Consider the following 72,089-nt stretch of genomic DNA (forward strand, 5'->3'; position numbering starts at 1 on the left):
TTAAATTTTCTGAAATGTTCCTGGGTCAGAGGAATAATTGTGGCTAATCCACCCAAGACCCTGGATAAAATTGTCGTAGGAGCTAAAGCAAGATCAGTTGTCATTTAGAAACAATTCTGTGGGAAGAAAAGAGCAATGAATATTGAAGAGGTAGAAATAATAGTACTATATCGCTAAGAAATATTGGTGTAAAATGTTGGTGTAAAATAAGCTGAGTCAAATAGGAATAAATCAAGGATCATATTAAGTTTAGTTCAGTTCAGTCACTCAGTCGTGTCCAACTCTTTGCGACCCCATGAATCACAGCACGCCAGGCTTCCCTGTCCATCACCAACTCCCGGAGTTCACTCAAACTCACGTCCATCAAGTCGGTGATGCCATCCAGCCATCTCATTCTCTGTCGTCCCCTTCTCCTCCTGCCCCCAATCCCTCCCAGCATTAGAGTCTTTTCCAGTGAGTCAACTCTTTGCAAGGATCGTATTAGCCATATCTAAATTCGTCTGGCATCTAGCATATTTGAGTATATGTGTATGTGTGCATGCACGTGTCCTCCTATGCTCACACATGCACAGTTTTCCCAATTGTCACATATCAGATTTGTTAGTTCTTAAATTAACTCAGTGTTCTTGAACTTCAGATTCCAGAGGGAATGACAAATGCTACTCAAAATGAACCCAAGATTTTGTGAAATACAATGTATTCTGGTCACATGAATTCTTTTCATGTATATGTGGACTTTTGAGTATATTCCTTTCAAGTTTTATTTGAAATAAATGGGTACATTGGGAACAAGGCAAGCACCTACTAGATTTTTCCATAAGATGCAATCCAGTTGTCTCGTTTTTTTTATTAGCCTAGTCTTAGAGAAAAACATTTCTATTGAGGATTCTATTCAGATCTGATATCAATGGAATGTACGGGAACATAAATCTCTGAGAGTCAGAGTACCCCCACCACTATGATGCATTTGAAACTAATACAGAGAAGGTTGAAATATGGCATCTCCCTTCAGAATTCTCATGCGATTATATCACTTCCCTCTCACAGACTGGTGTCTATGTTCAGCAGGCATTGGTTAAAAGGAAACTGAGTTCTGTGTAATTTTAAAATATCCTTATCTCTAGATATTCCTAGAGATAGGCTGAACTGCTGAGAAGCTTTCACATTCCTCTTTCTCTGCAATACTGAATGGATGGCAAACAAAATGGTAATTCCCTTTTGATTTTTGGTCCAGTCCCAGTGATGAATTTGAACCTAGATATTCTACATGTTCATTTGATTCTCTAAGTAGCTTTAGTACAGAAACCTGAACTCATGAAATCGTGGCAGGTGAAAGGACAAAAGGGAGTTGTTTCCAGAGCTTTCAGGAGGCAGTCTCCTGTGGGGAGAGGAGTCTTCCTGTTATGTGCCACGTTTTCAGAACAGCTGCCTTATCAGATATCAGCTTTTCGATAATGCAGATGGTGCTAGGATCAAGGGGACAGAACCCACTTATCTTTAAGGAATGTATTAGTTCTGTTTTCTTGGAAGGTAGGAGAACAATGGATGGAATGACAGAAATGATTAAGAGAGCATAAATTCAAACACTGCATAACACAAAGATTCACCTACTGTTCCATTCACTCGCTATGGCTCAGTCCCTCGTTGCTTCTCACCACACTTCCCAATTTTACTCATTACCATCTTTTACCATTTTTAGATCTTCTTAATTATCAAATTTCTCCTTTATAACTTAAAGGATTGAATGTGTGTGCATGCTCAGTCATGTCTGACTCTTTGCCACCTGATGAACCATAGCCTTCCAGGCTCCTCTGTCCATGGAATTTTCCAAGCAAGAATAATGGAGAGGGTTGGCATTTCCTTCTCCAGGGGTTCTTCCCCACCCAGGGATTGAATCTGTGTCTCCTGCATTGGCAGGCGGATTCTTTACCACTGTGCCATCTGGGAATCCCCATAACTCACAGAAGTTTCAGGTGTTTGCCTCTTCTCTTTGTGCCTGAAGTAAAATTGAGTAAAGTTATTGGTCTGAAAATGGCATATAATTAGGCCTTTGGCCCTGGACTTTCATTAATACTACATGTGCATTTTGTGAATATATGCAATGTATTGCCAAATAATCACCACACCATTTCTTTTCTGCTGGAGAAGTGTTTTTCAGAAGGTTTATTATAATATGTCTAAATCTTATTGTTTTAAAATACTTTGAAGTAATGGACACTGTTATTAATTTATTATCTGGATTAATACATATATATCTCATTATTTATCATCACCCGTAAAATGGAAGGTTTGGAAAACCTGTAGATAATTCCTGATTATATTTCATGCAGTGTCAGCTTCTTCCTCTACCAAGCCAATGTCAGTTTTTCTTTTACTTCTTCCATACTCCCAGGACCAGAGTTAGATTGGGGAAGAATTTACCGAGAGAAAACACTGTGATTTGTGCCAAAGGGGATAAAAATCACAAGATCTTTTTGAACAGGCTTTGCATGCAGGAGGCACTTAATAAACGCAAGAGATAGCAACACATTCAGCTGGCGAGCTTAGATATTTTGACTTGGGGGAACTATTTTTTGTGGTTTCTTTGGCCATATATTCTCAGATCAGTACATTCTGGCTGAATCCATATCAAGTCACTTCATTTTATCTGTGCAATGATAATTAAATGTGGATTGGTAGGGTTATACACAGACAATAGCAACAACACCTACACTAAGGATAGGAAGGCTTTTCTGAGATATATGCATTCTTCTTTCCCTGTGGCTGCCTGAATTCTATGGCATAATATCTAATATTTGTCATCTGTAAGGGTTAATAATGGTGCTTAGTAGACGTGTACTGATTTGCACATGTCAGCTAGAGCTACAATTGGATCCCAAGACACATTTAGAACAGTGGTTCACAAACTTTAATGTACACAAAAGTAACCTGGTTTGCTTGCTAAAAACACCCCTCAGGCCCTACCTAGGCACAAACTAGGACTTCGGCAGAAATTCTGATTCAATGCGTCTTCAGCCACCCCCAAAATTTGCATTTTAATAGACATAGTCAGGTAATTCTGATGTAGTTTGTCCTTGGATAATTCTCTGTGAAACGCTGCTTTAACAATCATATGCTGCAAATAATCATTTGATTCTTTATCCTTTCAAGTGGACTTTTTATATTTGTATTTGAATCTCTATGCATGTATGTATGTATAACCAATATAAAGGCATCCCTGTATGATAGAGGTATGAGAGGGCTCTGGAACCTGAAGAAATAAATTAACTTTACCCAAATAGACATGTAGCTACATCCAACTCCAAACTTAACTTTAATGCTCACGTAGCTACTTTCAAGTCTAAGCTGATATAAATGTCTGTTTTCAATATATTTTAACATTTTTAAATGAAAGACTGTTCACCTAACACCAGGGATTTTTAAACTCCTGATAATCATTTTTAAAAAGTAAATAGCACTAGTCAGTGTCCACTGAAGAGAGAGACACTGTATTGGTTTTGCTTTCCTTGGAGGACAAGCCCTCCACTTTCCTACTCTTTGCTTGGGAATAGAAAATAATCTCCTTTGTGATTCAATAAAAACTGCCCTCAATCAAAGCATTAGAGGATGTAATCATGTATTTACTTGATTCACTCTTTAGTTTTTCACCTGAGAGCTTCAGGTTCTGTCATTCCAAATGTGGAAGAGTAGTTTTTCTCTCTGTCTCTCCCCCCTCCCTTGATCCAGAAAGCCTGGAGTTTTTTCGACTCACTTGGATTCCAAAAGAGTTCCTGTAAGATATATCATGAGATTATCTTTCTAGCCTTGATAAGTCCCTTAATTAACCCTTATTCCCTTTTCCTTATGCCCTTCTCTGACTACTTCCTTCCTTTTTTTTCATCATTCTTACTACAGAAGATGTATTTGAAAGAAAGATAAAAAACAAACACCTTGTAAATTCAACGATAGATTCATTATCTCCCTCACAGTCAGGAATTTACACAGATGGAGCCTAGCACCTCTGTGAATATTTCCTTCTTTATATCAAGTAGAGATTTGCACATGCTTAGCTTTGACATGTGAAGTACCACTGGACTTTTGCAGGCCTTCCTAGAGAGATGAAGCAAAGTCCCACCCTAAAAAATTCTTCTCTCCAAGTGCAAACCAAAGAATCATTTTAAAATAAATCAAAGATGAATGTGAAGTGGGTTAGAAAGGGAGTAAGCTTATTTAGTAATGATATCTTTTTTGTATAATTTTTAACAGTGGTATTACAATTCAAAGATTCTTCACAAGAGATTGTATTATTTTATGATTTCTATTTCCAAAGAACAATAAGCTTAAAAAGGATGGGAGAGATAGAACCTTTCTAAACAATAGAATTTTTTATCACAGAGTAAATATACAACATTTTTTAAGTTCAACTGTTTTTTTTTGTAATCACAAAAGTTTTGCATCCTGGGAGAAAGGCTGCAAGATTTCCTACAGAAGTCACACTGCAGTGAAAACAAACTTGAAGGTGTTAAATTTCTCTGTATTTTGTTTTACTAATGATACTTGGTCATGGATGCCTAGTTTGACTACATATTATCATTGTGTCTTGGTCTTGAGGACAGTGCCTGAAATCAAGCATTTTTCTAGGAGCAGTAGGTCAGGAAGATCCCCTGTAGATGGAAATGACATTACACTTCAGTATTCTTGCCTGGAAAATTCCAGGGACAGAGGAGCCTGGTGGACTACACACAGTCCATGGGGTCTCAGAGTTGGACATGGCAGAACACACACAACATAGTAATCTACTGGCAATTAATAATGCTATTTTATGATTAAATTAGATCTTTTTTCAAGGAGCTCAAAAAGTTCAGCCTCACATTTCAATTTACTTAAACTCATGTCTTTAATAAATTAGCTATCCTTCCATTTAGACAATCATCCTCAATCACGTCCTATAAATCTCCTATAGATCTCAAAATAAGTTAATGAGTTGGTTATTAATATTCCATTATAGGTATGAGGGAACTAAGTTTCAAAGAAATGAAGTAAATGGAAAACTTGTCCTCTGTTCTCCTAAATTCCTATTGTTTTGGATGTTGCAAATTAAACTGATGAAAGACAGATTAACAGAAGAAAAACACTTTATTTGCTCATGCAATTTACACATGGAAGAACTCACAATGAGAAAGTCAGAAGAGTGGTTAAAATTTGAGGCATACAAACCACCTTAAAAGGTTAAAAAGGAGGAAGCAGAAAGATACTTAATGGGAAACCAAAATATTTTTTGGCAAATAGATTTTCAGGAGAACAAACAGGAGATAAAAAAAGCTTGTGATACTGTTTTGTCTATAAAAATATGTGTTGCCCTTCTATCACCTTCAGGGCCATAAAATTCCCCTGGGGAAACAATTTGCTGCTCTTTAGTCTCTAAGTTGTGTCCAACTCTTTGGGACCCCATGTACTGTAACCCACCAAGCCACTCTATCCATGGGACTTCCCAGGCAAGAATGGATTGCCATTTCCTTCTCCAGAGGATCTTCCCAATCCAGGGACTGAACCCAAGTCTCCAGCTTGGCAGGCAGATTCTATACCACTGAGCCATCTGAGAAGCAGAGGAAGGGTTTTGGGGTTGGTATTTTTTTTTTCTTCCCATGTCCTGTTCTTTCTTTGGGGAATAGATTTGCCTTTAAGGAGAATTTATGGCAGCTTTACTTTCCAGAAGCTGAAGCTTTCAGTCAGATAGGGGAAACTTTATCTGACTTTGAAAGGTTTTTCTTTCTTTCTTTCTTTCTTCCTCCATTCTTTCTTTCTCCTTCTTTCTTTTTGTTTTGTTTCTCTGAATTTTAAATGTCTTCATCTTAAAATAATCTGTACCCAGTGGAATATTTTTGGGTGGCATATTCTGATGCCCTTTGGAAGTTAGGTGATTTGTCCGAGATTAAAAATCTAATTTAAAACAAAATAAACCACAGGCGGGTCTACTGACTTCCCATCTAAAACCCTTTCTGTATCATAACTAGCAAGAAAGAAAGGAGTAAAGAGAAAGGACCAGAGTGTAGGTGGCAGCAATTTTGTTAGCATAGGAACAAACAAGAAAACATCCTCATAAGAATGAAAATTACAGGCAACCTCTCAATTCATGAATGTACTTCTGAACATTTATTCAAATATTGATGACTCAGAATTGAAAAATAGTTATTCATGTTGTAAGGTGGTGTTCTTTTCCCAGAGCGACATAGCATAATGCAAAGTTGCAATTATGAAATGTCTCCTTAGTTCCAAGCAACCAGACAGATAAGCAAAAGCTTTCAAGAGTTTATGAGACTATGATCGTGACCTTCCAGTAGTTCCCTCACTGGACATGAAAAATCCAGAGAAGTTGTATCAGAAAAATTGGAGTACAACTCCAATTAAAACTATTTAAAACTCTATTTAAAACCCTCCCCTAAGAGCCTTCAGTTCAGTTCAGTTCAGTTCAGTCGCTCAGTCGTGTCCGACTCTTTGCGACCCTATGAATCACAGCACGCCAGGCCTCCCTGTCCATCACCAACTCTCGGAGTTCACTCAAACTCATGTCCATCGAGTCGGTGATGCCATCCAGCCATCTCATTCTCTGTCGTCCCCTTCTCCTCCCGCCCCCAATCCTTTCCAGCATCAGAGCCTTACTTACCTAGAAAATATAAGTAAGTAGACTTAAAATCTTTTCAGAGTGAACCAAAAGACTCCTCATACCTGCGCAACTCCCATTGTTGGCTTTCTCCCCCACTGCCGGCTTTCTCCCCACTGCCGGCTTTCTCCCCCACTGCCTACAGAGATACTGGACAAGAAAGACTCCAGAGTGGTTGGATCTGCAGAGTGGCTTTCACTGGTACCGAGGCTTTGCTTGGTAGGCAGGTTCGTGGAGCCCAGTTATCCAACGGCTTCTGGAAGAGTGGCTCTCATGACCAAGGTCACACTGTGTAAGCAGTCACATTGCAAATACTCTTCCAAGAGTGTAAGCCACAAAGGGACACCTTGTTATAGATAAATATCATCACTGATAAGCTGGTGAAAAAGATATTCAATTTCATGCAGAAAGAATCGATCAGGGATGTTATTTCTATTGCTCCATTCCATTCCTGCCTTTTCCGTCAGCCATTACTTCTGTCTAGAATGCTCTTCTCCCAGACGTCCACTTGAATAATTACATAACCTGTACCAAAGTTTTGTTCAGCTCTTCCAGTCTCAGTGAGGTCTACCCAATCACTCTGTTTAAAATTCTAATTCCCAGTTGGCTACCTCAGGACTCTTAGTTCTTCCTAACTTTATCTACTTTTTCTTTTTTTTAATACTAACCTCCATGTTGCTGCTAAGTTGCTTCAGTAGTGTCCGACTCTGTGCGACCCCATAGACGGCAGCCCATCAGGCTCCCCTGTCCCTGGGATTCTCCAGGCAAGAATACTGGAGTGGGTTGCCATTTCCTTCTCCAATGCATGAAAGTGAAAAGTGAAAATGAAGTTGCTCAGTTGTGTCCGACTCCTAGCGACCCCAAGGACTGCAGCCTACCAGGCTCCCCCATCCATGGGGTTTTCCAGGCAAGAGTACTGGAGTGGGGTGCCATTGCCTTCTCCGACTAACCTCCATATAACATACTATATGTTGTTGTTTTTTAATTGCTAAGTCATGTCTGAATATTTTGTGACCCTATGAACTGTAGCCTGCCAGACTTCTCTGTCCATGGAATTCTCCAGGCAAGAATACTAGAGTGGGTTGCTATTTCCTTCTCCAGAGGATCTTCCTGATGTAGGGATTGCATCTGCATCTCTTGCTTGACTTGTGAGTTCTTTACCACTGAGCCACCAGAGAAGACTTTTATATGCTTATTTTTAAGATTTTTTTTCTTAGTGTCTGTATCCCCTAGGGAAACAGGAAATAAGCTAAATAAGAATAGGGATTGTTGCTTTTTACTGTTCATTGCTGAATTATAAGTACCATTAAGTGCTCAATGAGTATTTTGTTGAATTAGTCCATGAACAAAGTGAATTTGATAGTTCTAAGAAAAATTAAATGTTTGAAAGACTAAGATCACATGTATACAGTTACACAATAATAATTAATGTTTATAATGCTAACTCTAAATCATGTGAATGCTTCATAGGTTTTAAATTTATTTTTTCATAAAATGTCTAACATTTTAAAAGTTGGCATTGCACTTTATCTGGAAAAACAACTTTCATATCATAATTGCAGCATATCCTTTGACAATTCTGTTGGCTTATAAAAACACACTGATAATGTGATATGTTGGAGTATGAACTGAAATTAAAAAAAGAATTATATTTAAATTTATCCTCTATTACTTCATAGATGGGGCTTCCCAGGTGGTGCTAGTGGTGAAAAACCCACCTGCCAATGCAGGAGACATAAGAGATAAGGGTTCAATCCCTGGGTCAGGAAAATCCCCTAGAGGAAGGCATGGCAACTCACTCCAGGATTCTCCCCTAGGGAATCCCATTAACAGAGGAGCCTGGCAGGCTACAGTCCATAGACTTGCACAGAGTCAAATACAACCTACTTAGCACTTACAGGGCTTATAGATAACTAACTTTGTATAAATCTTCTTTTCTCTTTTTTTCCCCTATGTTTTATGCCTCTCTTCCTTTTCCTTTTTAACCTATTTCATTTCTTAAAAAATTTATAGTTGCTTACAAAAATACATAGAATTTAATAAGATTGCATCTCATTAGCTCAATTATGAGTAGAAGGGAATATTTCATGCAAAGATGGGCTCGATAAAGGATAGAAATGGTATGGACCTAACAGAAGCAGAAGATATTAAGAAGAGGTGGCAAGAATACACAGAAGAACTGTACAAAAAAGATCTTCATGACCAGGATAGTCACGATAATGTGATCACTGACCTAGAGCCAGACATCTTGGAATGTGAAGTCAAGTGGGCCTTAGAAAGCATCACTACGAACAAAGCCAGTGGAGGTGATAGATTTCCAGTTGAGCTATTTCAAATCTTGAAAGATGATGCTGTGAAAGTGCTGCACTCAATATGCCAGCAGATTTGGAAAACTCAGCAGTGGCCACAGGACTGGAAAAGGTCAGTCTTCATTCCAATCCCAAAGAAAGGCAATGCCAAAGAATGCTCAAACTACCGCACAATTGCACTCATCTCACACACTAGTAAAGTCATGCTCAAAATTCTCCAAGCCAGGCTTCAGCAATATGTAAACCGTGAACTCCCAGATGTTCAAGCAGGTTTTAGAAAAGGCAGAGGCACCAGAGATCAAATTGCCAACATCCGCTGGATCATCAAAAGAGCAAGAGAGTTTCAGAAAAACATCTATTTCTGCTTTATTGACTATGCCAAAGCCTTTGACTGTGTGGATCACAATAAACTGTGGAAAATTCTGAAAGAGATGGGAATCCCAGACCACCTGACCTGCCTCTTGAGAATCCTGTATGCAGGTCAGGAAGCAACAGTCAGAACTGTACATGGAACAACAGACTGGTTCCAAATAGGGAAAGGAGTACGTCAAGGCTGTATATTGTCACCTTGCTTATTTAACTGATATGCAGAGTACATCATGAGGAACGCTGGGCTGGAAGAAGCACAAGCTGGAATCAAGATTGCTGGGAGAAATATCAATAACCTCAGATATGCAGATGACACTACCCTTATGGCAGAAAGTGAAGAGGAACTCAAAAGCCTCTTGATGAAAGTGAAAGAGGAGAGAGAAAAGGTTGGCTTGAAGCTCAACATTCAGAAAAACAAAGATCATGGCAACTGGTCCCATCACTTCCTGGGAAATAGATGGAAAAACAGTGGAAACCGTGTCAGACTTTATTTTTTTGGGCTCCAAAATCACTGCAGATGTTGATTGCAGCCATGAAATTAAAAGACACTTACTCCTTGGAAGGAAAGTTATGACCAACCTAGATAACATATTAAAAAGCAGAGACATTACTTTGCCAACCAAGGTCCGTCTAGTCAAGGCTATGGTTTTTCCCGTGGTCATGTATGGATGTGAGAGTTGGACTGTGAAGAAAGCTGATCGCCGAAGAATTGATGCTTTGAACTGTGGTGTTGGAGAAGACTCTTGAGAGTCCCTTGGACTGCAAGGAGATCCAACCAGTCCATTCTAAAGGAGATCAATCCTGGGTGTTCATTGGAAGGACTGATGCTAAAGCTGAAACTGCAATACTTTGGCCACCTCATGCGACGAGTTGACTCACTGGGAAAGATTCTGATGCTGGGAAGGGTTGGGGGCGGGAGGAGAAGGGGACGACCAAGAATGAGATGGCTGGATGGCTTCACCGACTCTGTGGACATGAGTTTGAGTGAACTCCGGGAATTGGTGATGGACAGGGAGGCCTGGCATGCTGTGATTCATGGGGTCGCGGAGAGTCAGACACGACTGAGCGACTGAACTGAACTGAACTTAACTGAACTGAGACAAATCAATGCAAGCATTTGTTTTAAAGAACATTGGAAAAATCAACTTAGGATAGTCCAGCAAAATAAGGCAGAAAATCACTGCACAGAGAGATAGGTTTATGGTCTCATTCTGATTGAGAATAGGCATCACAAAATTAGATTTGAGTTGTCAAATACTGGAAGCATGATCAAATTTATATTGTGCGTAGGCTAAGACAAGACCATACTCTAACATTTGTGAATTCCAGGGCAAGATGACATATGGAAGCTCATAGATGACCAACTATTTTAAAGTAAAATAAGCTATATCTTAATTCGACAAAACATACTTTCAAAATGACAAAACAGAAAAATTTTATTGAATTATCTATATTGAAAAAATATTCCTGAGCCACCAGATACAGCAGCTGTGAATACTAGTTTGTGCATTTCTCCAGAGCTATGAATTGAATATTCTTTAAGAAATTTAACTTTGTGTAGAGAAATGCAGGGCCCACTAGAGGGTAGGGCTCAGAGTCCAGGCCCCTTGTGCTAGGTTTAATGAACTTACTCGCTTAAAGATATCAAAATCTCAGGAAAGAAAAATTCAGAAAAGAGAGAGATTTCTACCTTATGTCTTTAAAAGAACATCCTGAGTGATACTGTCCAGTGATTCCTAGCCTAACCATTCAAATAACCTAGGTGATTCAGATTCACTAAGTCTGAGGTAGGTGGGGTTGAGGAATCAGTGGTTTTAAACACCTTCATGGATGATTCTGATAAATTGTTGAAGCAGGAAAGGACAATCTCCTTCAAGATATTCCTGTATTGTATAGTCAATAGTCACTCTGATACAGCCATTTTTTTTCTCAATCAGAATTTAGGAATAATAATTCTACTTCTTATGTGTTAAGGCTTTAATAAATACATTCACAAAAGAAGTATAGAAAAACAGGCATTCCACAAAAGCTAGTTGAATTTGTACCTCAAGCATATGCATCTCATCGAATTTTAGGATATGGATTATGTATATTTCACCGTTTCTTTTCATGACTGTGAAAAATAATGTTAGACCTTTGTTTACAACTTCTGCTTACAAGAAACATTTTTTCTTTTGAAAAGTTGAACTAGAACATCAAAATTCTAACTTCGAACACTTTACCTTTAGTTCTTTTATTGAATTATTGTTTAATCCTAGTTACTTGCTACAAAACCCATTGTATACATATAACTTTATAATTGAATCTGAAATTGAATTTGATTTTTAAATGTTCAATAAAAATGTTTTTGTTATAAATCCTACTGATATATGTTGTCGAAATTTAGATGATACAAGTAATCAAAAAGAAGAAAGGACATATCGTAAATAATTTTACTCTTCAGATATAGTCACTGAAATATTTGCCGAAATCATCCCAGGTTCTTTTCGGTAAAATACATATCACACAGACATGTCTTTTTTTAAAAAAATGGATCATACTGAACATATTTTTGAAAAATGTGTTCTACTTTATAGTACCATTAGGCCATATTCCTATTTGTATTCACGTAAATTGTTTTCATGATCATTTTTAATGCCTACATGATAATCTAAATGTATTCAACTCTAAATGCTCCAAAATGTATTCAACTAACACTTAACTGTTAGACATTTAGATATTTCTTTTACAAACATTGTTGGTTGAACATATGGATACATACACATTTGCCTATTCAATTATTTTAAACTAACAGCAAGAGGAAATGCTGCTATGCATGTCCAATTGTTTACAAAATGTCATGCTTACTTAAATTTGAAATGTATGAATTGGCCATTTGATTTTCATTTCCTTAATGGCTGGTGAAGTAGTATTTTTCTAAATTCATAAACAATTCTTATATTTTTATTTTTGTGAATTAACTAATTTTTTGGTTCATTAAAATTATTGTTCAACTTACTTTTTAAATTTCTATGTTAGTTTCATAATTAAAATACTTAACTTTTTAAAGTACAGTTGGACAGGGAGGCCTGGCATGCTGTGATTCATGGGGTCGCAGAGAGTCGGACATGACTGAGCAAATGAACTGAACTGAACTGAACTGAACTGATTTATAATGTGTTAGTTTCTGATATACAATAAAATGATTCAACTATATATATATATATATACATATTCTTTTTTGTATTCTTTTCTATTATGGTTTATTAAATATATTAAATATAGTTACCTGTTCTATAAAGTAGGATCATCTTGTATATCTATTTTATATACAATAGTTTATTTCTGCTAGTCCCAGATTCTTAATTTATTCCTTCCCCCACACCCTTTCCCCTTTGGTAACCATAAACTTGTTTTCTGTGTCTGTGAGTCTGTTTCTGTTTTATAAATAAATTAATTGATTTCATATTTAGATTCTACATGTAAGTGGTATCATGTGGTATTTGGCTTTCATTTTCTGACTTACTTCCCTTAGTATGATAATCTCTAGGTTTATCCATGTTGCTACCAATGTAAAGTGCGTAAATTTTGATGAATGACAAACTCTAGGTAGATTTAAGTATCAGGAATCCAAGCAATATGTTGCCTCAGGGCTTTTTCTTCAATTAAGTAATCTCCCCACAAACCCACTTATTGCTTACCTAGTTGCCCAAACCCTTGCATAGCAAGATCCACTTCTGTAGCCCTTAACTTTTGCTTGGTTGGTTTTTCTTTGGACTTCGCCTGTATTCCCCACAGAGATTAGAATCTAAAATGAGCTCCCTACTGAACAGCTTACAGGTAAATTTTATATGCTAGTAAAACAAAATTTATGTTTCACTGGTATAGCTCCTGTTGTGATTAATAGACATGTTAAACCTGAGTTCACTTGACCAATGCTGAAAAATTTATTTGTTTTGATTGGTCAAGGATGGCCAGACATAACCACATCACCTGGGTGGTGGGTCTCCAGTGTTCCTACTGCATGATTTGGCCAGACAAATTTGACAGGACCAATTTCTCAGGAGTAATCCAATCTGACACAGACTCCAAGATTAAATTTCAAGATAAGAAAGCTTAAATTGGCTTTAAAACTAGATAATATTTTCAATCTAGTAGATATTAACTGAATATGTCATCCAGAATTTACTTGATATTTTAGTTCCATTATTTACTATTAATTTTCATTCAAATACAGTAATTAGCCTTGCTAAGCTTTAGTTTCCTCATCTATAATATGGGGATGATAAAATTTAACTGATAGAAAATTTTGTAATATTACATTAAATTTCATGTTTAAAATATTTAAAAAACTGTGCCTAAAGACTCTGATGCTGGGAAAGGTTGGGGGCGGGAGGAGAAGGGGACGACGGAGAATGGGATGGCTGGATGGCGTCACCGATTCTGTGGACATGAGTTTGAGTGTACTCCGGGAGTTGGTGATGGACAGGGAGGCCTGGCGTGCTGTGATTCATGGGGTCGCGGAGAGTCGGACACGACTGAGCGACTGAACTGAACTGAACTGAACTGAACTGACTGAACATATTTTTATTTTTCAGTAAATGAAAGTTGTCTCCACTGAATTTCAGGATCTGATTTTAGGCTCTAATATAAAATATAAAGTGATTGATGCATTTTTAAAGCTTTCTCTGATGTCTTTATTAGAGATAGCAGATTAGGGCACATATCAAAATTTCTTAACTACTTCTTCTATCAGGGCTGCCCAGGTGGCTCAGTGATAAAGAATCTGCTTGCCAACACAGGAGACACGGAAAGTGTGGGTTCAATCCCTGGATCGAAAAGATACCCGGAGGGGGAAATGGCAACTCACTCCATATTCTTGTCTGCTAAATCCCATGTGCAGAGGAGCTTGAAGGGCTGCATCCTTGGGGTCGCAAAGAGTTGGACATGACTGAGCATGCATGTGCTCAAGCACTTCTTTTCCTTCTTCACACACATTTTTACACAAGAAATTTCTTTATGCCTTTGTTAAAGAAAACAATAGTCTTCTATATAACCTATGTCTAGATTAGGAAAATAGGTAAACAGGAAAATCTTGCCGTTTAATCCTTACAAGTGGTGTCATATTTAATTGGCCATGAACTATGTGACATTGATAACATTGTTTCATCACCTGAGTAACAAAAGGCTTTCAAAAAGATTCTTTTCACTTAAATCTATCTTTTGAATGGTCTGCTCAAACATATGTTAGATTGTCATAAAATAAGACTTATACATATTGTATATGCAAACAATTTAAAAAATATAGACTTGCACATTTAAGGTGGCATAGGGTTGAACTAATGAGTGGCAACTTAATATATTTTAAGTGGACATTTTAAATTGAAACCTGTAGTCATGGCTATCTAGAATTCAGAAAACTCAGCTTTAATCAATTACTTTTTTGTTATTCAGTTTAGTCCATTATTTCAGCTTCTTCTTTCTTCTACATTTAACATTCCCATAGCTTATTCATCCTGTGATAGCTCTGCTGACTCAGTACCACCCTCAGCAGTTCTTGTTGTCAATCATTGACACTTTCAAAGAAAAGCTGACTTGGTAGAAGATAAAAATCCTTTCTTAGATGGTTAGATCTCACTACAATGTGGGGAGATGGAAATCAGTTAGAATATGTACACAAAATGGAAGTAGTGAAAATATAAATGAGTCACGGAGAAAGATCTGCCATCTGAAGAGAAGGAAAATTAAGATGAGGAATAATTGTTAAATTGGAGAAAAATAAAACTAATTAAAACTAGGATAATGAAAGGAACAAACAACAGGAAAAAAGAAACCCTATTGTCAACACTGTAATGTAGAATGCGAGATTTTTCAGGTTTTGGAAGGGGATCGAGGTGAACCTAACCTTTATGAGGCTTTGTTTCTATGTAGAAATAATGTCATTGGAACTCTTTGTTAAGTAAAAACAGCACCAAAAGCTTGTAACATCTTTAATCAATAGAAAACAGTTTTTCCATAAAGCAGGATTTCTGTTGATTGGTGACATCATTTTCGTTAATGAATAAGCAGAATATTTACTCAATAAGCATCAGTGTATAAAAGTGGAAGCATACTATATCTCATTCTCCTTTGCTTCAGTAAGCTCCACAGGTAGAGAGTTGTTCAGTAAAGCCCGAGAATCTTGTTAGTGATTAAGAGTGCACATTAGTAATTGTGATGCAGAATAAACTTTGTTTCTAATTTGCTCCAGGATAACTCACACTTAGGTGTAGCAATATTTCCTGCCCTTTGGCTTTCAACCCAGAAGGTAGGAATAATTTTATAATAATTGACTGCATGGCATATCTGGGTTTAGTGTAAAAACAATCTTTTACATAATATGTGTTTGTGTTGGCCATGCTTCTTGGTAACTGATACCAAGAACACTAATAATACAGATATTTGGGAATAGAAGAACAATCGATAATATGGATATTTGGGAAAATAACAATTATTAGTGACTTCGGTAGAAAACAAATGTAATATCATCCACATATCATTTCTCACTTATTAAATCATAAAGCACAGTTATGCATAATCTTCTTTGCAGCATCCCACATCTAGTAGAAGTATGGAGCAAAGTGAAAGTGAAGTCGCTCAGTCGTGTCTGACTCTTTGCAACCCCATGGACTCCTACCAGGCTCCTCTGTCCGTGGGCTTCTCCAGGCAAGAGTACTGGAGTGGGTTGCCGTTTCCTTCTCCAGGAGATCTTCCCAACCCAGGGAGCAAAACAGAAATTTAAAAAGTACTTTGATACAAAACCTGATGTATGCATGCTTAAATGCTGCATGCTTTGCTTTTAAGTGACAATTTATAATATATTGCTTATTCCTTTCTAAATAGAAAGATCTCTGCTCTTTGGATTACTTTGGATGGAGTGGACCAGGTGCAAAAGCCTCCTGCTATGGATTAGCCTCAAATGCTACTGAACATATTGCATGGAACCATGCAAAGAGCTGGCAGCAAATATTTATTTGCAAATTTAATAATATATTGTATGTACCCCAACTTTCATTATTGGAAAACAGTTGGAGGAGAAAGGGCTTCTAAGCAGTTTTCTAACATGATCTTAGATCCCAACTGCATTGCGGTGTCTTTATAAAATTCACATTGGTCTTGTTAGGCCTGTTGTTGACACCATCCCTGATGTTTTCATTTTTTAATCCTTGAGTAATGCTAACAAAATGAAAGTGAAAGTTGTGTCTGACTCTTTGTGACCCCATGAACTATACAGTCCATGGAATTCTCCAGGCCAGAATACTGGAATGGGTAGCCATTCCCTTCTCTAGGGGATCTTCCCAACCCAAGGATCAAACCCAGTTCTCCCACATGGCGGGTAGATTCTTTCCCAGCTAAGCTACCAGGGAAACCCAATGCTAGTAAAGTAGTCCTAACAGTAAATACCCCAGATATTGTTTTGTTAGTCAGTTGTTTTTTAAGTGTTATAGTTCAGTCTCTTGGTGACGTGAAAAATTTCACTGTCATCTACATCTTTATGGAACTCAACATCCTCTTGAATTTCAGTGGAATGATCAAGCAAGGAGCAGCTGGCCACCACTCCAGAGAGTTTGAGATCCAGGCAACACCAGAGACAGAATAATTCACAATCTACTAAACCTTAAGTTGTAGCCCTGTCACATACAAGGACCACTTACAAAGACTGAAAGTGTGGTCTTAGCAAGTGTTATGTGATTACATATTATAAAATTTGCAAAAGCAGATTTGAAAATTCTTTTTCATTTAAAAGAAGTAAAGTTCTATACACCTGTGTCTCTTTTGCTGTCTCATATACAGGGTTATCATTGCCATCTTTCTGAATTCTATATATATGCGTTAGTACACTGTATTGGTATTTTTCTTTCTGGCTTCCTTCACTCTGTATAATAGGCTCCAGTTTCATCCACCTCATTAGAACTGATTCAAATGCATTCTTTTTAATGGCTGAGTAATACTCCATTGTGTATATGTACCAAAGCTTTCTTATCCATTCGTCTGCAGATGGACATCTAGGTTGCTTCCATGTCCTGGCTATTATAAACAGTGCTGCAATGAACATTGGAGTACATGTGTCTCTTTCAATTCTGGTTTCTTCAGTGTGTATGCCCAGGAGTGTGATTGCTGGATCATATGGCAGTTCTATTTCCAGTTTTTTAAGGAATCTCCACACTGTTCTCCATAGTGGCTGTACTAGTTTGCATTCCCACAAACAGTGTAACAGGGTTCCCTTCTCTCCACACCCTCTCCAGCGTTTATTGCATGTAGACTTTAGGATAGCAGCCATTCTGACTGGTGTGAAATGGTATCTCATTTGGTTTTGATTTGCACTTCTCTGATTATGAGGGATGTTGAGCATTTTTTCATGTGTTTGTTAGCCATCTGTATGTCTTCTTTGGAGAAATGTCTGTTTAGTTCTTTGGCCCATTTTTTGATTGGGTCGTTTATTTTTCTGGAATTGAGCTGAAGGAGTTACTTGTATATTTTGGAGATTAATCCTTTGTCAGTTGTTTCATTTGCTATTATTTTCTCCCATTCTGAAGGCTGTCTTTTCACCTTGCTTATAGTTTCCTTTGCTGTGCAGAAGCTCTTAATTTTAATTAGGTCCCATTTGTTTATTTTTGCTTTTATTTCCAATATTCTGGGAGGTGGGTCATGGAGGATCCTGCTGTGATTTATGTCGGAGAGTGTTTTGCCTATGTTCTCCTCTAGGAGTTTTATAATTTCTGGTCTTACATTTAGCTCTCTAATCCATTTTGAGTTTATTTTGGTGCTTGGTGTTAGGAAGTGTTCTAGTTTCATTCTTTTACAAGTGGCTGACCAGTTTTCCCAGCACCACTTGTTAAAGAGACTGTCTTTTCTCCATTTTATATTCTTGCCTCCTTTGTCAAAGATAAGGTGTCCATAAGTGTGTGGATTTATCTCTGGGCTTTCTATTTTGTTCCATTGATCTTTATTTCTGTCTTTATGCCAGTACCATACTGTCTCGATGACTGTGGCTTTGTAGTGGAGCCTGAAGTCTGGCAGGTTGATTCCCCCAGTTCCATTCTTCTTTCTCATGATTGCTTTGGCTATTCGAGGTTTTTTGTATTTCCATACAAATTGTGAGATTATTTGTTCTAGTTCTGTGAAAAATATCGTTGGTAGCTTGATAGGGATTGCATTGAATGTATAAATTACTTTGGGTAGTATACTCATTTTCACAATATTTATTCTTCCAATCCATGAACACGGTATATTTCTCCATCTATTAGTGTCCTCTTTGATTTCTTTCACCAGTGTTTTATAGTTTTCTATGTACAAGTCTTTTGTTTCTTTAGGTAGATATATTCCTAAGTACTTAATTCTTTTCATTGCAACAGTGAATGGAATAGTTTCCTTAATTTCTCTTTCTATTTTCTCATTATTAGTGTATAGGGATGCAAGTGATTTCTGTGTGTTGATTTTATATCCTGCAAGTTTACTGTATTCATTGATTAGCTCTAGTAGTTTTCTGGTAGAGTCTTTAGGATTTTCTGTGTAGAGGATCATGCCATCAGCGAACAGTGAAAGTTTTACTTCTTCTTTTCCAATTTGTATTCCTTTTATGTCTTTTTCTGCTCTGGTTGCTGTAGCCAAAACTTCCAGAACTATGTTGAATAGTAGTGGTGAGAGTGGGCACCCTTGTCTTGTTCCTGACTTTAGGGGAAATGCTTTCAGTTTTTTACCACTGAGGATAATGTTTGCTGTGGGTTTGTCATATATGGCTTTTATTATGTTGAGGTATGTCCCTTCTATTCCCATCTTCTGGAGGGTTTTTATCATAAATGGATGTTGAATTTTGGGACTCTGTGGGAGAGGGTGAGGGTGGGATGATTTGGGAGAATGGCACTGAAACATGTATATTATCATATGTGAAACGAATCACCAGTCCAGGTTCAACGCATGATACAGGATGCTTGGAGCTGGTACACGGGGATGACCCAGAGGGAGGATAAGAGGAGGAGGGAGGTGGGAAGGGGGTTTAGGACAGGGAACGTACGTACACCCGGGGCAGATTCATGTCAATGTATGGCAAAACCAACCAATATAATATTGTAGAATAATTAGCCTCCAATAAAAAAGAAAAAAACAAACAAACAAAAATAAAAATGCAAAGTGCTTAAAATTAAAAAAAATAAAATAAAAGAATAAAGTGAAAAGGTTAGTTGCTCAGTCATGTCCGATTCTCTGTGACCCCATGGACCATAGCCCACCAGCCTTCTCTGTCCATGGAATTCTCCAGGCAAGAATTCTGCAGTGGGTTGTCATTACCTTCTACAGGGGATTTTCCTGACCCAGGGATCAAACCCAGCTCTCCTGCCTTGTAAGTAGTCTCCAGGGAACCTTTAATAACTTGGACTGTTTGGAGATGCTGGGGACTTTTCCTTTAAGGTGTTCCCTACATTGTATAAACCCCAAGCCTTACAAGACCTGTATCTACTGATAGGCTGAAGGCAGATTTTCTTCTCTGTCCCAGGGAAGGTAGGTTTCTTGTATAGGTTTGTATCAGAGTTCTTCAGAGAAACAGAATCAATGCAATCTATAAAAGGAGATTTATTATGAGGAACTGGCTCAAAGAGTTATGGAGGCTGAGAAGTTCCATGATCTGCCATCTGCCATCTGAATACCCAGGAAAACTAATGGTGTGAATATAGCCTCAGTCCAAAGACCTGAGAACCAGGGGATCTGACGGTGCAAATCCCAGCTCAAGCAGCAGGCAGCAAGGGAATAAATCCTTCCTCCCTCCACTTTTTGTTCTATTTGGGCCCTCAATGGATTGTGTGATGTGCATTCACACTGGGGAGAGCATGACAGAGTCATCTGGAAACCCCTTCACAGACACATGCACAGGTAACATTTAAGTGGGCACCCTGTGGCCTACTCAACTTGATATACACAATTAACCATAACAAAAGCTGTAAAGGAAGTAAAAAAAAATATTAGCAAGGGTTAATAAACCTTTACAGATACTCAGGTTGTTTCCAGGAGGATTTTCAAGCTTCTGGAATTATCATTTTAATGGTTTGCTGAGGTTTCTGTTTTAAACTTTCAGTTCCACTCATTATTCCCTGATTTCAAGTGATTAATTTTGACTAAATGGAAATTTGTACTGTTTGTCTTGGTGATAGCCACACTGAGTTGAATTAACCTAGAAATATCATTAATGATGAACCTGTACCAGATATTTGCATGCATGCTTCAAAGGCACGTCAAGTCACTTCAGTCGTGTTCGACTCTGTGTGACCCTATGGACTGTAGCCCTCCAGGCTCCTTTGTTCTTGGAATTCTTCAGGCAAGAATACTGGAGTGGGTTGCCATGCCCTCCTCCAGGGGATCTTCCTGACCCAAGGATGGAACCAGCATCTCCTGCAGCTCCTGCATTGCAGGCATATTCTTTACCGCTGAGTCACTGGGGAAATCTGTCCCAGATGTTTACTGTACCTTAATATCTGTGAAAGGCATTAATATCTATAAATAATTTAGGAGATTCATGCATCTACACTGGGGATTAATAATCAAATTGCTTGTACTGATGATCAAAGAGGTTGAAAGCTGTTGAGCTACTGGATAAAGCCCAAATATTTTCCCATGATCAGCCATTTCCTCCAGGTTCTGGCATTTGTCTGCCTCTTCAGTTTCATCTTTGGTCACTACATTTCTTTATATGTTATGCATCAGTGATACCAAACAGCTTACATTTGCCTGAAAGTGCCTAGGCATTTTATTCTGTCATTGCTTAACCACTGTGGTGTTTTTCTTTGCCTCAAATCCCTTTTGTTTTCTATTTGTCTGGTAATCTTTCATTCATCTTGCTTTCAAAAATTTCTCTTACTGTTTCTTTAGCCCTCAGGACATCAAGACAGAGTTAATAACTCTGTATGCTCTTTATGTCCTTCGTATCTACTTCTGATGCTGTCAATATTGATGTTATTTATTTATGGATGTACTCTCCACTTGCCGACTGAAAACTCCTTGAGGACAGGGCCAGTGTATTATTCATCAGCTTCACCTCAACCAGTCGGACACTCTAATATATATTTATTGTAGAAATCACATTGATAAAGGTGTTCATAAAACAAATTGCTCTCCTCTGTTTCTCTGTTTGAAGGCTTCAATTTCTAGGAGAGGAATGAACTGACTCTATCACTTTATGGAGATGATCTGAAATTTAAAAATTATCAGTTGGGCTCAGCGAAGTGTGTTGGATGGTGTTAAAAGGAGTTTTTCACCATTATCTAAATAACTAGAACTGTTGCTAATATAAATTGAAGATTTTTGTAGTAAAGTGATTCCTTTTTAAAAAATGTTTGGTTGCTGACAACTTTTAAGCCTCACTCTTCCGTTTCTCACCTTCTGCTCTACTCCTGGGCAAACTGATAAGAAAGTGCAAGTGTTTTTTCCTTTGGCACCTGAGGGAAGGTCAAACCCTGTGCTGGAACCCTCATCCTGGCTGCATCTCTGAAACACCAAAAAACTCCAAATTTTTATAATGTTCAAAAGGTGCAGTCAGGTCGAATGTTCTAGCACATGGATTTTTCTCTGTTTTTTCAAGCTTATTTTTAGAGCTGCTTGGAAGCCACCTTGCTTTCTCCAGAAAGCCTCATGATGTGATAGTAAACCTTTTCACATCTTCTTGATCTGTATGTGGCATTATGTTTCAACATTCAAACCAAATCTTTGGTCGTAGTCCACCCTGATTCTGTGGGGAATTCACACAAAAGAATCTCTCTAAATTATAATAAATTTCAAAGGCAAAAGCCCTGGTAAATGATACCCACCAATTATATGTATTAGTTCCTATCATTCTTTTCATTTCCTTCCTTTATGTGTCTGTTGAGCAGGGTAATAGGGTTGTGTGCTTTAGATGCAATTCCAAATAATGACATGGATTATAACAACTTCCTGTCTGTCAAGCAGGGTCACACAATTGACCATATGCTCTTGGATTAAGTCATGTGGTCATGTTGCCACACATTACAGCATCCAATTACAGTTCTTAACTATCTTTCATAATTATTTTTATTTCTGAGGGAGAAATATATTATCACTAAACAAGCCCCCAGTAAACATTTTTATGCTTGAATTTATTAGCCTTTATAAAATAATATGATTTTTGGTAAAATCTTAACTTTCTGGTGCTATATATTAAGATAAATAAATCATTCTTCTCTCATTCTTGCTTTCAAAGGAAAGTAAAATACACTTCGAATATCTTATCTAATGCTTGAAATATATTTTTCCTGAGGCTAATTTTTCCCTCAAATTACAATTCTTTATCCGATATTTCAATTGCTTGGATTTGATTCATATCTCATTTACATTTATTGAGTGCATATGTTTCACTGTGCTCTACTATACATACACTATTTTATTAATTTCCTTGTTTGAAATTGAGTTCAATGTGAGGTGGATATTAAGTCGTAATATTAATTAATCTCCACATCCATCTCCAATGTTCTCTCCTTTCCACCTCACTTTCTAGAAATGTGAATCCACAGTGGGATTTTTTTTTTTTTTTTTGATAATACATAATATCCTTAAGAGGGCAATCTTTTAAATTTAAATGATTCTTATGGCTAGAATGAGATCTCTTTAAGGTCAAAGAGTCCAGATAATTTGGAGGAAAAAATGTATCCAGGAAGCTGGCTTCGGCAGTCCAAATCTGCAGAATATCAGTCTGCCTTGTTTTAAATTAAGAGACAGTCCTTGTAGTTATAAGCTCTAATCAGGACCTTACATACAGCCAGAGCAACAAGCTCTATTTCCAAGTGGAAAATTATAAACCAGCAGCAGAGAGCAGTATGGAGCCGTTTTTAAAACCAGAGAGCTAGGAAGGTGCACCACAGAGCCCAGAAAGGGCTGGGGGAGGGGGAAGGAAAGGTCCAAAAGCTGTTCAAGGTTCTGATTACATTTTGCTCTTTATATATACTTTTTTTTTCCTATACAAACAGCTGGTCTGTGCTTCATATAAAGATATATATATATATATTTTTCTCCTCCTTCTCTTCCCCCTGGATGCTTTAGTTATGTGTATTTTGAAGGAATATACATATATGAATATATATATATATATATCTCCACTTAAAAAATAGTTCTCAACCTTATTTAGAAAATATGTTTTTCAAACTAAGTTGTAATGACTGCAGTGCAATTCCATACAGGATATATTAATCTACATTTCATATGCAGCCTGAATATCCAAAGCTTTCATATTCTTAGACAAGCTTATAGATACAGTGTATCTACATGCTGATTTCCTCTAATATTTTCTCTTCAATTCCCCTTGGGTAACTCTTTGAGTTAGAGAATGCTATTATATTGTTGATCTCAGTTTGGTTAAATTTCTATCCAATTTAAGTCAGGATCAAATGCAATGTTTGAAGAGGAAGCAGCGCATGTGAACACAGAAAGCACTCTCCCAGGCCCTGTCATATTGTCTGTAGCTGAATGTGCCTTCATTTAATTAAATGTTCTTTTTTTATATATAAACAGAAACATTTCTTTATGCCAGTGCCGTGTCTGCAAATGACACAATCTGCCGCTCTTGTTTCCCCGCCATCATCGTGAAATGCCAACCTTTGAGTCACATTAGCCTTGGGCATTCAATATAGGTGATCTTTGCAAAAAGCCAGGGCTTTTCTTTCCTGTTTTCAAAGTCTGTCTGGGTGATTGCCTCTGTGAGCTGTGTGTGTGTGTGTACAGACAGGGAGGGTTCCTGTCAAAAGAAAGAAGGCCCAGGAGAAATTAGATTAAGCATTTTTCCTAATGGAGCTCGCCTGTCTGGCCTTCAGTTTAATACACCCTAACTTACTGGGCATTGTTTGGTAAGGGATGGGTTGAGAGAGTTGTGGGGCTCCTCATTTCCACAGGAGAATCTTAAATAACAGCTCAAATTTGTTAGTGATAGGAGTGAATTAAAAGGTTATGCCACTCCTTTAGGCCACCTTCTGATCTTGTAAGCACTGGACATCTTTTCTGATAACAAGTGAATTTTTAGAACAGAAACTGATCATCTCCTCAGGCACAAATACTTGGATTTTCAAAAAAAGATGCCATGGCATTTTTCTATCAAGAAGGTTAAACTCACAAAATTATATGAAAACACTCATTTTTACCCCTGCTAACCTGTAAAGATTCCATTTTGCTTCATTTATCTTCTCTCTTACCCTATGCTAAACCATCCCTGGCTTCGATGAAAGAATCATGTCTCCATTCATTTCCTATCTTGCTGAATTGCCTTCACATTTCCTATCATCTGCACATAATCCTATTCTCTCCATTATTGTCTTAATACCAAGAACAGCACAAGATAATGGATAGGCACTGTAATAACAGCGTGGCCTGTAGGAGCCCCTCGAGGGAAATATCTTTGATGCTGGTGGAATATTAATGCATCCTAGGTCCCAGATCTTCCTCTTTCACTTCATCTTCTGTTTTCTAAACTACATAATGACTTTCATATACATGACAAAAGCATTAGAACAGAAAAAACCTCATTGATGAGCAGCAGGGCTGTGTGATATTAAGGAGTCCTATTCTTACTTCTTTGTATAATTTTTGACCACCATCTGAGACTGTATGTGCAGGTAATTTCTAATTTGAATAGATACCAGTGTAAAGAAGCATAATCATATTGTGTTAATGCAAATGCCCATCAAGAGCATGGCGTGAAGAGAAATTAAAATATAGTTCTTCAATAATGCATTTGTCCATAGGAAGAATTTGGACAGATTAAAAACAAACACCTTGATATCACTTAGACAAGTGAGTGGATTGTTTCCAGGGAGGCTAATCACCAGCAGATTATGAATGGGCCAGTAAATCAAAGCTGCCTACATTAAACCTTGTAGATTAGGTTATAGTTACAATATGTTGTGCATTATTTTTCAGTAAAAGCAAAAGAATTGATGTGTGTGTGTGTGTGTGTGTGTTTGTAAGCATAAAAAAAGCTGCCTAGGAAAACGCAGTAGCAAGTAATAAAAATAGAGTGGGGGCGGGGCTTGGTAGCAAACTGGCACTAGCCTTGATCATTTTGGGTGAAGCATTGTCAACAACTTGCAAGAAACACTTAACTTTCAAAACTCTACCTTCTTTCCTATTTTGTTTACCCATTCCCTTCTGTACTAGTGGTCACTCTATTTCCTGCAAACATGTTTAAACATTTTTGAGTTAAGAACCTTATACAAAGAGTGTGTGCGACCAAGATATCTTGAACAGAGATAAATGGAAAATATCCCTGACATTTCCTTGAACTTTCAAAAGAAAGATCACAGGTTTCCGTATGAAGAAAATGAAAAAAGTTGTTATAGAGGCTTTTTCTTTTGTGGTTGATTTTCTTCCTACTTCTGTAGCATAATAAGGGCTAATATCTGAATTTCAGACTATTGAACATACTATTTTTAGTAATTCCTTTAAAAGATCAGTGGATAGACTTGAAAGCTTTTGTTTTTTGAATCAGCAAACATTTATGAAGCATTATTTTGTTTCAGGTAGCTGGCTAAAAAGATTACATATATATATATATAGAGAGAGAGAGAGGCAGGTTTCTCCTCTTCTCAGCTCACAGTCTAGCATCTCATGGATAAAAGCTACATTCACTGATTTATTGGAGGAGAAATGGACCACGTGGCAGGAACTTGTGTTAAACAGCAGTGAAAGACATTAAGATAAGCAGGACATTGTCCCTATTCCCAAAGAATTTCAGTTGGTAAGACATACTTTTGTGTACCTACAGTCTTAATGAGATTAAATATAAGATGTGTTATAAAGAAATGTACAAATAAAATGCTAGAAGGCTAAGAGGAGAAGAAAACAATACCAAGCTTAAGGAACTGGTGGCAAGGAAAATTTTGTAGAAAAGATGTTACTAGAAGGATCTGTAGAATTTAAACAAGAGTCAGTCAGTGGGAAGATAGAAAGGGATTTAGGGAAAGGAAACAATATGAACAATGACATGAAGTTTCTGTTTCAGAAATTGATCTAAATGTATAAAGAAGTAGAAGAAGTGGGAGATACAGTTGTTTGATGTCAGATGATAGAACATCAAAGATTTGATATATTTTCAGACTGTGAAGGGAAATTATTGAAAAAAGAGTTTGTCCTCTGGAATGTGATTCAGTTCAGTTCAGTCGCTCAGTCGTGTCCGACTCTCCGCGACCCCATGAATCACAGCACGCCAGGCCTCCCTGTCCATCACCAACTCCCGGAATACACTCAAACTCATGTCCACAGAGTCGGTGATGCCATCCAGCCATCTCATTCTCCGTCGTCCCCTTCTCCTCCCGCCCCCAACCTTTCCCAGCATCAGAGTCTTTTCCAGTGAGTCAACTCGTCTCATGAGGTGGCCAAAATATTGGAGTTTCAGCTTTAGCATCGATTAGCAGATGATTAATCTGAATGAGGCCGGGAGTTGGTGATGGACAGGGAGGCCTGGAGTGCTATGATTCATGGGGTTGCAAAGAGTCGAACATAACTGAGAGACTGAACTGAACTGAACTGAATCTGACTGTGCTGTGTAGTTTGAAGACAGAGAGAGACCTGAGCTGTAATAACAAATTAGGAAGCCTCCGAAATAAAACAAGTGAGAAACATAAATCTCTTCTAATAGCTGTGAACCAAAGATTTAAATAAAATAATGCCAAAATAATAATCATAAAAAGTTTTCACTATTTTTTGATGCAACTGTGGTGAAAAAAAAAGTGAGGACACCAGACCTGAAATAAAATGCTACTGAAGACAATAGTCCTGGACTTTGTTCATGAGTTGCTCTTGAAAGTGTGAAAATCAGCATTGAGGTGAGCAGTGTTTGAGCCTTCAGAGAGCACTGTAGCATATTTTCTCACCAGCAGGTTATATATCTCTTGGCAAAAAGAAGAAACTTTTCTTGTTTCTTTTCCCAGGGATGCTGGTCTCAGAAAAGTTGTGTCTTAATTCAGTTTACAAGACTGTATCAGCCAGGTCGTGGTAGCCGTGAAAGAAGCCCTGACTCCAGGAAGCAGACTAGAACATTTATTCCAAAATGTTCAATTCCAAATAGAAAACTAATTCCAGTGCAAGCCTATCACATAGCACTCTGACCATTTTAGCTTAATTTTAAAATAGTGCAATGGTTTGACATGTGAAAGAAGTTAATGATGAATTGGGCTAGTGAGGCTTCTTTAAAACCTGTTTTACAAAAGAAAAAATTATTTAACATGCCAGCTGCATGGTGCTTAACTTTTGAAACTGGATTCCACCTCCTTAAAATCTATGAGGGACAATATTATTGCGTTTACTTGATACTGTTTTTTTTCCTGTACAAGTCCTGCTAGGCAAATATCATTTGTAATGTGATAACTGAGCTAAGTGTTTAAGACTGTAGACATGGTATTTTCAACTAGTTTTAATGACAAAGTATCCAAAATAGTTTCATTTTCAGTGTCAAATGCTTTAGTTTTCAGGTAGATTGATTTCTTCTGATTCCTCAGAGTAAGAGTAATAAGGAGAGCTGGCCATTCCCTCTAGAGGTGAGAGGACACTGGCCTGTCTTCCCTTCTTTTTCTCTCTTTCCTGCCTTGAGTCTGGAGAGGTGAGGCAGGGCCTGGAGCCTGCTCCCTGGAAAGAAGACCTATTCTTTCTTCTTTCCTTCTCTTTTTTTGGAGTTATCCTCTTCTCCCATTGGGCAGTTGACATTGGAGAGTGCACTGTTCAAAGTTCCTGTGTTAATCTTTAATCCGCATAATAATTCTATTAGGTAACTAATATTATCATTATTCTCTTTTTATTTTTTTGCTTGTTTTATTTTTTTTATTTTATTTTTTAAATTTTTTTTGAACTGTATACACTTTATTTTTTTTTCTTTTCCTTATATATATATATTTTTTTTTAATTTATTTTATTGGAGGCAAATTACCTTACATTAATATATTGGTTGGTTTTGCCATACACTGACACGAATCCGCCCCGGGTGTACATGTGTTCTCTTTCTTGAACCCCCCTCCCACCTCCCTCTTCCCCATATCCTCCCTCCATGTCATCCCCGTGCACCAGCCCCAAGCATCCTGTATCATGCGTCGAACCTGGACTGGTCACTTATGATAATATACATGCTACAATGCCGTTCTCCCCAATCATCCCACCTTTACCCTCTCCCACAGAGTCCCAAAGACTGTTCTATATGCCTATGTCTCTTTTGCTGTCTCGTATACAGGGTTCAGGTTACCATCTTTCTAAATTCCATATATATGTGTTAGTATACTGTATTGATGTTTTTCTTTCTGGCTTACTTCACTCTGTATAATTGGCTCCAATTTCATCCACCTCATTAAAACTGATTCAAATGCATTCGTTTTGATGGCTGAAAAATACTCCATTGTGTATATGTACCAAAGCTTTCTTATCCATTCGTCTGCAGATGGACATCTAGGTTGCTTCCATGTCCTGGCTATTATAAACAGTGCTGCAATGAACATTGGAGTACATGTGTCTCTTTCAATTCTGGTTTCCTCGGTGTGTATGGCCAGGAGTGCGATTGCTGGATCATATGTCAGTTCTATTTCCAGTTTTTTAAGGAATCTCCACACTGTTCTCCATAGTGGCTGTACTAGTTTGCATTCCCACAAACAGTGTAAGAGGGTTCCCTTTTCTCCACACCCTCTCCAGCATTTATTGCATGTAGACTTTAGGATAGCAGCCATTCTGACTGGTGTGAAATGGTATCTCATTGTGGTTTTGATTTGCACTTCTCTGATTATGAGGAATGTTGACAATTTTTTCATGTGTTTGTTAGCCATCTTTATGTCTTCTTTGGAGAAATGTCTGTTTAGTTCTTTGGCCCATTTTTTGATTGGGTCATTTATTTTTTTGGAATTGAGCTGAAGGAGCTACTTGTATATTTTGGAGATTAATCGTTTATCAGTTGCTTCATTTGCTATTATTTTCTCCCATTCTGCAGGCTGTCTTTTCACCTTGCTTAGAGTTTCCTTTGCTGTGCAGAAGCTTTTGATTTTAATTAGGTCCCATTTGTTTATTTTTGCTTTTATTTCCAATATTCTGGGAGGTGGGTCTTGGAGGATCCTGCTGTGATTTATGTCAGAGAGTGTTTTGCCTACGTTCTCTTCTAGGAGTTTTATAGTATCTGGTCTTACATTTAGCTCTCTAATCCATTTTGAATTTATTTTGGTGTATGGTGTTAGGAAGTGTTCTAGTTTCATTCTTTTACAAGTGGCTGACCAGTTTTCCCAGCACCACTTGTTAAAGAGACTGTCTTTTCTCCATTTTATATTCTTGCCTCCTTTGTCGAAGATGAGGTGTCCATAGGTGCGTGGGTTTATCTCTGGGCTTTCTATTTTGTTCCATTGATCTATATTTCTGTCTTTATGCCAGTACCATACTGTCTTGATGACTGTGGCTTTGTAGTAGAGCCTGAAGACTGGCAGGTTAATTCCTCCAGTTCCATTTTTCTTCCTCAAGATTGCTTTGGCTATTCGAGGTTTTTTGTATTTCCATACAAATTGTGAGATTATTTGTTCTAGTTCTGTGAAAAATATCGTTGGTAGCTTGATAGGGATTGCATTGAATGTATAAATTACTTTGGGTAGTATACTCATTTTCACAATATTTATTCTTCCAATCCATGAACACGGTATATTTCTCCATCTATTAGTGTCCTCTTTGATTACTTTCACTAGTGTTTTATAGTTTTATATGTACAGGTCTTTTGTTTCCTTAGGTAGATATATTCCTAAGTATTTAATTCTTTTCGTTGCAACCGTGAATGGAATAGTTTCCTTAATTTCTCTTTCTATTTTCTCATTATTATTGTTAGGAATGCAAGTGATTTCTGTGTGTTGATTTTATATCCTGCAAATTTACTGGATTCATTTATTAGCTCTAGTAGTTTTCTGGTAGAGTCTTTAGGATTTTCTGTGTAGAGGATCATGTCATCAGCGAACAGTGAAAGTTTTACTTCTTCTTTTCCAATTTGTATTCCTTTTATGTCTTTTTCTGCTCTGATTGCTGTAGCCAAAACTTCCAGAACTATGTTGAATAGTAGTGGTGAGAGTGGGCACCCTTGTCTTGTTCCTGACTTTAGGGGAAATGCTTTCAGTTTTTCACCATTGAGGATAATGTTTGGTGTGGGTTTGTCATATATAGCTTTGATTATGTTGAGATATGTCCCTTCTATTCCCACTTTCTGGAGAGTTTTTATCATAAATGGATGTTGTATTTTGTCAAAGGCTTTCTCTGCATCTATTGAGATAATCATATGATTTTTATTTTTCACTTTGTTAATGTGGTGTATTACGTCGATTGATTTGCGGATATTGAAGAATCCTTGCATTCCTGGGATAAAGCCCACTTGGTCATGATGTATGATCTTCTTAATGTGTTGTTGGATTCTGATTGCTAGAATTTTGTTAAGGATTTTTGCATCTATCTTCATCAGTGATATTGGCCTGTAGTTTTCTTTTTTTGTGAGATCTTTACCAGGTTTTGGGATTAGGGTGATAGTGGCCTCATAGAATGAGTTTGGAAGTTTTCCTTCCTCAGCAATTTTCTGGAAGAGTTTGAGTAGAATAGGTGTTAGCTCTTCACTAAATTTTTGGTAGAATTCAGCTGTGAAGCCATCTGGACCTGGGCTTTTGTTTGCTGGAAGATTTCTGATTACAGCCTCTAGTTCCATGCTTGTGATGGGTCTGTTCCGATTTTCTATTTCTTCCTGGTTCAGTTTTGGAAACTTGTACTTTTCTAGGAATTTGTCCATTTCTTCCAAGTTATTCATTTTATTGCCATATAATTGCTGATAGTATTCTCTAATAATACTTTGTATTGCTGTGTTGTCAGTTGTGATCTCTCCATTTTCATTTCTAATTTTATTGATTTGGTTCTTCTCCCTTTGTTTCTTGATGAGTCTGGCTAGTGGTTTGTCAATTTTATTTACCTTCTCAAAGAACCAGCTTTTGGCTTTGTTGATTTTTGCTATGGTCTCTTTTCTTTCTTTTGCATTTATTTCTGCCCTAATTTTTATGATTTCTTTCCTTCTGCTAACCCTGGGGTTCTTCATTTCTTCCTTTTCTAATTTCTTTAGATGTAGAGTTAGGTTATTTAGTTGACTTTTTTCTTGTTTCTTGAGGTGTGCCTGTATTGCTATGAACTTCCCCCTTAGCACTGCTTTTACAGTGTCCCAGAGGTTTGGGTTGTTGTGTTTTCATTTTCATTCATTTCTATACATATTTTAATTTCTCTTTTGATTTCTTCTATGATTTGTTCATTATTCAGCAGCGGGTTGTTCAGCCTCCTTATGTTGGCATTTTTAATAATTTTTCTCCCGTAATTGAGATCTAATTTTACTGCATTGTGTTCAGAAAAGATGCTTGGAATGATTTCAATTTTTTTGAATTTACTAAGGCTAGATTTATGGCCCAGGATGTGATCTATCCTGGAAAAGGTTCTGTGTGCGCTTGAGAAAAAGGTGAAATTATTGTTTTGGTGTGAAATGTCCTATAGATATCTATTAGGTCTAACTGGTCTATTGTATCATTTAAAGTTTGTGTTTCCTTGTTAATTTTCTGTTTAGTTGATCTATCCATAGATGTAAGTGGGGTATTAAAGTCTCCCACTATTATTGTGTTATTGTTAATTTCCCCTTTCATAATTGTTAGTAATTGTCTTACATATTGTGGTGCTCCTATGTTGGGTGCATAAATATTTATAATTGTTATATCTTCTTCTTGGATTGATCCTTTGATCATTATGTAGTTTCCTTCTTTGTCTCTTTTCACAGCCTTTGTTTTAAAATCTATTTTATCTGATATGAGTATTGCTACTCCTGCTTTCTTTTGGTCTCTATTTGCATGGAATATCTTTTTCCAGCCCTTCACTTTCAGTCTGTATGTGTCCCTCGATTTGAGGTGGGTCTCTTGTAGACAACATATATGGGGGTCTTGTTTTTGTATCCATTCAGCCAGCCTTTGTCTTTTGGTTGGGGGATTCAACCCATTTATGTTTAAGGTGATTATTGATAAGTATGATCCCGTTGCCATTTTCTTTATTGTTTTGGGTTCGAGTTTATATACCCTTTCTGTGTTTCCTGTCTAGAGAAGATCCTTTAGTATTTGTTGGAGAGCTGGTTTGGTGATGCTGAATTCTCTCAGCTTTTGCTTGTCTGTAAAGCGTTTGATTTCTCCTTCATATTTGAATGAGATCCTTGCTGGGTACAGTAATCTGGGCTGTAGGTTATTTTCTTTCATCACTTTAAGTATGTCTTGCCATTCCCTCCTGGCCTGTAGAGTTTCTACTGAAAGATCAGCTGTTATCCTTATGGGGATCCCCTTGTGTGTTATTTGTTGTTTTTCCCTTGGTGCTTTTAATATTTTTTCTTTGTGTTTGATCTTTGTTAATTTGATTAATATGTTCCTTGGGGTATTTCGCCTTGGGTTTATCCTGTTAGGGACTCTCTGTGTTTCTTGGACTTGGGTGATTATTTCCTTTCCCATTTTAGGGAAATTTTCAACTATTATCTCCTCAAGTATTCTCTCATGGTCTTTCTTTTTGTCTTCTTCTTCTGGGACTCCTATGATTCGAATGTTGGGGCATTTAATATTGTCCCATATGTCTCTAATATTGTCCTCATTTTTTTTTATTCTTTTTTTCTTTTTCTGTCTCTGTTTCATTTATTTCTACAATTCTATCTTCTAGCTCACTTATCCTGTCTTCTGCCTCCGTTATTCTACTGTTTGTGCCCTCAAGAGTGTTTCTGATTTCATCTATTGTATTATTCATTGTATATTGACTCTTTTTTATTTCCTCTAATTCCTTATTGAACATTTAGTCCATCTTCTCTATCCTTTTCTCCAGTTTATTTATCTGTAACTCCATTTTGCTTTCCAGATTTTGAATCATTTTCACAATTAAAATTCAAAATTCTTTATTGGGTAGGTTCTCTATATCTTCCTCTTTTGTTTGTATTGGTGGGCATTTATCCTGTTCCTTTACTTGTTGGGTATTTCTCTGCCTCTTCATCTTGCTTATATTGCTGTGTTCGGGGTGGCCTTTCCATCTTCTGACAGTTTGTGGAGTTCTCTTTATTATGTAGTTACCTCGTTGTGTGTGGGATTGGATGGGTGACTTGTCAAGGTGCCCTGGTTAGGGAAGCTTGAGTAGATGTTCTGGTGGGTGGAGCTGGATTTCTTTTCTCTGGAGTGCAATGAAGTGTCCAGTAATGAGTTTGAGATGTCAGTGGGTTTGGGGTGGCTTTGGGCAGCCTGTATATTGAAGCTCAGTGCTATTCTCCTGTGTTGCTGGATAGCTTGCGTAGTATGTCTTTCACTGAAACTTGTTGACCCTTGAGTGGTGCCTGGTTTCAGTGAATGTATGGAGGCATTTGATGAGTACCTATCAATTAATGTTCTCTGGAACAGGAGATCTCTGGTGTTCTCAGGGTTTGGCCTTAAGCCTCTGCCTCTGGTTTTCAGTCTTATTCTTGCAGTAGGCTCAAGGCTTCTCCCTCTGTTACTTCCAAGGCAGTTCCTTCTGTTGAAAAAGCTCTTCTGTTTTCTGGTCTCCTCAGTGTCTAATTCCCGTCCTGACACCAGGATGCGGTGGTGGACACTTTTTTTTTTCTTTTTTTCCCCAAGCTCTCCTATTCAGTCCTGCTATGGGGAGGGAGGAACAGCTAACAAATATCCCAGGCATCTGTGGGTAGTTCTCGCAGTGTCTCGGCTACACTGGGAATGCTCCCGCTTGAGGCGTGTGTGCTTTCCCTGTTTATGCTGCTTAGGCTCTAGGTTGCTCTGCTGGGAGCTGTCCGCGGCTGGCGCTGGGTTGCATGCACTTCCCAGCTCTGAGCGGCTCAGGTTCAGGTCCTCGGGTACTCGACAAAGGCACAGACTTGTCTGGGCCTGCGTTTTGTGCCTTTCCCGGTCCTAGCAGCTCAGGTGACCATGCGTTTGGCTAGCGCGGTTGCTGCGACTTATCGCCTTCCCAGTCCCTGCCGCTCGGTTTTCTGGGAGTACAACCTGGGCACTTTCTCAGGCGGATATCGACTGGCCCGAACCCAAGAAGTCCTGGCCAGCAAGGAAGCCTGCCTGCAGCTTGGCACGGGAAGCCTCTCTGGGGCCGTGGCTGCCCCCGCCCCGGCGCTGGCTGCCCTCCCCACCGGCGTTGGTGGGGGCTGGGGGCTGGGCGGCCCACTGCAGGCTCGCTCCGCTCCGCGCCCGGTTCTGTGGGCGGGGCTGGCTTGGGCTTTTCGCAGGCTTTTTCCAGCCCTCTCGCCCTTCAGCTGCAACCTCTGCTCTGGTATCTTAAGTTCGAGCCCTCAGTTTGCCCTGGGGCGTTCAAGCCCGGTTCTCCCTCGAAGCGCACAGCCGTTCTCCCTCTAAGCGCTGCCGCGGGTTCTCCCTCTAAGCGCAGCTGCCAGCGCCTCCCTGCCCAGCCCCCGCCTGCTAGTGAGGGGTGCGGGCGTCTGCGCCGCTTCTCCGCTGCGAGTTTCCTCTGCGCACTTAGTCTGTGAGTTTTAATTATTTATGTCTTTTGTCTCCCAGTTATGCGGCCCTCTAAGGTTCCACTCGCCAGTGTTTCCAGGTGTTTGGAAACTTCTCTCTTTTTTTTTTTTAAGCCTCCCTTCCCGGGACGGAGCTCCGTCCCTCCCTCTTTTGTCTCTCTTTTTATCTTTTTGTCTATTTCCTACCTCCTTTCGTTGACTATGGGCTGCTTTTCTGAGTGCCTGATGTCCTCTGCCGGTATTCAGAAGTTTTTTTGTGGGATTTACTCAGCGTTCAAATGTTCTTTTGTTGATTTTGTGGGGGAGAAAGTGGCCGCCCTGTCCTATTCCTCCGCCATCTTCCCGTGCTCCCCCTATTCTCTTTTTAAAGATGATAAACATGAGGTAAAAAAGAGTGAAGGTACTTGGCCATTAACAAGTGACTGAACGTATATTATCCAGAATCACCTGGGATCACTGACCATATGCTAAGCCAGAACACTTTACTAACTCCCCAGATTGAACCATATTTATTCGATAAACTACTCTACAGTCATGACCTTTAGTTTGAAAAATAATGAAACAGAATATATCCAAGGGAGGGTGATAGAAAAGATGTGTGATTAGAATCCATATCATTTGGAGACTGACTAAAAGAAGCCAAAACATTAACTGACGAGTGATTTGCATTTTTTTCAAATATCTGAAGGATTGTTTGGGTGAGAAGGGTTCTTTAGAATTGTTCTCTGTGACCTAGAAGGAAAGACCAGGTCTATAGGTAGAAAATGTCCATACAAGGCAGCAAGTTTTAGCTTAGCAATATAAATAAGGTTCTAATCATCGTTGTTTAGTCACTAAGTCATGTCTGACTCTTTGTGACCCCTTGGACTGTAGCCCACCAGGTTCCTCTGTCCATGGGATTTCTCTGGCAAGAATACTGGAGTGGGTTACCATTTCCAGACCCAGGGGTTGAACCCATATCTCCTGCATTGACAGGGAGGTTCTTTACTGCTGAGCCACCAGGGGAGCCCGTTCTAAACGTTATACCTATCTAAAAGGACAGACAGATTCAAATAAGAGGTTATGAGTTCTCCTTTCATTCAATCAGTAATTATTGGACATCAAATCTGATAAGAGTCACTTTTCTAGGATACAGCCATGGGTAAACAGAGTAGACAAATCCTGTGCCCTCATGGAATTTCCATTCTAGTGGAGTGAGACAGATAATAAATATAATTAAGTATAAGTACATAAATAATATTGCTACATGGTGATAAATGTCATGAAGAACAGTAAAGAAACACCTGGTGAAAATGTTCAAGAGGAGTGGAAATTTATGGCGAGTTTAATAAAAACTTCTTGTTAAGATGACATTTGAGCAGAATCCTTATAAAAGTGAGAACAGAATCTTGTGTTAATAGGGAGGAGAGTATTACAGGCAAAGGGAATAGCAAGTATGAAAGATTTGGACTACATGCACTTGTAGATTTGAAGTCTAGTAAGTGGCCAGTAGCTAGGTTGGCATGAGGGAGATGAAAAGTTGTAGAAGGTGAAGTCTGAGAAGTTGGAACTGGGAAAGGAGGGAGGCATGGCAGATTGCATAGGGAAGCATTCAAGATTACTTGAGTAAGAAGAGAAGGAATTTGGGCAGAGGAATGACTTGATTTAACTAGATTTTTGAAAGAATCACTCTGTCGTGTAGAAAACTGTAGAGCAGCAGGCTAATGAGGACATGTTGTTATACTACAGATATGCAAAATACCCTTGGATCATTACCTACTTGGGAGGTGAAGGAAGCAATTCACTGCTTTGTATCTTATCGATTAGACTGGAGCCCCCATAAGGTCTCGTCTGACTATAGGGCTTGTGATTCTGTATTTTATTTTACTTTTCAAATTCTCTCTGGTGTTTAAAGGTCATGTACGTAATATCTAATGATGTTAGAAAGATACCTTAAAGCTAAGTTCTGCACCTTGTAATCCAGTGTGTGTAAATGGATTTGAAATGATTGGTCACTACTACGTAATTCAGAAGTAGTCAAGTCTCTGGAAGCATTTAGATCCACCTCTTTATTCATCATTACTAAGTTACATCCCCACTCTTTCTTGAGTGAGAAACAAGGTTACATTCTTTTGAGATTATGTGAGGTTTAAAAGAATATTTTAAATTAACTGAAATTATTTTCAGAGCTTTTTGTAGAAAATAACACTAAGCAAATTATGTATACTTTTATTTGGTCATTTTCAGCTCAGTCTTCAGGTCTTCAATTTCTGTTATGGCATTTATAAAAGTCTATATCTATTTGAAGTTATAGGACTTCTGTATATTTATTTTATAAAAATGTGATATGACACTAGAAATTATTTGCAAACGTGTAGTTTATAACTTTATGATTTTAATTGTTTTCTTGTTTTTCCAATTTTAAGAGCAATATCATAAATTAGGCAGAGCAGCTAACAATTTTCCCATTTTTTAGAAGAAAATTTGGCCATATTATCTTAAAATTATTTACCATATCTTTATTCACATTTTGACTAAGTTATCTCCTACAGATAAGGTCCATATCCAAATATATCTAGTATAGCTTTCTCAGAACTAGCCATCATGTACTAAATATTTTGATAGAAGCCTAGGAAGAATGAGTTTCTTTCCTGGTGCCAGCCTGTTTTCCCATTATATTAAAAACTCACTATTCCATGCTTATTATTTTGTAATTTCCTGGCTTGAACTCTGAGTACTCAACAGCAAATATTTAAAGAAGAAAGAAAAGTGACTTTTTCTACCTAAGAAAGGGCCAACTGGGAGTCTGCAAGGGGCCAGATGTCCCAGGTCAAAAAGGAATTCATGGAAATGAAAGGTGATTTGCTTATTTTAGTAGGTGTGTAGATTCAGTCGGGCTCTTAAAGGTCACAAAGAATTTAATTCATTAATTTCTTCTTTTACTTTTCAGTGTTTAGTGGTATGGTGAGTGTGGGGTTTTCTTTTTCTCTCCTCCTGGTTTTTTTTGCTGCTGCTACTGCTAAGGCGCTTCAGTCTCGTGTCCGACTCTGTGTGACCCCATAGACGGCAGCCCACAAGGCTCCCCCGTCCCTGGGATTCTCCAGGCAAGAACACTGGAGTGGGTTGCCATTTCCTTCTCCAATGCATGAAAGTGAAAAGTCAAAGTGAAGTTGCTCAGTCATGTCCGACTCTTAGCGACCCCACGGACTGCAGCCCATCAGGCTTTTCCATCCATGGGATTTTCCACGCAAGAGTACTGGAGTGGCGTGCCATTGTCTTCCACCTGGTTATTTTGCCTAGTAATTAAAATTTTATAAGGCAGATGGACAGGAGGGAATCAAATTTACTACATGTGCATGGAGAGTACACATAAGTGTGAAGAATTTCAAAAACAGCAAGGCAAAATGAGGTATACAGTGGCACTAGTGGTAAAGAACCTGCCTCTCAGTGCCCGAGACTTAAGAGACTCCCATTTGATCCGTGGGTCAGGAAGATCCCCTGGAGGAGGGTATGGCAATCCACTACATCATTCTTGCTTGGGTAATCCCATGAACAGAGGAACCTGACAGGCTATGTTCCATAGGGTTGTAAAGAGTCAGACATGGTACAAGAGACTTGCACAATGGCACCAAGGAGGAGGCAGAGGTCTGAGGCTTTAAAGGGAGGTGGAGTAATTCACAGGAAGATGAAATGAGTCAATGTTTAGTAAACAAAGGTTTACTAGGCCACTCAAAGACAATGAGACACAGAGAGGACTTTGATCAAATGGGCTTTGCTGAGTTCCTTACTGTCTATCATACCTACTATTTCACTGAAGTAATCTATGGTCACCTCTTCTTAATATCTTCTGCTTCTGTTAGGTCCATACCATTTCTGTCCTTTATCGAGCCCATCTTTGCATGAAATGTTCCCTTGGAATCTCTAATTTTCTTGAAGAGGTCTCTTGTTTTTCCTATTCTGTTGTTTTCCTCTATTTCTTTGCATTGATCACTGAGGAAGTCTTTCTTATCTCTCCTTGCTATTCTTTGGAACTCTGCATTCAGATGCTTATATCTTTCCTTTTCTCCTTTGCTTTTCGCTTCTCTTCTTTTCACAGCTATTTGTAAGGCCTCCTCAGACAGCCATTTCGCTCTTTTGCATTTCTTTTCCATGGGGATGGTCTTGGTCCCTGTCTCCTGTACAATGTCACGAACCTCCATCCAGAGTTCATCAGGCACTCTATCAATCAGATCTAGTCCCTTAAATCTATTTCTCACTTTCACTGTATAATCATAAGGGATTTGATTTAGGTCATATCTGAATGGTCTAGTGGTTTTCCCTACTTTCTTCAATTTAAGTCTGAATTTCACAATAAGGAGTTCATGATCTGAGCCACAGTCAGCTCCTGGTCTTGTTTTCGCTAACTGTATACAGCTTCTCCATCTTTGGCTGCAAAGAATATAATCAATCTGATTTCGGTGTTGACCATCTGGTGATATCCATGTGTAGAGACTTCTCTTGTGTTGTTGGAAGAGGGTGTTTGCTATGACCAGTGCATTCTCTTGACAAAACTCTATTAGCCTTTGCCCTGCTTCATTCCGTGCTCCAAGGCCAAATTTGCCAGTTACTCCAGGTGTTTCTTGACTTCCTACTTTTGCATTCCAGTCCCCTATAATGAAAAGGACATCTTTTTTGGGTGTTAGTTCTAAAAGGTCTTGTAGGTCTTCATAGAACCGATTAACTTCAGCTTCTTCAGCATTACTGGTTGGGGCATAGGCCTGGATTACTGTAATATTGAATGGTTTGCCTTGGAAACGAACAGAAATCATCCTGTCATTTTTAAGATTGCATCCAAGTACTGCATTTCGGACTCTTTTGTTGACCATGATGGCTACTCCATTTCTTCTAAGGGATTCCTGCCCACAGTAGTAGATATAATGGTCATCCGAGTTAAATTCACCCATTCCAGTCCATTTTAATTCACTGATTCCTAGAATGTCAACGTTCACTCTTGCCATCTCCTGTTTGACCACTTCCAATTTGCCTTGATTCATGGACCTAACATTCCAGGTTCCTATGCAATATTGCTCTTTACATCACCAGACCTTGCTTCTATCACTGGTCACATCCACAACTGGGTATTGGTTTTGCTTTTGCTCCATCCCTTTATTCCTTCTAGAGTTATTTCTCCACTGATCTCCAGTAGCATACTGGGCACCTACCGACCTGGGGAATTCCTCATTCATTATCCTATCATTTTTCCCTTTGTTACTGTTCATGGGGTTCTCAAGGCAAGTATACTGAAGTGGTTTGCCATTCCCTTCTCCAGTGGACCACATTCGGCTGTGGTCCATGTGATCAGATCGGCTAGTTTCCTGTGATTATGATTTCAGTTTGTCTGCCCTCTGGTGCCCCCTAGCAATACCTACCATCTTATTTGGGTTTCTCTTACCTTGGTCGTGGAAAATCTCTTCACAGCCGCTCCAGCAAAGTGCAGCCGCTGTACCTTACCTTGGACGAGGGGTATCTCCTCAAGGCCGCCCCTCCTGACCTTGAACGCGGAGTAGCTCCTCTCGGCCCTACTGCGCCCGTGCAGCCACCGCCTGTTGGACGTGGGGTAGCTCCTCTCAGCCGCCGGCTCTGGCCTCAGGCGTGGGGTAGCTCCTCACGGCCGCACCTCTTTGTGTGGTTCGTTGCGCCGAGGCCGGCGTCTCTTAGAAGAGGTGGCAGGAATACACAGAAGAACTGTACAAAAAAGATCTTCACGGCCAAGATAGTCACGATAACGTGATCACTGACCTAGAGCCAGACATCTTGGAATGTGAAGTCAAGTGGGCCTTAGAAAGCATCACTACAAACAAAGCTAGTGGAGGTGATGGAATTCCAGTTGAGCTATTTAAAGTCTTGAAAGATGATGCTGTGAAAGTGCTGCACTCAATATGCCAGCAGATTTGGAAAACTCAGCAGTGGCCACAGGACTGGAAGAGGTCAGTCTTCATTCCAATCCCAAAGAAAGGCAATGCCAAAGAATGCTCAAACTACCACACAATTGCACTCATCTCACACGCTAGTAAAGTCATGCTCAAAATTCTCCAAGCCAGGCTTCAGCAGTATGTAAACCGTGAACTCCCAGATGTTCAAGCAGGTTTTAGAAAAGGCAGAGGCACCAGAGATCAAATTGCCAACATCCGCTGGATCATGGAGAAAGCAAGAGAGTTCCAGAAAAACATCTATTTCTGCTTCATTGACTATGCCAAAGCCTTTGACTGTGTGGATCACAATAAACTGTGGAACATTCTGAAAGAGATGGGAATCCCAGACCACCTGACCTGCCTCTTGAGAAACCTGTATGCAGGTCAGGAAGCAACAGTTAGAACTGGACATGGAACAACAGACTGGTTCCAAATAGGAAAAGGAGTACGTCAAGGTTGTATATTGTTACCTTGCTTATTTAACTTATATGCAGAGTACATCATGAGGAACGCTGGGCTGGAAGAAGCACAAGCTGGAATCAAGATTACTGGGAGAAATATCAATAACCTCAGATATGCAGATGACACCACCCTTATGGCAGAAAGTGAAGAGGAACTCAAAAGCCTCTTGATGAAAGTGAAAGAGGAGAGTGAAAAGGTTGGTTTAAAGCTCAACATTCAGAAAACGAAGATCATGGCATCTGGTCCCATCACTTCTTGGGAAATAGATGGAAAAACAGTGGAAACAGTGTCAGACTTTGTTTTTTTGGGCTCCAAAATCACTGCAGATGCTGACTGCAGCCATGAAAATAAAAGACGCTTGCTCCTTGGAAGGAAAGTTATGACCAACCTAGATAGTATATTAAAAAGCAGAGACATTACTTTGCCAACAAAGGTCCGTCTAGTCAAGGCAATGGTTTTTCCCGTGGTCATGTATGGATGTGAGAGTTGGACTGTGAAGAAGGCTGATCGCCGAAGAATCGATGCTTTTGAACTGTGGTGTTGGAGAAGACTCTTGAGAGTCCCTTATACTGCAAGGAGATCCAACCAGTCCATTCTAAAGGAGATCAATCCTGGATGCTCATTGGAGGGACTGATGCTAAAGCTGAAACTGCAATACTTTGGCCACCTCATGCGACGAGTTGACTCACTGGAAAAGTCTCTGATGCTGGGAAAGGTTGGGGGCGGGAGGAGAAGGGGACGACGGAGAATGAGATGGCTGGATGGCATCACCGACTCTGTGGACATGAGTTTGAGTGTACTCCGGGAGTTGGTGATGGACAGGGAGGCCTGGCGTGCTGTGATTCATGGGGTCGCGGAGAGTCGGACACGACTGAGCGACTGAACTGAACTGAATCTATGGTCACAGCTCCTTCCTGGGACAGGGCTTCTATCGTAAATTCTTGTGGATAGTAAGAGAGGACAAACATTCCTCCTGAGTCTTTTGGGCCTTGACTGTTTCAGCTCAAAAGTAATTTGAGTGTCTGAGTCTCATCAGTGTAAGGAAACCAAAAAAGTACCTGATACAGTTTTTCCTACAAAAAGCTTTCATATTAGATGGGAAGACAAAGGATGAACACATGAAAGGTGTGAATACAGCTTCAGTAGCGTGAGGCAGAAAAGAAGCCAGTTTCTTTCTGAAATGTGAGTTGTAGGCATGAGTTGTGTAGAGGTTGATAATTCCTTCAAGATCTTTTGACAGGAAACAAATGACCAAGAAGTTTTTCAAAGTTAGGAGTTAGGTACAGGCATTCTTAAGACTGGAAATGGGCATTTTGGAAGCAAAGGGAAAATAGCAAGGAAGTACTGGAGAAGAATATTAATATAGGAGCAAAAGAGCTCCAAAACTGAAAAGCACCTGGATCTACATGCTACCTTGCAGAAAAGGAGGGCATGTTTTCTTCTGAGAAGAAAAAGTGTGCTGCAAAGAACATGTATCTTTTCTCAAATGATACACGCTCCCTGAAAACACTTAATGCAAATGTATGACTTTCTAATATATGAAAAGTACTCATCCCTTTTGAAGTCAGAAATAGCAGTCCACTCCAGTATTCTTGTCTGGAAAATTCCATAGATAGAGGAGCCTGATGGGCTACAGTCCATGGGGTCACAAAGAATCTGACATGACTGAGCAACTAAGCACATCCACACTCATTCTGTTATCATTCATTTTCTCTTATAACTTTAAAGACATTTCCAATTTGACAGCAGAACAATTGTATTTACAATCCATGCTTCTCATATGTATTGTCTTACCAAAAAATCTGTACAATAGGTGACTCTTCTATTTCACTCTTTAGTGTTCGTGCAGTCTACTGCAAATTTTTTCAAGAGATGTAAGCTTGTTTACTAAATTTCAAAATAAATGTGACTTTTGTAGTGTGATTTGGTGGAGGCAGGCATGATGAGAGGAAAAAGGCTCACGGGTTACTTCTCACTCACATTTTCCCTTCATTTTTCTTTCCTTAATGAATCCACAGAGCCCCTGTTGCATTCAAGAAAACTTTAAAAAATAACATATGTTTCTGATAACCCTGCTGGATTCCTTACTTTTAGCATATTTTCCTTGTAACTATTGCTACAACATTTGAAATTCACTGATATGCTACTTAGCTGATGCTTCCAGTGTCTATTCACAATCACAACAGCACAGCTCATCCTCAATGAGGAACCTTATGAAGAAAACTGATTATGTAATTGTCTTATCAGGGTCAAGAAAGGAGCTAACTGTGGAGTAGAATTTTTCTCCTAATACATACATTTACCATCAGAATGGACAAGAAAAGACAAAAAGTTATACAAATGCTAGCTGAATAAGAATGTGGTTTGAAAGTTTTCCATCTTTCCTAGGCTGTCTTAAAATGATTTTCTGCTATTTTTGTAGGTAGGTCACACATTAACTCATTTTACTTTCAGATGTGTAAAAGAATTATGCATGAACTAGTCTTCTAGGTTATAGATAATGTAACATAACAATTGAAAGATAGTGTATTTTAAACTGATAATGAAAGTCTTTCTTTTCAAACAAACTCTTCAACCATCCAGTTTTACACTGCTGAAAGAGGGCAGCTCTAGAGTAGAGAATATCTAAGTGCACAGTGATAAGCCTTTTCTTGGCCTCCAATATTCTTCCAGTGAACAGTCATCCCATCAAGAAGTGTTTTTTTAAAACATCTAGTTAACACCCAGCACTGTGCTAGGTGACAGAAAGTATATCTAGGGCACTTAAAATCTAGCTAAGAAGACTACTGAATAATTCAAAATGGTATATAACCAAGTAATTGATGAGTGACATAAAAATCATGGATTGTCTAGAATTTAGAAATTTTCTATTCTCCTCCACTTCCTTGAATTATGGAAGAAGAAACTAAACTTTCATGAGCTGATAGGACCTTCCTGCATTCACACCTTATTGGAGGTAAATGCTGAATTACAATTCATTACTTTTGAATCCATTGTACAGGGCTTACCTCTAAAATTCAAAGACAGGAAATATAGGTATTGCTTAAGTTAGCTGGGAAGATATATATATATGAGCTAAAAGCTGAAACCAAATACTAGTATTAAAAACTCCAAACTGGAAATGGCATTTTATTCAGGAATGCTCTCCAAGTTTTGATGACTACATGATGCAAGTGTAAGGTATTTGACAATTAATGCAGTTATATATATGTTACATTCACCTGGGTTTCTAAGAAAATGAGTGAGGAAACAGCTCTGTTGCTCTAGAGCGCTTTCATTTATCATCTTACAGATTTATCTGTTTCTGTTTCTTTCTACTTTTAGAAAAATAATCCTTCATACCACATCATCTATGTTCTAAGAAAACTTGCTCTTCTATGATTATTTTGTCCTTTCATTTCTACAGGGCATACTCAACTTCAGAGTGATCAGATATGTCTCTGATAATATTCTTATAGCTTCTGATGCTTGGTTTTAAAATTTCACATGGGAATATAATTTCAAAATTATTTTCATGTAAAATGCTGTTCTTTGAATTATCACATGTCAAATTCAGCAACCACCTTTAAATACAAAATGCTTTCTGCTACATGTTTTTTATCTTTTTCCAGCCAACAATCTAATTTAACACTCATTAATTTACTTTAAAACATAATAGACTGAGATTTATTTAGAACAATCTATATATATTTTAACTTATTACTGTCTGCTTTGCCAAAATACACTGAAAGATCCTCCTTATAAAGTCTGTCATGTTCAGTCTTATACCATGTTACTGTGAATAATATTTAAGCTATAAACATGTCTGTAAACATAGAACTCTTGGAAATGTCTATTTTATTGTCCATAAGAGTTTTCCACAAGCCTGTTCTTATGTTTCTTTTAGACACATGACTTCATTTAAATGACTGCAACAATACTTTTTAACAAATTTTCTGAAGACACTGTGTGACACTTCTCTGTTCCTGTGCCTCTAACCTTGTAATTAAATTTACCCTTCGTCTTCAACATTGTCTTACTTCTCTCCCTAAATTCTTTACTTACCCAATTCAATTAGATGTTTTTCCTTCCAGAAAGGTTTGCTCCACACTCAAAGAAGAAGAGGATGAGACTCATTTAAGGTAAAGTTTAAAGCCCAAGATAGGACTTTGGTACCACTTTAGTGTCTCCAATGAGATTTTGGAATTATTACTTTCTTTGGTCTCTGTTGTTGATTTCCTGTCACAAAAATTTCAGTCATGCCAAATGCTCTACATGCTATTGAAATTATCCTCTGAGAGAAACATGGCATTTGGAGGCAGAGATTTCTGCATGTAAGTCTTGCCTGAGTGCCCTGAAGGTCCTGAATTAAGATGTCCCCTTCTATAAGCCCTAGAAAAGTAATTGTAAATAAAAAGGGCTTTGTTACTATTGTTCTTATTTGTTGACACAGTTTATGCAAAAAATAGAAAATAATTTTACCAACACTACCAATAGTTTTGGTGCTATCTTGCAACAGTCACTAGAACAAAAAAAAATGTTGTTCAAATAGCCAAATAGTGCACAAGCATCCTGACAGCTAAAGAACATAATATAGTTATTGTCGTTGAGTTGTTAAGTCATGTCAAACTCTTTTGTGACACCATGGACTGTAGCCTGCCAGGTTCCATGGAGTTTCCCAGCCAAGAATACTGGAGTGGGTTGTCATTTCTCCAGGGGATCTTCTCAACCCAGGGATGGAACCTACATCGGCAGGCGGATTCTTTACCACTGAACTACCAGGGAAGCCAAACAAAGCACGTAATAATCATACACAATAGCCATTGTATCTGGCTTCTTTCCTCCCCAAATGCTGAATACCTACTCTAACAGTCCTTATGTGAGAATTTTAATACTCAGTTTGAAATTTCTGCGAGCTTCACATGACTGCTTAGCCCTTTTGGGAATTAGGTCAATTTTTGAAATCTTGTTATGGACTTTTGTGGGCCTGATCCCACACACCCCATTTGCTTTGGCAAAGGTCTTGATGAGTCATCTCCTTTTGTGAACATTCTCTCAGTGATTTGGGCCCTATCAAATTATATGGAAAGGAAACAGAGTGTTCATAAAATTTTTTAAATACTTTGTTTTTGTCTCAATCAGGTATTTTTATTTATTTCTGAGGATAAAAGCAGAGCTTGTCTCAATTATGTATTTTCATTTATTTTTGAAGAGAAAAATATAAAAGCAGAGCCAGAATATTACCATTGAGAAACAGTCTCTAAATTTCAGTACTTTATTAATATTTGGAAAGGAAACCAATTTAAAAAAAATTCTAACTGGGCAAAAGTGCAGACATTGTTTTCTAAAAAGTCAAACATTATGTACTGAATATATACCTCTTAAGAATCCAAGCTCTCCTTTCTGTTTCGTATCCTGCTGTTTGAGGTCTCAGATCTTCTTATAAACATATACTTGTGAGTTTTACCCTCAAGCCCTTTAAATCTCAATCCTATTTTCTTCTTGCACAAACTTTTCTCCTGTTTCCTCCTTAGTGTCTTCTTACCTTAAACTGAACTTTTATCCCCCTCTCTTAGATAAGTACTGGCACTGAGAAGGATTCAAATATTAATCTTCTTTCACTGAGTTTCAGCAAAATCTTTTTCAATCCATCACAAATTTGTTTTTCTTCTCAGAATAAAATGCAGCCAAGGAGCACTTGTCAGTGACCCTTCTAGACCATGGTTACCGTATTATTATTTTTAAGAAGAAAAAGTGACATAAAATTTATCTGGTCCACTGGGTTTTAAATAACAGAACATCACTTACGTTCTTATGGTTTATTCCATATGATGTGTTTCAATATCTGTCCCACTTGAATATTAGTTGTGTCCCTCCTTTTTATTTTGCTTTTATTGATTTTTAGCATGTATTGATTGGAAAAAAAACAAAAAAATTTCAATACTAAGAAGAACATTCCTTCAGCAGTTAGTTTTGATGTTACATTCCAATTTTAGTATATGTGCCGCTGAAGCGAGCACGATGCTACATTCCTAAACCGTGCAATTGTAAAAAACAGATTGACAAGAGTATTAGAGTGTAAGACAGAAAACAAACCTATAGACCTGTGAAGTGAATTACAAGATAAGCTTTCTGGATTCCCAAAGGCAAATGATACAGAGGAATTTTTCTCAGATCGAAATTACCCTTAAATAATTCACATTATCTGCTTTTAGGGGAATACAGCTCAGGTATAAAATTATTAATTTTTGATGCTTCCAGTTGTATCTCTATGTATCATATTGTGACATAAACTGTTGTTTTCTAGCCTTTGAGGTGGATTCATACTGTTTTTAAATATTAGGTTGAGTGGAGAAATTTCTTTAATGATTTCTCACTTTATAAAAATAAAACTAAATTTCTTTATTGCCGATGAAAAACTTTTGCCAAGAAATTTGTGTTATCATTGCCAAGTACATGGCTTTCAAAATAGCTATTTATGCCCTTATTCTAGGTTAGATAATGACCTTTATGGCTGTCAATGATATGTTTGAGGCAACATTGCAATATAGAAAAATCATTGAATCCTCCTCATAAACCCAGGGTTTTATTCTGGATTCTCTTATTCATTTGAGAAACCAAAAGCACGCTGTTTAACATGTTTCTTTCTTCATTTTCAGCTCAGTTCAGTTCAGTAGTGCAGGCTTGTCTGACTCTTTGCAACCCCATGGACTGCAGCACATCAGGCTTCCCTGTCCATCACCAACTTCCTGACTTGCTCAAACTCATGTCCATCAAGTTACTGATGCCATCCAGCCATCTCATCCTCTGTCAACCCCTTCTCCTGCCTTCAATCTTTCCCAGCATCAGGGTCTTTTCCAGTGAGTCAATTCATCGCATCAGGTGGCCAGAGTATTGGAGTTTCAGCTTCAGCATCAGTCCTTCCAATGAATATTCAGGACTGATCTCCTTTAGGATGGACTGGTTGGATCTCCTTGCAGTCTAAGGGACTCTCAAGTCTTCTCCAAAACCACAGTTCAAAACTATCAATTCTTCGGCACTCAGCTTTCTTTGTAGTCCAACTCTAACATCTATACATGACTACTGGAAAAATTATAGCTTTGACTAGATGGACCTTTGTTGCAAAGTAATGTCTCTACTTTTTAATATGCTCTCCAGGTTGTCATAGCTTTTCTTCCAAGGAGCAAATGTCTTTTAATTTCATGGCTGCAGTCACCATCTGCAGTGATTTTGGAGCCCCCCAAAATAAAGTTTGTCACTGTTTCCATTGTTTCCCCATTTATTTGCCATGGACTGATGGGACCAGATGCCATGATCTTCATTTTTGAGTGTTGAGTTTTAAGCCAGCTTTTTCACTCTCCTCTTTCACTTTTATCAATAGGTTCTTTCCTTCCTCTTTGTTTTCTGCCCTAAGGGTGGTGTCATCTGCATGTCTGAGGTTATTAATATTTCTTTCTACAATCTTGATTCCAGCTTGTGCTTCATCCAGTCTGGGATTTTGCATGATGTACCCTGCATATAAGTTAAATAAGCAGGGTGACAATACACAGCCTTGATATACTCCTTTCCCAATTTGGAACCAGTCTGTTTTCCATGTCCAATTCTAAGTATTGCTTCTTGACCTGCATACAGATTTGTCAGGAGGCAGGTAAGGTGGTCTGGTATTCCCACCTCTTGAAGAATTTTCCACAGTTTGTTGTGATCCACACAGTCAAAGTCTTTGCTGCTGCTGCTGCTATGTTGCTTCAGTTGTGGCCGACTCTGTCAGACCCCATAGATGGCAGCCCACCAGGCTCCCCCGTCCCTGGGATTCTCCAGGTAAGAACACTAAAGTGGGTTGCCATTTCCTTCTCCTATGCATGAAAGTGAACAGTGAAAGTGAAGTCAGTCATGTCTGACTCTTCGCGACCCCAGGGACTGTAGCCCACCAGGCTCCTCCGTTCATGGGATTTTCTAGGCAAGAGTACCGGAGTGGGCTGCCATTTTCTTCTCCAGCAATGCAGGAGACCTGGGTTCAATCCCTTGGTTGGAAAGATTCCCTGGAGAAGGGTGTTTTTCCGGAGCTATCTTGCTTTTTCAATGAGCCAACAGATGTTAGCAATTTGATTCAGTGGATGTTCTTCATTTTATCATCTGAAATAAGAGAATTGGGTCAGATATGTGGAAATATTGTTTTGAATTTTAAAATAACATGATTCAAAGAGTATTCCTCATCTCACCTGACCTAAAAAATATAGCAAAATCATCTCAACCAGCTTTGCTATCTTTTTACATATCATCAATTCTATCGACTTAACTTCCAGATAATATAATATTCTCCAAAGCATCATATATCAAATGTGGACCACCCCAAATTTCTCCTGCCAGATTTTTATTCCTGCTGCCAAATCCCTCTTCACTTCTTTCCAAAGGTGGAGGGTTGGATTTTGTGCCAAATATTAACTGCTTCCCAGGGACTAAGTTTAATTTCAGTTTTGTTACTGATCCAAATGTGCATCTCATTTTAACCATTGGATTCAATTAAGGGAGAATGTCCTGAGGTCTTCTGTGAATCTGACCCTACACCTTACATTTACATCATTCTTTGTTTTACAGCACAATCACATGTGTTTTGCTGTATTCACATATTTACCTTCACTTTTTTTCAAGATGAAACTTCACAAATCTAGATAACTAGGACATAGATTGCTATATATCTTTTAAATGTGGAAAATTATAAATTGTAAAATATTGCCAATTTTCACTGGAAAAGGAAAGAGGAAGCAGAAAGTACTGGGAAGTTGGCTATTTTCCAAGCAATTAATGAGGAACATGTCAGTAGCATTAGCAAAAAATGCATAAACCACATATGCATTCTTATCCATTCTGCAGACTAAGAAATTTCTTCCAGTAACTAAGGAAGATGCCCACTTAGCCTGTTCATGTTCCATTTCCTTTTAATCAATTTCATTGAGATATAGTTAAAAAAAATTAGGCCCATCGTATATGTACTGCTTGTTGAGTTTTGACAAATGGACATTCTTGTGTATTTACCACCACAATCAAATAAAAAAAACAACTTTCTCATCACGCCCTAAAATGCACTTCTGTCTCTGTCTGCCCAGTCAGTCCCTTCTCCCTACCCTGATGCAGGCAGCTAGTTCCAATTAAGAACTCCATTTGCCTTTCTTAGAATTTATTATAAATAGAGTGAGACAGTGTATAATTTTTGTGTGTCTAGATTCTTTTGCTCACCATTATGTTTTGAGATTCATACATGCTATTGCATTTACTAATAATTTCTTTCTTTCAGTGCTAAGTAGCATCCCATCATATAGACGTACCACAACTTGTTGATACATTTACCAATTGATGGACACAAAAGTTGTTTCCAGTGTTAATACTACTGTGAAAAAAGTTTCTATGAACACTCATGCACAAGTCCTTGAATGAATACTCTTTCATTTATCTTGGGTTAATAACTTAAGGCAGGATTGCTAGATTATAAGGCAGGCACGCATTTAACTTTATAAGAAAATGCCAAAATGCCAACTGGTTTTCAAAAAAACTAGTACCATTAACACCCACCAGCAGTATATAAAAGTTACAATTGTCCCACATCCTCATTTACACTTGGTTTTATCCATCTTTTTATTTGCAGCCATTCCAATAGGTGTAGTTTAAATTTGCATTTCTCTAAGGACAGATAATGTTGAGCATCCTATGGTGTACTTATTGGCTCTTTGTATATCTTCTTTTGTGAATTATCTGTTCAAATATTTTATCCATTTTCCATTATATTATTGCTCTTCTTGTTATTGAATTGTAAGAATCCTCTTTTTATTCTGGAAAAAAGCCAAAGTCATGTTTCATATCTATATATTATGAATATTTTATCCCTGTCTATGGCTTGCATTTCATTTTTTAAATAATGGCATTCAAAGAGCTTCCCAGGTGACAAGGTAGTAAAGAATCCACCTGCCAATGCAGGAGGCGCAAGAGATCCAGGTTCGACGCCAGGATCCAGAAGATCCCCTTGTGTAGGAAATGGCAACTCACTCCGGTATTCTTGCTGGGAAATTTCCTGGACAGTGGAGTCTGGTGAGATACAGTCCATGGGGCTGCAAAGAGTCAGATATGAATAAGCACTCATTCAAAAGGCAGAAAGTTTTCATTTTGATGAAATAGATTTCATAATATTTCTAAATGCTTTTGACTTTTTGCATTTATCTAGGGAGTGAGTGTTTGATTTCCTTAAGATTGCAAGTATTTTATTCCACATTCTCTTGTGGAGTTTTTATTGTGGTACTTTTTTATATCACTGTCGATATTCTATTTTATTTAATTTTGTGTGTGCTGTGAGGTAAGGGGAGAGATTTGTTTTGCTCTGTTTTGGTTCATTTAGTGGAAGCCGATTCTGCTCACTCCTTCTTCCTCTTCCTCCTGTGCCTCTTTCTCCTCCTCCTCTTTCTTCTTTGGTGTATAGATGCCCAATTGTTCCAGTGCTACTTGTGGCAAAAAAAAGCTATTACTTATTGGATTATCTTGCAATCTAAGTTAAAAAAAAAATCAATTGACATTGTATGTGTGAGTTTATTATTCTCATTACAGTTCCATTGTCTGTTGCTGTTTAGTCACTAAGTTGCATCTGACTTTCTGTGACTCCATGAACTGTAGCCCACCAGGCTCCTCTCCCCATAGAATTTCCCATGCAAGAATACTGGAGTAAGTTGCCATTTCCTTCTCCAGGCAATCTTCCTGACCCAGGGATTGCACCTATATCTCCTGCTTGGCAGGTGGATTCTTTAGTACTGAGTCACCTGGGAAGTCCAATTTTGTTGTTTATATCTGTCAGTATTAAAATGCCTCGATTGCTTTAGCTTTATAATAAGTGTTAAAATCAAATTGTCCTCCAGCTTTATTTTTACTTCTCAAAATTGTTTTGGCTGTTCTAGTTCTTTATCAATAATAAACTTAAGAATTAACTCACCAATTTCTATAAAATATCATGATATAATTTTGATTGAGACTGCATTGAATATATAGATCATTTAGGGGAAAATTGCCGTCTTAATGTCTTTTTTTTTTTTTTCCGTCTTAATGTCTTACTGTCTTCTGACCCATCAATGAAAATCCATCTATTCCTTTATATTATCTTTAATTTATCTAAACATTGTTCTGTAGTTCTCATTATACAGATATTGAACATACTTTAAATTTATCCCTAAGTAGTTCTTGGCTTTTTCAGTTTCTGTAAATAACATTTAAAGATTTTAAAATTTCCACTTTTTTGTCAATATATAAATCAAATATAATGGACTTTTGCATATGGCCCTGTGTCCTGTGACCTAACTTAGTTCCCTTTATAATTCTCCCTATGACTTTGTACATAACCAGTTACTTGCAAATAGAAGCAGTTTTACTTCTATTTGTTTATAATTCTCCCTGTGACTTTGTACATAACGAGTTACTTGCAGATAGAAGCAGTTTTACTTCTTTTGTAAATATGTATGCTTTATATTTATTTTTCTTGGCTTTTTACATGGCTGCTTCCACTTTAATGGGAGTGGTAAGAACAAACTTTTTTGGTACATCCTCAATTCTTTCCCAGGAAGTAGAATATGAGATGTAGATTTTGCACTAGTGTCCATTATGGAGTTGAGAAGTTACCTTCAGGTTTGATGAGGATTTGTTTTTTCAATTTATGAGTATATGCTAAAATTATCAGTTGCTTTTCTGCATTTATTGAAATGATCATTTTTAAAATTTTGCTTTGGTCTATTGATATGGTGAATTGCATTCATTGTTTTTTTTTTTAATTGAGATACAATAGACATACAACATTACGTTAATTTCAAGTGTACAACAAATAGTAATCTGATACTTGTATATATTGCAAAATGGTCATCACAGTAAGTCTCGTCAACATTCATTACTGACCATGGTGAAAAGTGGGAAAGGACATCAGCATAAAATTTACAAATATCGAAAGCTTGATCAGGAAATATTATAAATGTCTTATTTCAGTAAATTTGATAAATGAAATATACCAATTTATTGAATGACACACTACATACGTGAATCAACCTTACACGGTCATGATGTACTTTTCATTTTACATATTACTAGATTTAAATCGCTAATATTTTGTTCAAGATTTTTGCATCTGCATTAAGGATATTAAAAGAGATATTGATCTATACTTAAATATTTAATAGAATTAACCAGTAAATTCATCTTGTCTTGGAATTTGAGTTTGAATGTGTATGTCTGTGTTTAGAAAGTTTTTAACTATAAATTTAAGTTAATTAATATGGGTTACTTAAGTTATCTGTTTCTTTTTAAAGTGGACTTTGGTAATTTGTGTCATTCAAGAAGTCGTTCTATTGTATTTGTTATCAAATTTATTAAAGTAAAATATTTATAGTATTTCCTTATTAAATATTCAGTGGTTTTAAATTCTATAGTGATTCTCCCCTTCCCATTTATTCCTGATATTTGTTATTTGTCTTTTTTCTTTTTTTCTCATTCCAACTAGTTGTTTATCAATTTTACTTATCTTGTTGAAGAGCTATCATTTGGTTGTGTAGAGTTTTCTCAGTGTTTTCTCTGTATTCAGTTGGATGTCTGCATTTAATTTTTTTTTCTCCTGCTCACTTTGGATTAATTTTCTCTTTGTTTCTTCTTAAAGTGGAAAGTTAGATCACTGATTTGAGAAATTTCTTCTTTTCTCATATGAGAATTTTAATACTCTAATATTTTCCTCTAATCATTGTTTTGTTTGCATCATAAATTTTTTTGTTATGTTGCTTTCATTTCCATTCAGTTAAAAGTATTCTTCAATTTTTCTTGTGTTTTTTTTTTTTTCTTTGAATCTTTGGTTACTTGAAAGTGTGTTATTTAATTTCCAAATTTTTGTGTGAAGAGAACAGAGTTTGTATTATTTTAGTCTTTTTAATTTTAATAAGATTTATTTTCATTGATTCAGAATGTGTTTTATACTGGTGAATGTTCCATGCACATTTGAAAGAATCTATATTCTTGTATAGATGAGTGGAGAAGTTCTATAAATATCATGTTGGTTATGTTGGTTGACAGTGGTTCCCAAGTTCTTTTCATTACCAAGATAGTTATAACTTTAGATTTGTGTTTTTATCCTTTTAGTTCTATAGCTAGTAAATGTGATTATTTTAAAAATGCTTACACTCTTATAGCTTGGTTAATATAAGTTTAAAACTCTTTTCCCTTAAGCATCAAAATATAGTACAAATAAAGAGTCCTATCTGGGTTTGGTGAAAATGAGACATATCTAATAGGGAAAATTCATTATTTCATGCTCAAAATAATCCATAAGCATTTAAGACCTTAGGTATACCTGGGTCATTCATAAGTCACCATGAAAACGTTACAGCAGCACTCTGTCTATAAGGATGAGTGCACCACAGAGGCGGACACTGCCAGTTGTGTTTACCGTTTTCTTCTTAGTGTCTGAGCAGTAAACATGTATATGTTTAAAAAATGAATCCAAAGGTCAGTTTTCCAATAGTCCTCCAACTTTTATTTAAGAATCTTGAAACAAATATTTGATCTCCACTTGTATTCTAAATGGTGTTCTAAGCCCTGAGGAAACAGTGGTATATGTCAATGTATTTTCTTACCTCATGGAGTTTATGTTCTAATAATGAGAATGCAAAGCTAACCAAACAGAAAGTGCAAAGTGTTCTAAGCAAAAAAATAAAAAAATAAAGTTAACAGAAAGCAAGAATGTCACAGATGAGTGGGGAAGAGAATTAAAATATAGTTTGGTGAGTGAAATCCTCTGTTAATAAATATGGCATCTGAGCAGATAGACCTGGGGTGGAAAGGGAGCTCTCCCCGTGAGGCTTGCTCAGGGAGGAGCCTTCCAGGCAGAGGGAACAACACATGGACAGGCTCTGACGTTGATGTGTACTTACAGATTCCAGTACTGACAAGGAGGCCTGGAGAGCTGGATTTAGTGAAAGGAAATGAGTGGGAGAGGTATGGAGGCTTTTTTAGCCTTTGTTATTACTTTATTTTACTTTGAGTGAAATAGAAAGCCACTGGATGGCATCACCGACTCTGTGGACATGAGTTTGAGTGAACTCCGGGAGTTGGTGATGGACAGGAAGGCCTGGCGTGCTGTGATTCATGGGGTCGTGGAGTGTCGGACACAACTGAGCGACTGACCTGAACTGAACTGAACAGAGAGGTTTTTGAGCAGAAGAGGGAGATGATAAAACAAATGATACTATCTGATTCAGTTTTTGTTCAGACCTCAATTTCAGATTATATATATATATTTGAGGACTTGCTTTAAAAAAAAGTACTTAAAAATATTATATTTGGAATGTTATGAAAGTTTACGACCATGTGACCACATTGCTTCAACTTGGACCCCTCTCAGGATCTTGGAAGGGACCTATGGCAGGAGAGGGAACTTGAAGCTAAAACTTCTTTAGTTTCACAATGATCCTGCCTCGGGATCTCATTTGTCTCAATGGGCTCACTCTCTGACTATTTTAAGAACAGTTTATAGAGAGGTCAAGGGTAGATGAAAGGACTCTTGTTAGACTATTGAAATTATCCAGGCAAGAGATGATAGTGGCTCAAGCCAGATGAGAGTGGTAACAATAGATGTAGTAAGAATTGGGTGGATGTTGGATATATGTTAGATATGAAAAGTAAGTTTTATAAAATTTGCTGATTGATGGAATATAGGCTGTGGGAGAAAAGACATTCAAAAATGACTGAGATTTGGGCCTGAATAACTAGAAAATGGAGTTGCTGTTTATTTAGGAAGACAGTGAAAAAGCTTTAAAATAGTAAGGCTGTAAGGTAGTGCTAAAAACTCACTTGAGGTTGATGATTGTGAATTTTAAATGAGAGTTACAATATAATTGTATGGGGATTTTCCCACTAATATTCAGCTAACCCTAGTGTATACTCAGAGTTGGCAAAGAGCTTTATTTAACTCAGTTTTTTTTTATTTTTGTAGATTAGTATGAAGGAGAGAAGCAAATACTGGGGATTAAGAATGTGGAAAAAAAAAAAAAAACCAAACAGTGAAAAGATAGGGTGCATGATGGCAGTTCCAGCGAAAGCAATGAATGTGGGAGTATGTATATGAAGGGGTGAAGCTGGAGACACAGGAGGTGTTAGTTGAGGGAGCAGTTAGAATTGCTAGATTTTAAATTGTGGAACAGGTGTACTTACTGGTGCTGTAAAGCTCATGGTCAAACCCTACATTTGGCATCATTAATTTATATACCCATACTGTGATTGGAAAGGTTGTTGAGTTAGGATGGAGAATTGGGATATAAGAGAAGATGTCAAGTAATTGCAAGACCAATCCAAATTACAAGCAGGATTTCAATCATCTGAATCCAGATTCTTCCTAAGTATAGTCAATTGCGGCAAAGACAGAATTAACCAAGTGTTTGGTAATCATTACACAAATGACAACCCACTCCAGTATACTTGTCTGGAGAATTCCATGGATAGAGGAGCCTGATGGGCTACTGTTCATGGGGTCACAAAGAGTTGGACATGACTGAGTGATTAAGCTCAAGCACACGCATTTTTTGCTTTGTTTTCACATTGAAGAAGAATGGTATCAGTTAACTTGTACAGATTATTTGTGGAAAAGAACTAAAAAGGAAAGTAATTTGCAATCACATTTATAATGCAAAGACATTTTTGGAGAAAGGAAAACTTGGGGGATCTAACAGGAGTGTTTCAAGGGCAGAGAAATAACCTGGCTTCAGTAACTGTGCATTTCTGCATGACTCATCTTTGATAAACCTTAAATTATTTTCACCCATTGATATTCCTTGAAGCTGTTATAGCCTGGAGAATTTGATGCACAGAACTTTCATACAAATAGTGGCCCAAGTAGGGTACACTAGAATACATCACTGTCATTCCTTAGTTCATATTTGTACATGAACTGAGCACTTTCTATGTGTCAGGAATTTTATTATGCTTTATGAATGTAAGATCTTACCCTTGAGAAATTCCTGGGCCAACAAAAGAAATTCGAAGCTTATAATTCCAGCTTAATGGAATGACTACTGTGAAAGAAGAATGTATACAGTGCTCTGGATACACCAGGCACCAAAAGTGGTGCCTAAGATTTCCCAGGGATTAAGAAGGGGAAAGGTTCATTTGCACTGGCTCTTAAAGGAGTAGGAGGAGTTTTCCCAGGTAGAATTTAATAGACAAGCATTCCCTAAGAAAGCAACAGCAGCATGTTCAAAGGCATGGGAGCATTAACAAGCATGGCAGCAGAGAATAGAGATGGGGAGTTGTTAGAGATTGAAGGGGTGAAAAAACTAAGGGGAGAAAAGGGTCAGTAGATGAGGTTGAAAGATAAGAGGGAACAGATAATGATGCCTCTGAAAGACTCTGGGGTGGATTTTATTAAGCAGATGAAGAATATGATTTTTAAGAAGACATTTTTCGTGCCATGTGGAGGAAACAAGAAAATGAATAAAAGTAGGTTGCTCCCCCAGCCCTCTTTTCATCTTAATTCATCTCCTTCATTTAAGATAGAAAATTTTTATTGGAAATAAGAAATAATGGTTGAGAGAGACTCAAGTGTTCCTTTACTCTGTGTCCAGTATTCCACAGCACTGCTGCCCCCTGCAGCAGACCACACTCTCTGGTCAATATTTGTTGGTGCATGATGGAAAAACACAAATTTCAAGCTAACACAGCAGAAGGTAGCTATTAACAATCTAGAAACTGTTGAGGCAAGTACTGATTCTGACAGCCATTCACTTCTCTACATATTATCCTCTCACTATTTCCCAGGAACTGGAGATTTCTTTTCCTTTAAAGAGAGAGTCTTTGAAAGCTCCCCAGCTTTCTAAGAGTCATTTCTGCGATGGCATTTGTTTTAGTTAGAGTAGAGAAGCTGCCTCTCAGACCTTGGAAAGTGTTCATTACACTCTCTGGTAGATCCTAAGCTACCTTGAACTTCATATATTATTCTTTAGTAACAACTTTCCATCTCATGAGAGTGGAACACAGGAAGGCTCACTAGTATCAATGATCAGATAATTGAACCGTCAGGAGCTCTGTTTTGCATGATACGCTGGCTTGGAGAATACGTGATAGTTGGCAAATTTGCTTTTGCTAAAAGAAATTGAAGTGATTCATAAAATGAAATTCAGAAGGGTCATGCATAGAGGCCAAAGTGGTTTTGATTCTCTGTTTTTCCTCTCCCAGGTATATTAGCAAACGTTGTTGACAAAAAGTGAACACTTCAACCAGAAAGGAAATTTAATATGAAGCTGTCTTAGGTGCAAAGGCACAATAGCTGAATAATATCTTATGAAGCCATAGGTTTTTCTTTAACACAGTTCTCTTTATTGGAAATAATCAAATATTTTTTTCTAGAAATGTATGAATACTGTATTGTGTGGTGCATTTAGGTCACACCATAAATTAATATTTTATTCTGAAAATGAAAACCAAATGAATGTCAGCTAACCATTTGTGTAAGAAGAAAACAAACACAAAATTTTGTATCCTTTTAATGGAAAATGCCCCATCAATTTGTCTGCAGACTAAATGTACTAGTTTATTACTTGTATGCTTCTAAGAGCAGATGAGTGAATGAAGGATTTGATAACTCAACTTTATGTGAACCAGTCTGGCTTGTCTGGACAGAAGGAAGCAGAGTTGTATAGAATTTTCCATGGTCTGCTACCAACTGGAGTCACTCAGGAGCCCTTTGTGACCTGTAATAATTTATGAAATTTATTGCTACTTAAGCTTGTCTGGACAATATTGGCCATTAGAAAAGTAAATACTTTATTTGCCGATTGTACCAGGGTGATCTTAAATACTTCATCAGAAGAGAAGGAGGTGATTGCATCATCTCTCTGACCTAACTGCACATCCCCCATAGATGAGGCCAGAGCCTCTTCAGAGAGGGGCTGTAGCCGGCTTGTGTAAGTGATGCAAGTGGAGTTGAGTATACCTTGTTATGGGCTTCCCTGGTGACTCGGTGGTAAAGAATCCATCTGCAATGCAGGAAACATGTGTTCGATCCCTGGGTCAGGAAGATCCCTGTAGGAGGAGATGGCATTCCACTCCAGTATTCTTGCCTGGAGAATCCCATGAAGAGAGGAGCCTGGCGGGCTACAGTCCATAGTCACAAAGGGTCAGATATACTGAGCAACTGAGCACTCAAACAGACCAGGTTATGCCATTAACCAGATGATATCAGTGACTATGTGAGAGCACACCCTTTCTCTTCTTGGTAGCATTATCCAGACATCTTCTGTTAGGAACAAATTGTACTTAGGCTGAATCAAAACTTGACCTCTCCTATGGTTTTGCTTGGGGTAAAGTTGCAACCATGTATGATGAAGGAAAAGCCTGAAAATAAAGGGAACATAGGAAAATCCACAGCAAACTGGTGGAAGTCTCCTTCTGAGAGGTAGAGGACAAACTGAGGAGCAAAATCAAGGTTCTGTGAGCTGGGAAATAAAACAGGAACAACTTTGGAGATCCTGTGGCATGAAGGCATACCAGTTTCTTTAAAATGAATCTTGGAAAGCAATAGTTGAGGAGGCAGCTGCAGTTTTTAGCTGCCCCCCGCCCCAGACCCTACAATTATAAGCTGGTTTCAACAAATATTGGTGATGGTTGGCTTTATTTCTTTGGAAGGTAACTACATCTTCTGACACAGCTTAAATCATGAGAGGGGTTCATGTCCTGTCACGTTTCTTATATCTCAGCAGTTCCCTAATGCTGGACTTTAGCTGCAGAAGCACTGATGGCTCAGGAAATGCATCATTTACTTTCGGTAACAGGTACGGATTATTCTGTTGGTTCATAGACAAGTTTAACAGTTTCTATCTGAACTTTTCTTATTGTTCTTTACTTTTATTAGTTATGTGCTAAGTTATAATTTTCTTCACATTATTCACAACCTCTTCTTACCCTTCATTTAACAACATCACATTTCTTGAGGCATGGAAATCCAGAAACTACTAAAATTATATCATTTGACTCTAACATCACTGCTGTATATGTTGACAGTATATCAAAATTTAGTTTTATTTTAAATTAAAATCAGTAATTTTAATTTAATTTTAATTTAATCTCTGGGTTTTAAAAATAATTTGTTAGAGATGGAAATACATATTTCCACATTTGATCAAAAAATACTAGCACAAAGAATCAGTTAATACTCCTTGAAACTATACTCTGTTACTTATGTAATTAAATTCATATTCAATTTAATTCATTTATTCAACAAGCATTTATTAAACCCCTACTGTGCGCTTTGTCCTCTGCTAGGCACTGAGCTGGTTTTAAAATTATACATGATAATCCTATCAAGAAATTTAGCTTATTAGAGGGTTGTAAGACATGAGCATAATTAATTTTGAGACAAATTAGAAAGTGATGGATTATAAGCAAGGATAAGTAAGTAGCAATGGGAATCCAGAGAGAGAATATTTGCAGCCAGGAAACTTCATAGAAGATATAAGCTTGAATCAGATTTTGAAGGATGAATAAAAGCAAAGTCATTCCAGGTAAAGGGATGAACATGAAGAAAAGCACAGAAGTGGGAAATCACTATGTTTTTTGCTAGGGTAGAAAGTAAGACAGATTTTTTTTTTTTAATGTACACACCGTTATAATGGGATGCATTTCTTCTGCTCTTGGTAAATTTTTTCTATTATGCAAGTTAGAGGTAAAACTTAAGATGGTAGCCATATATTAAATTATTTTCTCATTGAGATATTAACTGGTGTGATCAGATCTTTTCCTCTAGTATTTTGATTTCACAAAGAGACTTTGGTTGCATAAAGTAGGGAGTTGAGCTACCATGGATAAAGGAAGACAGAATAGCATATAAAAAATAGGGGGAAAGTGTGATGCTATAAACAATGCAGAATGCTTGTTTTTGCCTTTTTTGTGATATGCAGAGAAACACACGCATTTTAAACATAAAATTTTGTTCCGCTCTAGTACTGACACTTTGTACTGATGTGTTTTATTTTCTAGAGTGATTCTTTATAGGATTTCTATTTGTCTATTCAGCTTGATAACACCAAACTCTTTTGAGGCTTCAAAGTTTTAGAAAGTCTTGTTTTCCCACTAGAAATAAATTTTTCTAGGAAAAATGAGAACTTAGACTAATTCTGATGTTTTATTTTTTGTTCAAAAGCACATTTTAAAAATATATAGCTGTCATGAAATTAGGATAAAGATGGCTTGCATCTCATCCACTGGCTTTTGGGTGCATAAGTTGTTCAAGTCAGAATCAGTTTGGTACAGAATTACTAAAGATTTTATTACAAATTCATTTTGTAGGAAAGGTTCTCTCAGACAATAATCTTTTGTATAACATGAACCACCACCATTAGCAACAGCAAATGCAATAAATTATAATACATAAATTGAAGACATGAGCAGTCATATATCTAGCGAAAAGGTAACAGTGGCCACTAATAAAAATCCTTAAGACAAATCAGTAAAGTAACATATGAATAATAACTAGATAGTATCCAATTAAAACATGTTTTGAAGCCAAAGGGAAATTTGCTTAAAAGAAAAAATGGATTTAAATACTCCATTAGCCAAATCTTATGGAAGAGTCTCAAAGAGAGATGTTTGTGTAAATATCAATATAATGCAGGGCATTAAGTAGCAATAGGATGACCTTCTGAAGGGGTTCAGAATGAGCCTCCCTAAAATGTGCCACTTTGGCATATGGACTAATTGGGCTGAGGATAATTGAAATCCAACTGACTTAAGAAAAGCTTTTATTCCTCCCTTTATTACTAACGGAATTTAGATAAGGGATCTGGCCCAGAAAGAGAGAGAACATTTTGTCTGAATGAACTATCTGGATGCAGAACAAGCAACTTATTACTAAACACCTGCTCTTCTTATTGTCCAATGAATCACCCTCCTCCCCTTTGAACTCCAAGGCCCTTATTCCTGTTTCTTAGTTCAAAATACCACAGAAGTTTTGTTGACTGGAAAAAAGAAAAATTATAAAATGTGAAAGTTGTGAGTTAAGTTTTATTTGGGGCACAGTAAAGACGATAGGCCAGGAGACAGCATTTCAGATGGCTCTGAGAAACTGCTCCAAAGATACAAGGGAAGGTCAGTATATATGAGATTTTGGTGAAGGAGGAGTATATGCAATCAAGCACATATTTTTTGAAGAAAGTTGCTGCTAGTTTCATGAAAGTTACTGCCAGTCATGAGGAGCAGATGTCACTGTGAAGGATTTTAGTGCTTTTCTAAACACAAGGAGATGCCAGAATTGGGCTCATAAAATCTTCTTCTGAAAATATCTAACCATCTGAAGACCTGTTCTTCCAGTTTTTCCAAGAGCACAGAATGCTTCATTCTTGATCTTGATTCTGCACAATTTCCAGGAGAAGTTGAAGGTCAGCAGCTGCAGTGGCTCATAATTTAATCTTTGTACAGAGGTAGATGACAAGTGCCAGTTTGTAGCTAGCAGTCTCAACTACATGACTTATCCTTGGGTCTCATTGTCTTTGTGGGACCCTCATTAGTACGTAATTAAATTTATTTTTCTCCTGTCAATTTGTCTTATGTCAATTTTATTTTTATACAAGTCAGAGAATCTAGAAGGGTAAAGAGATCTTTTTACCTGCCCAACACTTCACTGTGCTTGCTTATCAAAAAATGTCCTCAATCTAGTCACCAAAGTTGACAGGTTTACTTGCAATTCTAGTTTGCATTAGGAAATCTGATTTTAACATTCTCTCCCATTTCTATGACGTTTCTCCTCTTACAAATCTGTTTCTTGGGTTCTTCTTCCCTTCTCTAATATTCAAACTTATTATCCTAGGTCATCACTCTCACAAAGGAAATTAGGTGAAAACCTATTTCATTTAATGTCTCTGAGTATTCTTCCTAGGAATGTTTGTATTCTGTGTGTATACTGATAATTATCTGAACACAGAAATATATATTGTTATATTTTGGAACTTTAACCACCAATGATGCAGTTATTCATCTATCAGTCGTCTTCCCTCTGCTTTCAAACCAACTCTATAGGTAGTGCCTTGCCTATCTGATGAATGAGGCCAATCGTTCTAGTGTGTGGCAATAATTTTAAGGAAGATAGGTGAGTACAGACAAAATGTCAATCAAGTAGAGTTTTTGTTCAACATCATCTATTAGGAAAATTCTGCATTTCCTGTGAGAGGAAAGGCACTATCCATCCTAAAACTTGTTCCCTTGAGGCTTTCATCAATGACAGTTTTCTCTGGGAAAACACAAATTAGAGTACTTCCACCCCCCACTACAGCACCACCTCATTAGATTTACATCCAACCTCCAAAGGCAAATACCCGTTGCTTGGTGCAGTTTCTAAGTTGTACCAGCAGGCAGTGAGGGTGCAGTTTTCTCAAGAGGGACACTAACAGCATAGTGGTTATAATGATGACATAATATTTCAGGCCAGTGCACTTTGACCTGTCATCCCTGCTTCAATTTAAAGAACAATTTGATAAAATATTTGTGGACACCAGTGGGAATAGCTATGGCAATTTCAGCTTTTGAAAGTGAAGCTTTGGCATTAGATTTAGTTAGAATATGTAGAACACTTATTTTCTAAATGTAAAAGAGAAGTAAAATAGGAAGGAAATGGAGCTGGCTCTCAATAACAAGCAATTGTGTCCTGGCTAGCAGAAAAAGCGAGGTAGTATGTGTATTATGAATAAGACCTTGGTATTAGGTTTAGTTCTCATTGCCTCATTTAGTTCTCACTTGTTAGCTGTTGATATTCAATAAGTGGTGGCTGCTGTGAGGATTAATTATATACACATATCAGATATTAAAATTCCTGGCATACAAGCATTCAGTAAATGGTGCCTTATCACAATGTTCCTTTACATTTTGTAAACTGCTTTTAATACAACGGTTCTTAACATGGTTTAGGAAAAATACTCAATGACAATCTAATGAAAACTCTGGACTCTTACCTCTCAAAATTTTCAGCAGTTTCATAAACTTTCCTAAATGTTCCAGATGTAATGGTTAAATGTATGTACTAACTTGGTTAGGCTCTGGTACCTACCTGTTCCAGATGATGATGCTGTCTACATGATGCTGTGAAGATATTTTTTTAAAGTGTGTGTGTGTGCTCAGTTGTGTCTGACTCTTTGTGACCCTATGGACCGTAGTCCATAGGCTCTTCTGGCCTTGGGATTTCCCAGGCAAGAATACTGGAGCAGATTTTTTAGAAGTGACTTATATTTAAATAAGAAGACTATGAGTAAAATAGTTTACTCTTCATAATGCAGTGGACCACATCCAATCAATTGGAAGTCTTAACTGAAAAGACAGAGGTCCCCTGAAGAGGAAGAAATTCTGTCACTAGACTACCTTCAGATTCAAAGCTACAAAACTGACCCCTGAAGGAATTTCCAGCCTGCCACACTGCCCTGTGGATTTTGACTTGCCAAGTCCCATGATTGTATGAGCCAGTTCCTTAAAGTACATAGACAGATAGATCTGTGTGTGTTTATTCCTCTATCATCTATTGACATCCTATTAGTTGTATTTCCTTGAAAAACTCTGACTAACACACCTAGAACTTCATATGGAATTCATGGACACACACACACACTCCACTTGGAATCTTCCGGAGAAGATACTCTGGAAACAACTGGGCCTAACTGCCTCATCATTAAGCTGTTTTATTTCTCACAGAATGATTCTATCACTCTTCTAGTGGTAGTTAATCAGGAAACAGAAAGCAACCTATTCAGTGTTAAAGAACAAAGTAAACATTTCAAGTAGGCATTGAATAAGTGCTTCCCATTGTACTGTATTTCAATCCAGAGGTGACTGAAAAGTCAGTAATGTTCTTGGAGGTACCTACTAACAAGGATCAAAATCCCTTCCCCTGCTGGTTGGGACAGGGCTCCTTTGTTGCTGCCCTCTGAGGTTTCCCACTGTCTGGAGGATTGTTATGCTGACTAACTATATCAAGTTTGCAGGGAAGAAGATCTTGTCAGAGCTGTGAAAAGAAGTCTAAGTAAAGGAAATATGAAAATAAAATATTCTCCATATGCACACACATTTTAACGGTTGTCTGAATTTCTCATTTTTCGAAAGGGTTATGTGGCTTTTGGTGAAAATCAGGATGAAACATTTGCAGATACTTAGAAGCAACTATGGGCTTTCTCTGTGGCTCAGTGCTAAAGAATTTGCCTGCCAAAACAGGAGCCACAGGAGATGTGGGTTTGATCCCTGGGTCAGAAAGAGTCCCTGGAGGAGGGCATGGCAACCCACTCAAGTATTCTTGCCTGGGAAATTCCATAGAAGGAGGAGTCTGTCAGGGTATAGTCCAAAGTGTTGCAAGGAGTTGGACATGACTAAAGTGACTGAGCATACACACAGAAGCAACTATGCATGAAAGTCCCTAAAAGCTTCAATAATAAAGGAGAAAAAGAGTAGAAAAGTTGGGAAATAACTATGGATGAAATTGCTGGTCAGTGTCACCTGCAAGTTAGATTACTACTTTCCTAGGTTTTGTACCAAGAATCTGTAAGACCTATACAATCTTCTGTGCAGAGACCTTACTTAGAGGGGTTATTAGAGTATTGTTACTTCACCTTGGAAGGACAATACCACTAAACTCTTTATGCAGTAAAGGATGGTCTTACTGACAGTGTGTTGGTCAAAGAGAAGAGAATCCCCACCCAGGACCTATTTTTTCACCTTCATGTAACATTGCCTCTGACATACTGCATAGCCAATTTGTGATGGTTTTTATCTGCAGAGTGGAAATAATATCTGCTTTTCTCATAGGAACATGGTGAGGATAAATAAGATTAATCATTTGAAGTGCTTTGGGCTCCTCTGATGATGAGTGCAATGTTATTTCAAAGCATTCTTATTTACTTCACAAGTGACTTGTCACCATTCCTAATCTGTCTAAAGCACTTTGAATTCCTTGGAGAAAGACTTGATATTGAGTAAAATTTTAAAACAAGTGAATAATATATACTGCATAGAATCTCTTCTGTTAGAGGTCCTGTTTCTACTGCTTAGGAAAAATAATGCACTTGCAGCACAGTAGACAGAAAGAAATGTCAGGGTGTACTTGGTCTTTTAAACTTGCTTTCTGAGTACTTGGTCTTTTAAACTTGCTTTCTGATCATTTCCCTAAACTAGCCTAAGAAACTTACTTATGTCAGAAACAGAGCTTACGACTGTACACTTGGTCACAAGGACGCATTGAGAAACAGTAATTAACTTATCAAACATTTACTGAGCATTTACTGTTTGTCACTAGACTAGATTCTAGAGATACTAAAAAGCTCAAAGTAAGAAAAAGTCTTAGTGAACAATGAAATAAAAGTAGAGTAAGCAATCTAAATTAGTTAAATTAGAAATATCAATGTGAAGTCCTGACCTTAAAATGATCTTTTTAAAAAAAGTTTAATACTAGTAAAGCTTCCCAATAGCACAAACAAGCAGTAGTACTAGGATTTGTTGTTGTTTAGTCACTAAGTTGTGTCCAACTCTTTTGCAAAACTATGGACTGTGGCCCACCAGACTCCTCGGTCTGTGGAATTTTCCAGACAAGAATACTGGAGTGGGTTGCCATTTCCTTCTCCAGGGGATTTTCCCAACCCAGGAATTGAACACTCCTGCATTGGCAGGTGGATTCTTTACCACTGAACCAGCAGTGAAGTCCCAGTACTAGAATTTATCCACTTCCCTGATGATTCAGATGATTAAGAATCTCCTGCAATGCAGGAGATCCAGGTTTGATCCTTGGGTCAGGAAGATCCCCAGAAAAGAAAATGGCAACTCAGTATTCTTGCCTGGAGAATTCCATGGACAGAAAAGCCTGGTGGGCTACAGTCCATTTGGTCAGAAAGGGTTGGACATGACTGGTTGACTAATTTTAAGGGGACCACTAGGACCAAGATTTTGGTCTCTAATACTGCTCTCCAATCTGAAACACTAGCACTGCTGGGAGGGGAGCTACTTCCATGTCTCAGTTCAGGAAAAAGTTTAATGCACCTAGATATTTTGTTTTTTCCAGTCATTAAGAATGCTCTCAAGGGCAGCAGAAGCAATATTAAAAAGGACAAAAGAGTAAAGTTAAAGGAACTCCAACTGACCATTTCGATAGTTGGAGTATGTAATAAAAATTATAGTAATACCACAGTTAATTTGAGCAAATTGAATTTGTGAAAGGTCAGAAATTCTTATTGATATCCAAATTTAAATGTTGTTTCTTTAAATCTAACCCTTGTATTTATTTATTGTATTTATCTAACTTGTATTTATTTAGTACCTAGTATGGGGCAGTCACTAGAGCTTCCATTCTGGTGGAAACAGAAAGGTAAGCAACTAGGATAAACACATAAATAAGCAAAATATTCTATGTCATTGGTGATGAGTACTAGAAAGAGAAATAAATCAGAGAAATAGGCTAAGATATGCCGGAGAGGAGAAGCTGCAAAAAAGAAGTAATGAACCAAGAGGTTATAGTTTAGACAGAGGAGTGGTCTAGGCAGAGGGAAGAATGTTGGAGATGAGGTCAGATGTCTAGAAAGTACACTCGTGTAGAGACTTGTAGGCCAATGGGGAGAGTCGGAATCATCCCTGAGTCAAATGGGCAGTCACTTGTGGCTGTGTGGGCAATAGACACAGATGGGGCAAGAGCAGAAGTGATACCACCTGGGAGGCTATGCGGTCATAAAGACAGATCACATTGACTTGAAAAGTGGTCAGATCCCAATATATTTCCAAGTCAATACAGATGAGATTTTCTAAAGCATTTGATATGAGGTATTCTAAAGGAGATCAACCCTGGGTGTTCATTGGACGGACTGATGCTAAAGCTGAAACTGCAATACTTTGGCCACCTCATGCGACGAGTTGACTCACTGGAAAAGACTGTGATGCTGGGAGGGATTGGGGGCGGGAGGAGAAGTGGACGACAGAGAATGAGATGGCTGGATGGCATCACTGACTCTGTGGACATGAGTTGCATCACTGACTCTGTGGACATGAGTTTGAGTGAACTCTGGGAGTTGGTGATGGACAGGGAGGCCTGGCGTGCTGTGATTCATGGGATCGCGGAGAGTCGGACACAACTGAGAGACTGAACTGAACTGAACTGACTGATGTGAGGAATATTTGAAGGTAGTGACCTAATTGTGGTTTGATGAGCAGAAAGAATGGAGCTAGCTTTTATGGGATTAGGAAGGCATGTGGGAGAAGCAGGTTAGAAAGGAAGACGAGAAGCATATCAGTTTGGGCTGCCCTACTAGGCATTCAAGAGACACATAACAGGCAGAAGAAACGTGAGGCCAGAGGTCTGAGAGCACTGAACTGACGATGTCAGTTTGTTAGTCATCTGTGTATGTGTGTATGAGCACACATATACACTGGGGCATGTGAAAATACAGATTGAGAAAATGATGCAGAAAAGAAGAGGAAATTAGTAGAGGAGATTAAGAAAGATGGTCAGGAGTTACCATGAAAGTGTTATCCTGGAATTCAAGTAAGGACTGTTTCAAAGGTGATTAGCGATAATGAAGGGTGAAAACGAATTAGAGGTGTATAGTTTTTAAAGATGCTAATAAAGCGGTTATATGTATTTTTTGAGTTTTTTATAATTATGTCATTATTTATAAACTTTGCCTCTAACTCAAGTCATCCTGGAAAATAGAGCTGTATACGAAGTATAGAAAGTTTTGATGAATAGTCATGGTCACTCATAACAACCAGAGAGAAAGCAGCTCTAATTATTCTTACTGTGTGGCTACAGAGAAAAGCCAAGTGAAAACAAAGGTTCTGCAGCATTTAAAAATGATTAGTTAACGAAAGAACGAAAGAGGAGTGCTAATAGTTCAGCGTCAGTCCCTCATATCCTAGGAGATAAAAACTCTAGATGGGCTTTTGAGTCAAAATGAAATACTAATGAGAAATTCGTGATATCAGAACAGGTTACTATACTGCAAAGACATTTCAATGAGTTAAATATTGCAGACCATTTGAAATTTAATTTATTGGAAAGACAACAACTTACAGAAATGAAAATGTGTAACAGAGAGAGGGAGGGGAAAGGGAGAGAGACGTCCAAAAACTTAACAAAACATGTTAAAGGAGCTCAGCCAAATAGTGTATCACTAGAATTTAATTCCCATGAATTATAGAGTCAGAAAAGGTCCCTAGGAACTGATTGATAACCTGGAGTCTACAGAATCTGCTGTTCTGAGGGGGAGGGGTGAACTTCACTTTCACTGTAAAGTTCAGTGAAATTCCCAGAAAGAATTAATGCTGTAGCTTCTGAAACCACAGGAAAACATCAAAAGAAGTATTGAAATAACCTAGGAAGGTCTACCAAATGGTACAGAAATAAGGAATAACTAAAGTGCCTCTATAAAGTTGATTCTTTTAGCTGCTGCTGCTGCTGCTAAGTCACTTCAGTCGTGTCCGACTCTGTGTGACCCCATACATGGAAGCCCACCAGGCTGCCCCGTCCCTGGGATTCTCCAGGCAAGAACACTGGAGTGGGTTGCCATTTCCTCCTCCAATGTGTGAAAGTGAGTGAATTTAAATTTCATAACAAATTTTGTAATTATTGCAATTATTCATATTTATCTGTTGTTTAAGATGTCTGTAAATGTGCAACTGCCATGTAAGTTATTTGAGGGAAATTAGTCACAATCATTACTGATGCTTATATGTTTAAGAAAATTAATTTTCGTAGTTTTATCTTTTAGATGAAAGTTTAATATATAGAACATTAAACTGCAAAAAGAAGTGTGTATTCCTTTTCTCTATAAAAGTTCCTTGGATACTGAAGAATTAAATATGAAGCTAAATAAAAGACTAGTCTTCAAAGATTTAAATGCAGGACTGTTGAAACACATCAACATGTATTTATAAGGTGACATAGTCATAAAATTGACCCATGCATTAGGGAAACCGTCTCAAAATTTTGATCTCAAGACACTTTTATACTCTTAAAATCTTTAAGACCTTGTACATATTTCATTTATGTGTGTTAAAGCTACCAATACTTATTAAACATTAAAAGTTAGACATTTAAAAATATTTATTTAAAAATTAATAAATCCTTTAAATGTTAACATAACACATTTTTATAAAATTTGTGCTCCAAAACACAAATTTTAGTGAGAATAACAATACTGCATTACAAACTAGTACAGCCACTATGGAAAACAGTGTGGAGATTCCTCAAAAAACTGGAAATAGAACTGCCATATGATCCAGCAATCGCACTCCTGGGCATACACACCGAGGAAACCAGAATTGAAAGAGACACATGTACTCCAATGTTCATTGCAGCACTGTTTATAATAGCCAGGACATGGAAGCAACCTAGATGTCCATCTGCAGACGAATGGATAAGAAAGCTTTGGTACATATACACAATGGAGTATTACTCAGCCATAAAAAAGAATGCATTTGAATCAGTTCTAATGAGGTGTATGAAACTGGAGCCTATTATACAGAGTGAAGTAAGCCAGAAAGAAACACCAATACATATACTAATGCATATATATGGAATTTAGAAAGATGCAAATGATAACCCTGTATACGAGACAGCAAAAGAGACACAGATGTATAGAACAGTCTTTGGGACTCTGTGGGAGAGGGTGAGGGTGGGATGATTTGTGAGAATGGCATTGAAACATGTATGTTGTCATATGTGAAACGAATCACCAGTTCAGGTCTGATGCATGTTACAGGATGCTTGGGGCTGGTGTGTGGGGATGACCCAGAGGGAGGATAAAGGGAGGAGGGAGGTGGGTGGGGGGTTCAGGAGGGGGAACTCATGTACACCCGGGGCAGATTCATGTCAATGTATGGCAAAACCAACCAATATAATATTGTAAAATAATTAGCCTCCAATAAAAAATAAATAAAAACAATACTGCATTAAATTTTTGCAAATCTGTTTAATATCTAGTTTAAATGGAGGTACATGGATTTTCATCTGCTTTTGTACTTAATCTCTTGCAATGTGTTGTTTTGGTTTCTGCTTTTGAAAACTATATGGCCTCAAATGGATATATAAGCAGAAATGGGAAGGGAATCTTAATAGCCTTCTAAGGTAATTATTTTATACTACACCAAAACTCAACATGAAGCTTTTTAAAGGTTAGTACCAAAGAAGAATTGATGCTTTTGAACTGTGGTGCTGGAGAAGAATCTTGAGAGTCCCTTGGACTGCAAGGAGATCCAACCAGTCCATTCTGAAGGAGATCAATCCTGGGTGTTCATTGGAAGGACTGATGCTAAAGCTGAAACTGCAATACTTTGGCCACCTCATGTGACGAGATGACTCACTGGAAAAGACTCTGATGCTGGGAAAGGTTGGGGGCGGGAGGAGAAGGGGACGACAGAGAATGAGATGGCTGGATGGCATCACCGACTCGATGGACATGAGTTTGAGTGAACTCCGGGAGTTGGTGTTGGACGGGGAGGCCTGGCGTGCTGTGATTCATGGGGTCACAGAGAGTTGTACACGACTGAGCGACTGAACTGAACTGAACTGAACTAAAATGGAATCTGAAATGATACAAACTTTTCAATTTAAATAAACTCATTCAAATATCTTGCATATGTGTGGATCTCCTCCAAGGAATAGCTTTATAACATCATCTTTGATCATTTGAAAAAATGATGATTCACTAAGTTATACAAATTCTACAAAAATTGACACATTTTATTATGTAATATAAAAACTTCATGTTTTTAACATCACCACCAAATGGTTAACATCATCATCAATCTCATCAAGAAAAGATTTTGAGTATTGGGAGAGATAGCAAACTCAAAATGGCTGATAAAAGGTTTCCAGAATTCTAAAA

This window comes from Moschus berezovskii, chromosome 4 (genome assembly GCF_049115385.1).
Source record: "Moschus berezovskii isolate FMDL1 chromosome 4, NW_MosBer_1.0, whole genome shotgun sequence".
Lineage (NCBI taxonomy): Eukaryota > Metazoa > Chordata > Mammalia > Artiodactyla > Moschidae > Moschus > Moschus berezovskii.